This window comes from Equus caballus, chromosome 6 (genome assembly GCF_041296265.1).
Source record: "Equus caballus isolate H_3958 breed thoroughbred chromosome 6, TB-T2T, whole genome shotgun sequence".
Taxonomy (NCBI): Eukaryota; Metazoa; Chordata; class Mammalia; order Perissodactyla; family Equidae; genus Equus; species Equus caballus.
The window spans coordinates 79,545,376-79,617,464 of record NC_091689.1 but is presented as its reverse complement, the minus strand read 5'-3'; the positions used below and the strand labels follow the sequence as shown (position 1 = coordinate 79,617,464).

The following is a 72,089-nucleotide window of genomic DNA, read 5'->3' as shown; positions in this document are numbered from 1 at the left end:
TATCTGTGAACAGAGATAATTTTACTTCTTCCTTTCCAATCTGGATGCCTTTTATTTCTTTTTCTTTCCTAATTGCTCTGGTCAGGACTTCTAGACTATGTTGAAAAGAAGTGACAAAAGCAGGCGTCCTTGCCTTGTTCCTGATCTTAGAGGAAAAGCTTTCAGCCTTTCACCATTGAGTATGATGTTTGCTGTGGGTTTTTCCTATATGGCTATTATTACATTGAGGTAGTTTTCTTCTATTCCTAGTTGGTGAGTATTTTATCATGAAAGTGTGTTAAATTTCGTTGAAAACTTTTTTCTGCATCAATTGAGATAATTGTGTTTTTTGTCCATTTTGTTAATGTGGTATATTAATTGATTGATTTACATATGTCCAGCCATCCTTGCATTTCAGGAGTAAATCCACTTGGTCATGCTGTATAATCTTTTAACATGCTGCTGAATTTGGTCTGTTAGTATTTTATTGGGGATTTTTATACCAATGTTCATAAAGATATTGGTCTATGGTTTTCTTTCTTTCTTTCTTTTTATTGTCTCTGGCCTCATAGAATGAGTTAGGAAGTGTTCTTGGTAGGTTTTGTATTTCTGGAAATTTGTCCATTTCATCAAGCTTATCCAATTTGTTGGTGTACGGTTGTTTTCATCATACTCTCTTACAATCCGTTTTTATTTCTGTAGAATTGATAGCAACGTTCCCACTTTCATTTCTGATTTTAGTAATTTGAGTATTCTCTCTTTTTCTCAGTCCATATAGGTAAAGCTTTGTCAATTTTGTTGATCTTCTCAAGAACCAACTTTTGGTTTCATTGATTTTCTCTGTTGTTTTTGTATTCTCTATTTCTTTTATCTCTACTCTAATCTTTATTATTTTCTTCCTTCTGCTAGCTTTGAGTTTAGTTTGTTCTTCTTTTCTAGTTTTGAAGTTGTAAAGTTAGATTGTTGATTTGAGATCTTTCTTTTTTTTATGTGTTTATAGCTATAAATTTCCCCCTTTCACTGTGTCCCATGAGTTTTGGTATGTTGTGTTATTTTCATTTATCTTTAAGTATTTTTAAATTTGTCTTGTGATTTCTTCTTTAGAAGAAGCTACATAATTAGATAAAGAGCTGGGCTGCCCCACTCATCAAGTTCCCCTTTTAGAAACCCCTGGGTAACCTAGATAACTGACTACTTGGGTAACCTTGCTTTTACTCTCCCATGCTTTAATTCTCATTCTTACGTATTAAGTTCACTAATAAAGAATGAACCCTTGAAACCCTAGCCACCCCACCCTTGAGCCCACTAAAGACAGAAACCCAGGTTGATACTCTCTCTCTCTCCTTGTGATCTCACTGTGTGGCCCCAGGTGTTCTGGGTACCCTCCAGGATCTGTGAGTAATAAACCTTGTTTTTTCAAAGTTCCCTGATGGTTATTGTTGAGGTACATCTTGCAACAACAGGGGCTGGTCCAGCCACAACACTGGCTCTGATTGGAGAAATGTCTTTGGGGGCTCACCACAAGTAGTATGGTCCTAGGTGAGTGCCCCTGTGCATTTCTAGCCAACAGTATCACTATCAATAGACTGAGATGGACACAAAACACACATTTTTTGGTTTGCATGTATTGAACCATTCTTGCATGCCAGGCATAAATCCCAGTTGATCATGATATGATCTTTTTAAAGTGCTGTGGAATTCAATTTGTTACTATTTTGTTGAGAATTTTTGCATCTACATGCTTCAGGGATATTGGCCTGTAGTTTTCTCTTCTTGCAGTGTCCTTATCTGGCTTTGGTATCAGGATAATGCTGGCCTCATAAAACAAGTTTGGGAGTATTCTCTCCTCTTCAGTTTTTTGAAAGAGTTGAGAAAGATTGGTGTTAATGCTTTTTTAAATATTTGGTAGAACTCACTTGGGAAACTATCTGGTCCTGGGCTTTTTTTTTATTGGGAGATTTTTATTTACTGATTCAATCTCCTTACTTGTTATTGATCTGTTCACATTTTCTATTACATCATGATTCAGCCTTTGTAGGTTGTATGTTTCCAGGAACTTACTCATTTCTTCTAGATTGTCCAATTTATTGGCTTATAATTATTCATAGTAGTCTCTTATGATCATTAGTATTTCTGTGATATCAGTTGTAATGACTCTTTTATCACTTCTAATTTTATTTATTTGAATCTCCTCTCATTTTTCTCAGTTATTCTAAAGTTTTGTCAATTTTTATTATCTTTTAAAAAAAGCAGCTCTTCGTTTCATTGATCTTTTCTTTTGTTCGTCTGTTCTCAATTTCACTTATTTCTGCTCTGCTCTTTGTTATATTTTTCCTTATCCTGATTTTGGGCTTACTTTGTTTTTCTTTTTCTAGTTACTTGAGGTGTAAAGTTAAGTTTTTTATTTGAGATTTTTCTTTTTTCTTTTTTTTTAAAGATTGGCACCTGAGCTAACATCTGTTGCCAATACTTTTCTTTTCTTCTCCCTAAAGCACCCCCAGTACATAGTTGTGTATCCTAGTTGTGAGTGCCTCTGGTTGTGCTATGTGGGATGCTGCCTCAGCATGGCTTGACAAGCAGTGCCATGTCTGCGCCCAGGATCCAAACCGGTAAAACCCTGGGCCACCAAAGTGGAGCCTGCGAACTTAACTACTCAGCCATGGGGCCAGGCCCTCTTTTTTCTTAATGTAGGCTTTTATTGTTATAAACTTCCCTCTAAGCACCACTTTTTTTTGTATCCCCAAGGTTTTGGTATGTTGTGTTTACATTTTCACTTATTTCGAGACATTTTTTGTCTCCCTTTTGGTATCTTCTTTGAGCCACTTGTTGTTCAGGAATGTATTGTTTAATTTCCACATATTTGTGAATTTTCCAGGTTTTCACCTGTTATTGATTTCTAGTTTTATACTGTTGTGGTTGGAAAAGATACTTGGTATGATTTTAGTCTTCCTAAATTTACTAAGGCTCATTTTGAGACCTATCATATGATTTATTGTGGATTTATGTTCCATGTGTGCTTGAGAAGAATGTGTGTTCTGCTGTTGTTGGACGAAATGTTCTATATGTGTCTGTTAGGTTCATTTGGTCTAAAGTACAGTTCAAGTCCAATGTTTCCTTATTTCTTTTCTGTCTGAATGATCTATTCATTATTGAAAGTGGGATATTAAAGTCCCCTAGTATTATTGCATTGTTGTCTATTTCTTCCTTCATTTCTGTTAGTATTTGCTTTATATATTTAGGTGCTCTGACGTTGAGTGCATACATATTTACTAGTGGTATGTCTTCTTGACGAATTGACCCTTTTATCCTTATTAATGACTTTTTTTTTTTTGTTACAGTTTTGGCTTAAAGTCTATTCTGTATGATATAAGTATAACTATTTCTGCTCTCTTTTGGTTTCTACTTGTATGGAATATTGTTTTCCACTTCCCTTCCTTCACTTTGAGCCTATGTGTGTCCCTGAAGATGAAGTGAGATTCTTGTATGAAGCCTATAGACAAGTGTTGTTTTTTTTTTACTCATCGAGCCACTCTATGCCTTTTGATTAGAGAATTCAATCCATTTCCATTTAGAGTAATATTGATAGGTAAAGACATGCTAATGCCATCTTTTTAATTGTTTTCTAGTATTTTTGTAGTTTTCCTTTTCTCTTCTTCCTCTCTTGCTGTCTTCTCTGTGAATTCATGCTTTAATTCCATTCTCTTTATCTTTTGTGTATCTGCTGTAGGTTTTTGCTTTGTGGTTACCATGAGGCTTACTTAAAACATCTTATAACAGTCTATTTTACACTGATATAAACTTAACTTTGCATACAAAACTATCCTTTTATTCCCCATTTTGTATTTTTGATGTCACAATTTACCTCTTCTTATATTGTGTATGTAATTTATATTGTGTATAATGGAACAGATTATTGTAGCTCTAGTTATTTTTAATACTTTTGTCGTTAAATCTTTATACTATAGTTAAGTGGTTAACATAATCATATTACAGTATTAGAGTAATCTTACTTTGACCATATATTTACCTTTATCAGTGTGTTGTAAATTTTCATGTTACTAATTAGTTTTTTCATTTCAGCTTGAAGAACTCCTTTCAGAATTTCTTGCAAGAAAGAATTAATGGTGATAAACACCTTCAGCTTTTGTGTGTGTAGGAAAGTCTTTATCTCTCCTTCTTTTCTGAAGGATTAGTTTGCTGAATATAATATTCTTGCTTGGCCGTGTTTTTCTTTCAGCATTTTGAATATATCATCCCACTGTCTCCTGGCCTGTAGGTTTTCTGCTTAAAATCCACTGATAGCTTTATGAGTTTCCTTGTAAGTTACAATCTTCTTTTCTCTTGCTGCTCCTGAGATTCTCTTTATGGTTGATTTTTGACAGTTTTATCATAATGTGTTGGAGAGGATGTCTTTAAGTTGAGTTTGTTTGGTTACATATGAGCTTCATAAACTTGAATGTCCAAATCTCTCCCCAGATTGGGAAATTCTCAGCCATTATTTCTTTAAATAAGTTTCCTGTTCCCTACTGTCTTTTCTCCTTCTGGAATTCCAATAATTTGCACATTGATCCTTTCAATGGTATCCCATAGATCACATAGACTTTCTTCATTCTTTTTCTTTGTTCTGGACTATATCAAATTTCCTGTCTTCTAACTCACAGGTCCTTCTTCCTGCTTTATTCATTATGCTGATGATGCTCTGTGTTCCATTTTTCATTTCATTCATTGTATTCTTCAACTCTAGAATTTCTGTTTGGTTCTTTTGGTATGATTTATATATCTTTGTTAAACTTCCCCTTTTGTTTGTGTATTGTTTTCCTGATTTCATTGAATTATCTTTTGGCATTTTCATGTAGCTCATGTAGTTTCCTTAAAATAGTTATTTTGAATTCTTTATTGAGTGAATTGCAGATCTTCATGTGTTTTGGATTGGTTACTTGGATTCAGTAGACCCCCCTTATCTATGATTTTGCTCTCTGTATATTTAGTTGCCTGAAGCCAAAGATGGTCTGAAAATATTAAATGGAAAATTCCAGAAATAATTCCTAAGTTTTTAATTGTGTACCATTCTGAGTAGTGTGATGAAATCTCACACCATCCACTATCCTGTCCAGGATGTGAATCATCCCTTTGTCCAGTATATCCATGCTGTATGTCGTACCTGCCCATGAGTCACTTAGTAACTGTCTTGGTTGTCAGATTGACTGTTGCAATATTGCAGTGCTTGTGCTCAAGTAACCCTTATTTTACTTAATAATGGCCTCAAAGCACAAGAGTACTGAGGTTGGCAATTTGTATATGTCAAAGGGAAGCCGTACAGTGCTTACTTTAAGTGAAAAGGTGAAAGTTCTTGACTTAATAAGGAAAGAAAAAAAATTGTATGCTGAGGTTGCTAAGATCTATGGTAGGAACAAATCTTCTATCCATGAAATTGTGAAGAAGGAGAAAGAAATTTGTACTAGTTTTGCTGTCATACCTCAAGTATGCATGTATAGGAAAAAACAGTATATATAGGGCTTGGTACTATTTGTGGTTTCAGGCATCCACTGGGGGTCTTGGAACGTATCCTCTGTGGATAAGGAGGGACTACTGTATTATTGTGATCTTTTGGTGGTATCATATTTCTTTGATTTTTCATGTTACTTGAAGTTTTGTGTTGCTTTCTTCACACTTGAAGTAGAAGTCACTTCCTCCAGTCTTTAATAACTTCCTGAGGCAGAGAAATACCTTCCATCATCCCCGCTAGGGATTCCGAGTCTGTTTCAGACTTTCTACTGGTACACTTGTTTCATGCTTCTTGCTTCCTCTTGTGGCAGAATTCTTAACCTTGTATGCCTTTTCTTGATTCTGCAATGCACTAGGCTAAGTGCTGACAGTCTCCCTTTTGTTTTCCCAGTAGTGGCCTTAAAACTCAGGTTTGTGGTTCCTCCATGGCACACAGATTCTGGCTGGCTGGCTGTGTGTGTTCACTGGCTGCCTGCCAAAGCTTGCTCTTGTGGCCACCATTGGGAGTGCACACAGGGACACGGCCACAAGGGTGTGTGTGAGTGAGGCATGCAGAGTGCTTAGGGTGCCTATGGGCCAGTTGAGGGGATCCACAGGTGAAGTGTCCCCAGTGGGTGGGTTTCTTTCCTTTTTTTTTTTTATTGAGTTAATGATAGGTTACAATCTTGTGAAATTTCAGTTGTATATTAATGTTTGTCATTTGTGTTGTAGGTGCACCACTTCACCCTTTGTGCCCACCCCCCATCCCACCTTTTCCCTGGTATCCACTAAACTGTTCTCTTAGTCCACATTTTTAAATTCCTCATATGAGTGGAGTCATACACAGATTATCCTTCTCTAGCTGGCTTATTTCACTTAACATAATTCCCTCAAGGTCCATTCATGTTACTGTAAATGGAATGATTTTGTTCTGTTTTGCAGCTGAGTAGTATTCCATTGTATGTATGTACCACATCTTCTTTATCCATTCATCTGTTGATGGGCACTTAGGTTGCTTCCATGTCTTGGCCATTGTAAATAATGCCGCAATGAACCATGGGGTACATAGGACTTTTGGGATTGCTGACTTCAAGCTCTTTGGATAGATACCCAGTAGTGGGATGGCTGGATCGTATGGTAGTTCTATTTTTAATTTTTTGAGGAATCTCCATACTGTTTTCCATAGTGGCTGCCAGTGGGTGGGTTTCTTGATGGAGTTGGCAATGTAGTTTGTAGGATCTACATTCCTTTACTGCTCTCTAAGAGTCCTATCTGCCACGCCCCAAGTCTCCCCACCTTGAGTGTTAGAGCTCATGATTTAGTACTCTGGATATGGTGAGAGAGAAATGAGCCATTTTGGCAGCATTATGCGCAGCTGAGGAAGCTGGACACTTACTCACACACTCTCACTTCCCCCTGTAAGAGAAATTGGGGACAAGAAGATTTCTCTTGGACCTAAGTTGTGCCACCTTAGGGGAGGGGTAATTTGGGTAAAGTCAAACTGTTCCTCTTACACTTCTCAATGCATCAAAACTCGTATTTTTTTTTCTCCAGTGATGTGCTGGAACTTCTCTGATGGAAACCCGGGCTTCCCCAAAGGCTCTCTCACCTGTGGTTGATTGTCTAGGACAGTGTTTTCAGGGTCCCAGACTGTGGCTGAGAGGGGCTGGAGCTTGGTTCTCAGGCCACTGCATGGATCCAAAGTCAGAATTGAGGTTCGTAAGCCTATTGCCTGACATAGGGGTGGGTGAGACTTCTCTTGAGTCACTTCGTGTATGGTTCTGGGTCCTGTAGCTTTCACAAAAGCAATTCTGTCCATGGATGATGCCACATTGTTATTTTTGTTGGGGGGGACAGGAACGAAGGACATTGTATTCAGCCATGATGCTGACTTCATGTCATACATCATGTTCTTGAATTTTTGCAGACTTTCCATTAGTTCTTTGAGCATCTTTAAGACAATTGTTTTAAAATCTTTGTCTAGTCAATCTGCCAAAAGGTCTTTTACTAGGACAATTTCTGTTAATTTATGTTTTTCTTTGAATGAGCAGTGCTTTCCTGATTCTTTGTATGCCTTGTAATTTTTTGCTGTAAACTGGACATTTAAATCTTATAATACAGTAACTCTGGAAATCAAATTCTCCCCTGTTCTCCAGGTTTTGCAATTTTTTTTTTGCTTTGATGCCAGTGGCCAGCCTGAGGTGTTAACCTAAGGTCTTTTCTGAGCCTGAACCTTCCCCTGGGCATGCAGAGTAGCTTTCTAATTTCCTCCATATATACAGTTTCTTTTGAATGTCCTAGTAATTAATGTATGGCTCCCAAAGGCGGATCAAGAGAAAAGTGGGAGAGGGGAAGTTGCTGGCCCATTAAATCCCCTGGAGGGGGAGGGGCTTGCAACAATGGGGGAGGTACAACAACAATGGTTGCTGACCTCTTTGTCTTCACCTTTGTGGTCAGAAGCAACAATCAGTGACCAGAGCACAGATAACTGATATTTGGAGGACAGGATTGTTTTGCTCACACTGGGTCTCTTAAACTGAGCACAAGTTGCTGCTGGAACACTGCATGGCTGCCTGCCCTGGGGCTAGGGAGCAGGGGATAGGCAGCTGCTACAATGTTAAGTGCTGAAATGGACTGAAATTAACCACAGCTTACCATTCAACACTTCCTCTGGAAGTTACAAGCCTTCAATAGACTCTAGAATTCCCAAACAGTGACATCAGATTCTACCAGTGCAATTTTTGTCTAGGTGGGGAGACAAATTCTTGGTGTTTCCTACTTTGCCATCTTCCCAGAATCCTCTATTCTATTCTTGATAGGTATTTGGATAATTTCATTTTTGGCCATTATAGATAGTAGTGGTATGGGCATTCTAGTATGTGTCTTTTGGTGAACATATGTATACATATATGTTAGATATATACGTAGGAGAAGAATTTTGGATTAGAGATTGTTCAGCTTTAGTAGATAAGCTCCAAACAGTTTTCTAAAGTGATTATACCTACATACACTATCACTTGCAGTATATGAGAGCTCCAGTTTTTCCACATCCTCACCAATACTTTTGAGATGTAAAGTTAGATAGTTTATTTGAGATTTTTCCTCTTACTTAATGTAGTTTATCACTATAAACTTCCCTCTCAACGCTGCTTTTGCTGCATCCATTCCTTCCCCCCCCCCCCTTTTTTTTGCAGTAAGCTCTCTGGTTCTTTCCACCTTTCACCTGCCTGACCTGGGGAAAAAAAAAGAATCAGAGTGAGTCTTAGAGCTGCAAGTCTAGGTCTGAAGTCAGATTCTAGACCTCTAGGTGTGGAGTCCCAAAGTCTCAGAAAGGTATGGAGTCCTTACAACTGCAAGGAACATTGCAGAGGCGTTTTGTGGGCCTGTCTTATTTCTGCGCCACTTGCAACTGTTGATCTGGAAGATTGCATAATCAAAAAATTAATTGGTTTCGTCATCACTTGAATATTCTACCATGCAAATCCCTGGGGAGAGAGGCATAAGCATGCAGAATGGAAAGAGAGTCTTCAGCCAGTGAGTTGAGACAGGTAGAAAAACAGAAAAAAGGGAGGCAGTAGAAAAACTTATCAACTGAATGAGGAGAGGGAAGAGGAGAGAGTGGCTCAAGGGATCATACAGTTTTCCAGGGTCTCTTCTATCCTCTTGGCTTGTGCAAGTGACCTCACACTTCTGGCCATTAGGTCTCTGGTCAGGTCACATTTATTATAGATTTTGGCTTCATAGGCTGCAAGAAGGCAGCAAAGGAGGGAGACGATCAGAATATACTTCATCTTTGCATCAAGTAGTGTTAATAATGGCATTCCAGGGCCGGATTGCCTCATATCACAGAGCATGATAGTTTTGAGTCAGTAACCTTAGTGCAGACACCTGTGTGTCAGAGGGTGGGAGAGTTGCTCTGGTCTCATCCCCTGAACTGACCCAACCAATATGGACTTCATGGAGGGTGGGAGGACACATAGAACCTGAGGATAGAATGGAGATGCTCTATGCATGAATCCTTGGTTAGATGGGGCAGCATCAGAAAATGTCTAGGGAGAGACTAGGGAGGAAGGAGAAGTATCTGTGTTTCCCCAGAGCAAAACCAGAATCTATCTTAACTCATCATAATTAGAAGTTAATATTGGCATAATGATTTTCAGTTTACACATCCCATCACACTTTTGATTATTATGTGTCAAGCACTGTCCCAAGCACCAGAGATACAGCAGTGAATAAATCAGACAAAAATCCACACCCCTAGGATGCTTATATTCTTGTGAAGAGCTAGAGTCATACATAATAATATTAAGTGGTCAAAAAATTTGTCGAGTGGATAAATTATAAGATTTCGGTGGTTATGGTAAAGGGAATATCGGAGGGTTTTTGATATGTCGGGATCTCTCTATAAAATCTTTGGCAGAATATCCTTCTCTGAATCTAGCTTTTGGCTGTGTCCAGTCTGGTCCCATAGTTCCGGCAGGAATCATGTACCAGTAAAGTATTCCAAAATCTTGAGGGTCAACCTGTTCTCTGTCTTTACCTCAGATCCAAAGTAGTAATTGCAATGAATGGAAATGTCCTAGTAATGTTACTGAATTGGACTGAAGATGAAGAAATGAGAGTGGTTGTGGAAAGAAGAGCTTCCAGGACTACCACCAGCCCTGTTGTGTGTCAGATCAGGGGTCCTAAGAGCCAGCTGGTGTTTCTTCTAAAGTGTAAGTTGAAATTAAGCCCAACCTCTTAAAAAAAATGATCATGTGCACTTAGAGAGGACAGAGCCCTCATTGTCCCAAGTCTAGTGCCCTGGAGGTATAGAGACCACACTTTCTAAGTCCCAAACCAGAACTTATGGTCTGACAAAGTTTTATTTTCTTATTTGTATATTTATTTACATGTAAAGTGTTGTAAATTTTTAAAAATGAAATTATGTTTTGTTGCACATTTAACACATCCTCATTTTTGACAAGAACTAAACCATATAAAATTGAGACTGTCCCAGAATATCCAAAATATGTAAATCCATAGGCCCCAGCAGAGCACATTCCTTAAATTTGGACCATTCATTTGGAGAAACCCAGAAGGCTGGTTATAATCCAGTTATTTATTTCCTGTCTTCGGGTTCTTCTGGTGGACTACCAGGCAGGGGTGTGATTTGAGGTTTGTCTGTATGAAAATTTCCCAATACGGTTCTTTCTCCCCAGATTCAAGGCTGAGTTTCTTCCATAGAGTTCTCACCTACATGGATGGTGACCAACTAATTTTGAGTAGTAAATGTTGTTTGGGTCTTTCTTGTATGTGTCCAACGGCTCAAAGCATTAAATGTACCCTTCTGGCATCAGAAAGTTGTTCTCAATTCTGCCCTGCATCTTCTCTCTCTTTGTTTGCAGGCCACGTGTAGTTCTTTGACAGAAGGTGACCCTTGGTTAATTTCCTGAAGTTCACATATAGCCTCCCCCTGGGTGTCTCTCCTCTTTTAAGAAGACATTAGTTTCTCAGATCTAAGAATCCTTGGAAACTTTTCTTTTTGAAGTATAAGTGGAGACACATCTAAACTAGGTACTCTGGTTTCCCACCACAGCTTCTTCTCAGAAACTTTACCTGTCTTGATGGGTCAAGAGGTTTAAAGTTGCACCTGTCTCCAGGGGAGAACACCAGCCTCTCCCTGGAGGATTCAAGTCTGGCGTCACTGTTTGAGGTCTGGAAGTTACAGGCTTTAGGGCTGTGATTCACAAGGTGATGATACCACTCCCAGGAGGCAATTTTGGAATGTGTAGAGGCATTTTTGGTTGTCACAGTGATTAGAGGGAGCTACTAGTACTTGGGGAGTGGGGTCTATCTATCTTTCAATGTACAGAACAATACTATATTCTGAAGAAGTTTTCTGTGTCCTGCTTGGCTTTAAAAAAATGTCTTGGTGGACATTCATGTAGGTATAAAGCCTATTAAGAATTAATTAAGCCTAACACAAAGAATTTTTTTTCGTGGAATTAATATACACTGAATTTTCTAGGAATACAACTATCGTGTAAACCAAGAGGAAATTGTACTTTGTTTTGTTTGGAACTTTAACAAGGTTATTTATCATTTCAGGAAATCCTATCATCGTTGGCAATGTTGCTTATGATTCTTGAGTTGCCAATGTGACACATCTGTATTCATCTGTGTTTGCAGCTACTACGCTCACAATGGTTCTGTGTCTTGGAGTCTTACATCCAACTACTATATTATATTATGTCTTCTGGTGTGGTTGTATCCAAGCATTTCTATTAAAATACATATTATTTTATAATGAATTATTTCCATTTTATTTCTTTCTTATTTGGCATTTAGTGCATTATGTTAATTTTAATGAGATTATGTGTGATGCTAGGGTATATTACCTGTGAATTTAATTTCAGAGTAATAAAGAGGAAATTATGCAATTTTTGAATTTAAAATAGGGCCTTGGGTCTCATAGGGTGAGACTTACTACTCTGGGAATTACTCTGTTGGTTACAACCAGCTGGAGCGTAGTGGTGGAGAGCATAGACTCTGAAGTCAGCCTTCTGGGTCAAAATCTAAGCTCTGATACTTGTTGATGTGTGACCTTGAGGAGATCACTCTATCTCTTTATGCTTCACTTTTATTATTTGTAAAATGGAGATGATAATTGTACCTACTTTATCGGGTTATTGTGAAGATTAAATGAGTTAATACAAAGCACTGAGAACAGTGCCTGCACATAGTAAGCACGTAGAAAATATAGCTATTATTATTCCCTCTTCTGTACCTTCCCACCCTTGTTCCAGAGAGAAGTTTTGTAGTGGTCAGACCATCCTAGAAGATTATCTCATAGATTGTTTTAATATTCTCAGGAATACCTGAGGCCCATCACTCCTGTACACCAGCTGTCTTAGTTTGGGCTGCTATAATGAGATACTGTACACTGGGTGTCTTAAACAATAGAAATTTATTTCTCACAGTTCTAGAGATTGAGAAGTCCAAGATCAAGGTGCCAGGCAAATTGCTTCCTGGTGAGGGCTCTCTTCCTGGTTTTCAAATGGCCACCTTCTCTCTGGGTCACATGGTGGAGGGAGAGAGGAAGGGAGCGGGGAGGAAGAGAGAGAGAGACAGACAGACAGACAGAAACAGAGAGAAAGCTCTGGAGTGTCTCTTCTTATAAGGGCACTAATCCCATCATAAGAGCTCCACCCTTATGACCTAATTACTTCCCAAAGGCCCCATCTCCAAATACCATCACCTTGAGGATTAGACTTTCAGCATATGAATTTTGGGAAAACAAACATTCAGCCCAGAACACCAGCTAATTAACCTTCTAGAGATATGATGAGGTTATTCTCATATTTAAGAGGTGTGATCACAGTGTGAATTTCCATTCCATCTCAAAGCCTAGGGCTTTAAGTTAGGAGGCAGGACTAGAATAAAAACACTTTTGGGGGGATCTAGTGCCTATCCCCCAGAGAAGTTGGATAGTTATCTAGCTGGTACCTGTTTGAAGTGCCTCCTTCTTCATGGTAGAATTTTTGGCACTGAGCATAGCTTGAGGACTCTAACTTCTTACAATCTTTGTGTCTAGTTTCTATACCTTGCCCTGACTCTGATTCATAGCTCTTTCTTCTCTAAGTCCTCTTTGGACATATAACTAGGGTCACTAATTTTGTGATTTGTCTCATGTGCAGGCATTATGATTTGGAGCAAACTCCAGGTGTGTACCTTTTGGGGGTTAATGTATCAGTCAGGAACTCTACTTTCTGGAACAATGGTTATTCTGTCTTGTTAGGAAACTTGATGACTTTGTTGGAAATGCTGCTGGTGGGAGGATGGTGTGAGGAGTTTTACCAGGAGGTCCTAGAAGACCATGGAGTGCAGACATGGGCATATCCTGATCATAGGATGTTCTGTCTCTTGTTACTCATCCTTTTCAGCTCCTTTACTTCCTGGGGGAATGATTTGTTCTTGTTAATTATAGACATTCTGACCAGAGTGAGGTGATACCTCATTGCTTTGTTCTTGATAAAAACCTCAACGCTTATCCAAAACAAAGGCTCTCTGGGGTTAGGCCAAGAATAAAGGATTCACACAGAATCCCAAGAGATAGAGAGCAGGTGACACGGGGGAGAGAAAAAGGAAGTTAGATTGGGAAAGTTTGTTGGTGTTGTCCAAGGCCAGGTCAAAGATTTGCCTTTATATCCTCCTCTCTCAGGCACTGTCAAAATGCCAGGTCTCTTCCTCTTCCCTGTTGTCTACTTCCTTTCGGGGTTAAAGGAGATGTCTTCACCTCTTTTCACACTCTCCCAACGCAAACAGGGAAGATAAAGCTCTCTGCTCTAACCCCCAACAACCGTGGGATGTGTGCTGTCCTTGGTGCTGAAACCCACGGTGTGGCTTGCTGGGGATCCATTCCTTATCTCAAATTCGTCCTTGCTCAGTCATCTTTCTCTGGCTCTCTGTTCCCTCCCAACGTTCTCTGTTCCTTTGTTCTCTAAAAATTTGGTTTCTTCTACTTTCGTTATCCAAGCGTAAAAGTAATGCCTGTGTTCATGTGCTTTCCCTTTTCTTCTCTTCCTCTCTTTTGTTTTTGACCAAGAATGACAATGCTAATCATGAAAAGAACATGGACTTTGAGATAAAAAAGATCAGAGTTTTTGAGTCTTGGATTCACTCCTTATCATCTTAATGGCCTTAAATTTACCTTTCTGAGTCTAGTTTTCTTCAACTATAAGATGGTGTCAATAATGTCTCCCTCAGTTTGTTGTGAAGCACAAATGACATGATATATATATACTTAGAAAAAGTTGATTATTATTATTGGAGCATAAGGTCTTGGTTTCAGATAGATGGATGGACATTGTGAAAGAAGAATTATAACTAGATCAATACTTTCTAAGAAAGTGCACAAGAGTAATAGTGGCAGTGCTAAAAGGAAGCCTCTGTAGGTCTTCTTGAAATACTGGCAAGCCTGTACATGTTAAAGGGTATTAAATGATGTTGACTTGGAGATGTGATGGGATGAATAGTAGGCATAGCTTATTTATAATTGGTCCAGCTATCTATCTACTCGTGCTTTCATTGATTAAATTAACTCAACAAATCTTTGTTGCCCACTTTTTATGCAAGAGCTGGGCATAGTTGATGGGAAATTGTTACAGGTAGAGCAAAAAGCATATGAAAAGGCCTGAGAGTTTGGTGAATTCAAGGAAATGAAAGATAATCATTATGACTGAAGCATAGATATGAGACTGTGAGTGGTAAGAAATATGTCTGCATATATCTAGAGGCATACAGGGGCCAAGTCATATTAAGGAGGTTCATCTTTACTCTAAAGGCACCTATGAGACTATGCATTTGGGGTTAGATTTTTTCCAGGCAAGTGGACAGAAAGATAATGAGGCAAGGTAATGGAAGATGTTGGAAAAGTGGTTTATATTTTGGACTGTGGAATTTTATCTGGATAAGGAGAGAAGTGAAGACAGAAGGAAGCTAATACATAGAAATACAGTTGAAGTGACTATCAATGGACTGAATGTCTCAATGGAATTGAAACAGTAGTATTGGGAGCAATTGAGCAAATAAACTGAAAGAATAAGAGGTTGGTGAGAAAAGCAGATGTCTGAGGTTATAGTTTCAGAGGTGATGCACTTCTGGGTGATGGCAAGATACAGGATGGGGCCATGGGGATGAGTGACTGAAGCAGAGCAGAGGAGATGCTTATCGGGTTGCGGAGCCTAGGTTTTGGATAGGACGCTCATGGATGTTTGAATAACTCAGAATAGGAATAGATCTTTGGATGGAGAGAAATTCTACGACACAAGTGCCAGCATTCTCAAGGAAGGAGGGAGAGTAACTGAAGGGAGACATAGGCATGTGGCCAAAATATATAAACCTCAAAGGAATAGGAGACTTTAAAATAAAGTGGAGTTGGTGATGGTCTCAAAGTGCCAGGAGTGAGATTGGTTACTTCTAGACCCAGATATACCTGGGTTTGGGAGAATAATAGCCTCTACTTGAGGCTATTATTGTTGTTTCTTTTTAATGAAAAAGAGGCCCTGTTTCCAGTCCCTTATTTCTAAAGTGACTTTGGCTCTAGATGGAGCTTCTATCTCCTGCTGTAGATGGAGCACTTTTAGTCTCTGTTGACCTGGAGGAGCTGAACTCATAGCTGCCTGTAACTGCTTAAGCCCGGAATCCAGCAGGCCCTCAGCTTCAGTCCTACTCACAGCTTTTATTAACAATTTTCTTACATTTGTGGCTCGTGGAGATATTTGTCTTGCTTTTGAACCATTACATGCCTTTTAAATTTTCTCTTTTTGCATGTTTTCAATTACTGTTAAGTGCTTGCTGTAAATGGGGTATCACAAAGCATGGACTTACAAGGCAATATTGAGCAGAAGTCCTATTAATAACTTAAAAATTTTATACAATCCATTAAAAACACACCTGTTTCCTTTTCATTAGGAAAATAAATGTGTGGTCCAAGTGGAGGAATCTGGGAAAGGCTTCCCAAATTCTTCTCTTCTCCTTTTCTTCTACTACTTTTCTTTATCATCTTTCCCATTTGTTACTTTTTTCCCCTTTCCATTATCCTGCTGCTGCTTCTATTTCCATTTCCCTCTTCTCTCTTCCCCTTCCTCATCCTTCCCTTCCCATTCCTCCTTTTTACTTTCCTTCTCTGGCTCTTTCCTCCAGGGTTTCTCGTCAACTTAGGTCCAGTTTTCTTATGGTCTGTCATCCTCCCAATGTTGTCTCAGTCCTTTTATGCCAGGTAATAGGAAAGAGCAGCTGTGCCTCATGTTTATATGCAATCAGGGTTCCACTCAAGGAAAGGCTGGCCCTCAGTGGTGTTGTGACCAAAGGGCGAGGTTGTCTCTTGACTTTCCTTCAGGAGAGGTAGGGTGAGGGGAGAGCTAATGTTTATTAAAGTGTGTCATAGGCCAATAAAAGCACAGAGATAGAGGAATTTATTATATGTCTTTCATTTGATTTTCACAAAAATCCTGTAAAGTATGCATACAAATATGTATGGATGTATATATGTATGTATTATTATTATTGTTATTATTATTCCTGTCATATTACAGATGAGGAATTTGAGAGTCAAAGAGGTTAAGTAATTATCCTAAGCTAGCATGTGGCAGAACTGGGATCAAAACATAGATAGGTCTGCTTCTTTCCTCTATACCACAGTACTATGTACATTTGACCTATGATTGAAATGAAGACACTTTAAATTAGAATTTCTGGCTTTAGGAGTAGGCGGAGGACTGCTTATGGGGTTCAGGTGGTGAGGTAAGGGGAAAGTCTTGGAGCTTTCTCAAAACCCTTGAAATAATACCATAAAGGCAGCCACATGCTTTGTGCAGGTCTTGGGACCCACACCTCTAATGCCTCCTGGACATTCCCTACATATCCCTACCTGTTCTCAGTGCCCCTCATATAGAGAGTAAACAAACTCCTCTGGGCATGGTGAGAGTCCTGCATCCTGAGGAGCGCACTGGGCTCTTTGTTCAGGGAAACTGATGTGCTCCCTGTTCACTCTATCCTGGTCCTCTCGCCAGGACATTGTCACACACAACACAGGATTTCACTTTTGATTTTAATGCAAATAAAAAACATCACAGAGACATTTTTAAAACTCTGATACAGCCTAGATCTTCCCCATTTCCCCAGCAAAATTCCAGACAGGGAAATTTTATATTCTTTTTTTCTTGTTCTATATTCCAATTCCACCCAGATAGGGCAGTTGTTATTCCAGATTTTCTACTTTCTTCCAGATCCTCTCACTGACCCTTTTCATACAACTATCTTATTCTCACCACTCAGGGTTACATCTCTTTACATCCATGAGTAACTATATTTTCTTTTTTCTTGCTCTATTTTTCTACTATCATCCCTCTCATCCCTGGAAACCATGCCCTCTCCCTACACTGAGAATCAGTTGTGGTATTTGTTAAATGCTGATCCCTGGGCCCCATTTTTAGAGATTCTGATTTTTTAGGTCTGGTGAGGAGCCTAGAAATCTGCATTTGTAAACAACAACTCCAGATTATTCTGGTATAGATGGTTTACATATCACATGTTGAGAAACTTGTTGATATATTAAACAAAAAAATTAGAAATGTTTTTGTGTCATTTTAAAAAGACTTCGAAGATTCTTTGATAGAGGTAAAATTTCAGAATCCTCTCATTGGGTTCAATTTATTTTTTTCTTTCTTTATTTAATTGGCTCCTTCCTTTCCCCTACTACCTATTGGTCCAACATCAATGATAGGAGGACTAATGGGAAGACCCAGAGCAGTGGCCTAATTGGGCTCCTGGGCTACAGGCATGAGTGCATAGAGTTCTTTCCTCCCCTCTAACTGACCCTTCCTTTCCCTAGGAGGAGTGCTATCTATATGCAGTGAGAGTGGCTCATATCCCACCACTACCTACATCACTACTTTACAGACTTTAGGTTGTGGAGTTTTCTTTCTCTGTTTCTGAGATTTAATTTGAAGCATGCCATGAGATATTATCTTAATTCTTAATGGTTCTTATTACCATCTCCTTAACTCTCTTTCCCTATCTGTCAACCTCAGTCCTTGTCACCTTGGATTAATAATCTGCAAATGTTCCCCACTTGATGTTATGCTCTGTTCCCTCTCGCATTCTTTTCAGTATTGATTAATTCATTAATTTTTTTCAACTAATATTTATGGAGTGTCTATGGTATTTAGGCCCTGTATCAAGCATGTATTTTGATCCCTGCCCAATTCCAACTGGAAAAATGAAGTTACTTCATTCTGTGAGAGATAAAGTTTCAATCCCACAGACTCCATCTTTTCATCACAGTGCTCTCTGGTCCTTTAGACTTTGAGGAAGGGGCTAAGCTGGAATCCAGGAAGAAGTCAATAGCTGTCCCATTTCCCTCGGTGGGGTATGTCTTGGGATGAGCTTTCCCCAGAGCCTATGAAGGGCACCATTTACCTGTTGGTTCTTAAGGCTGTAGATGATGGGGTTGACCATAGGGGTGAACACAGTGTAGAAGACAGAGAAGGCCTTTCGGAGCAAGGGGGGCATGTGGTCTGTTGGGGCTACACAGACTACAATGAGGGTGCCATAAAACACCCCGACCACACTGAGGTGGGAGGAACAGGTAGAGAAGGCCTTCTCTCTACCATGGCCTGAGGGTATTTGTGGCACAGTCCTCAGGATGAAGGCATAGGATGCCACAATCAATAGGAAGGGGGCCACTGTCAGGAAGCCTGAGATGCTCACTCCAGCTCCCCACATGGCTGCCACATCCCCACAGAACAGCCCTGTAACTGGAGCAAAGTCACAAAAGTAGCGGTCAATCTCTCTGCTGCCAGGGCAAAGGGGCAGAGGGGCCGCCAGGGTCAGAGTGAAGGCGGAGAATGAGAAACCACTGAACCAGGCTCCAGCAGCCAGGCAGCCACACAAACAGGTGCTCATCAGGGCAGGGTAGTGAAGGGGGTGGCAGATGGCCAAGTAACGGTCGTAGGACATGGCGGAGAGCAGGAGGCACTCAGTTGCAGCCAGTGAGGCAAACATATAGAACTGGACCAGACAGCTGACCAGCGAGATGGCTTCCCTCCCTTCTAGGAAGCTCCACAACAGCTGAGGCACGATGTTGGAGGTATAGCCAATCTCCAGGAGGGAGAAGTGGCAGAGGAAGAAGTACATGGGTGTGTGGAGAGTCCGACTAGAGGCTACAGCCAGCGCAATGAGGACACTGCCCCCGACTGTTACCACATAGATGGCCAGAAAGAAGATGAAGGGGAGGAAGCCCAAGTGTTGCAGCTCCCGGAAGCCCACTAAGATCAGCCAGGTGGTCTGGTTTTCGCTGTCACCACTGGACTGCTTCCTCCTCTAGATCTGGGCCCAAGAGAAAAGAGGAAGGTAACTAGTATTAACCAAGATCCTGTTATGACCGCACATTATGCTCCGTTTATTCATTTATTCATCACAGCAAGCACTGGAGATAGGCCTTATCGTCTCCTGTTTATAGAAGAGAAACTAATACCCAGTGAGTTTGTCATTTATTCAAGGTCATTATGGTGGAGTCATGATTTGAACTCAGATTTGCTTGACTCCAAAGCTCCTGCATATAGTCTACTATCCTACAGGGCTTTTCCAAATTCTTTCCTAACAACAGAAATGTCAGAATCAGAGAGCAGCATAGAGCTCTTCCAATTAGCAGTGAGCTATTTACCTGACAATCCTGGCTGGGCATCAATAGGAGAACCATACCTGGTAAACTCTTCTGGAAGGTTGGGGGAGTGCCCATGACCTGGTCGGGGGTGGTCCTACTCTGAGGTCATGCATATCTCTCAGGCAGCTGCTCATCTCAGACTATTTTCCTTTTCCAAGAAAGTGAGACTTGGAAATGCAGATAAGCAATCCTATATCATTTACTCTATGAGAGATGCAATATAGAAAGATCTGAATTAACTCAGATCCCACTCCCCTGGGAAGCCACTCTTTCTCCTTGGACAAGCAGCTTGGTGACTGTTGGTAAAGCCATTTTCAAACTTTGCCCAGTCTCTAATCGTTTGTCAGAAGCTGGGGATACTTTCTTTTTCTTGTTTCTCCTGCCCTTATTCTCTGTACAAGTCAAATGCTCAACTTATCTCACCTAACTGTGGGTTCTTTAGAAAATTCTACATTGGTACAGGATTCCTTCTCTTAGTTCTTGCAGTGCTGCCCTGACAGCAAGCACACAGGAAGACGTTGATAAGTACTTTTGGAATGAATGAATAAATAAATAAGTGAATTAGTTACAATAATTTTCCAATAATAAGTTGCCATAGAAAAATTGCAACATCTGACAATTAATGGGCTAGGGTAAGAGGCATTTAAATGATCACTAAATAGAGAAGGAATCTCTGGGTCTTCCCATAACTGAGGTAATACTGGAATATCGTCACTCAGAGTTTGAGAAAGAACTATGATTAAGGTTGGAGATGGAAGTCAATGAGGGGTTTGTGTGCGTGTGTGTGTGTGTGTGTGTTTGTGTGTGTGTGTGTCTATGGTAGGAGGAAGAAACCAGAAAGCCCAACCTGAGATAGAGTTTTCTCATTTTTGGAGTTAAGAAAGGTGACATTTCACATTAGCAGATGGCAGCAAGAACACAGGGTTTTTGTGTTCCTTCCCTGGTCCTACTTTTCTCTCTGGTTTTGGGCTTACATCATGCAGACACACGTTTGGTCACATGTGGAGTATAGACATAGAGCAAATAGAATACTTTCATATATATTTGAACATATTTTGTCTTCTACACACTAGTGACTTCTTAAAGAGCCAGGGAGAAACTTGAATTGAGAGTAGCATAGGACCTGGTGTTAGCAGACAGATGGAGCAAAGGAAGAAACTTGTATACTAACCAAACCAACCAGCGAATCGATCCAAAACTTCTCAAGTCTGGACTCTGAGTAAATGCTTATGATAAAAAAGTTATGATTGCTCTTGCTAATCAGTGAACTTGACCTGGACTCTGGTAAAATTCTTAGATAGATGTTTTATAGAACGCTTGAAAGTCTCATAAAAAGACGTCATCAGGAGCTATATAATGCTGATGATAATGTGAAAACTTGCATAGTGTCCTATATTGGTAGTATTAATAATTTAGTAGATCAGGAGAAAGGAGTATAAAAAGGACATATTAATTTCAGTAAAGCTTCATAAAAAAGGTAATGACCGTGAACTTAAAGATAATACTCTTAGTTTGGCTACTATACACCAAAATTATTCATCAATGACTCTCTGAAAGTCTGGAGAAAGATGTCTAATGAAAAGGAGAAGGTTTTGTAGATCTTGTCTTCTTCACCTCTTTTAGCAGTGACTTCAGTAGACACAGCAAATATGCATGGCTCATCAAACTTCAGATGATATGAAACAAAGAGGGAAAACCAATATTATAGGTGACAGAATTATAATTCCAAATAACACTGTCTTTTGGAATGCTAGCCTAAGAACAAGATGAAATTTAACAGGGGGCACATATAAAATCTGCATGCAGGCTTTAACAATCAGTTGAAAAGAAGGGTAAGACCTGACTCAGTAGCCATTTGTGTGAAAATGATTTGAGATTTTTGTTGACTATCGTGAATTAGGACTTGGGAACTGTGAAGTATAAAGAACATATGAAGAATGTGGAAATGTTTAACATGTAAAAGACAAAACTAATGGAAGGATATGATGGCTGTTTTCAAATATTGGGCTTCTTATGAAGAAGAGGGATTATAGTTAGCCCACAGAAGCTCAGAGGGCAGAGCAATGACCAAGGGAGTGGTGGTGGTGGAAAACCCACACCCACCTATCTGTGCTGGTTTTATAGAGGTGATTCTTATAGGGCTAACTATTGTTATTTACAACATGATTTTTGGGTATTAAAATAAGGTGAGGCTCACTGAACAGGGTCAGAGGAGGGGAAATGAAGTTTCTTCCTAGAACCGCCAGAAGTTTGTTGGCAAATATGGGCCCCATTCATTGGAACCTCCTGGAACAAACACAAGACATTTAAAAAATATGGCAAGCTCTCTTCTGAACTTGTTTATGTTGGATAGGAGGGCGTCCTCTCTATAGGCAGAGAGTAGTATCAGCCCAGAAGAACTCTAGAAACTAAGATTCAGTGGAGAGGGGGCCTGACCTGCTTCGGGCTTGGAGTCAACTCCTCTCCTGGTTGTCTTACCCCTGGACTAAATTCTTCTGCCAGCTGACAGCTCTGTGGATTTTCTGCTTCTCTCCTGTGGAGGCTCCATGTTATTGGCTTCTCCCTACCCCAGGGTACCCACAGAAGACTGTTGTCCCTATTCTATATGTGCTGCTATGGACACTACTGCCTTTTCTAGAGCAGGACAGCCTCTTTCCCTTGTGGGTGTTGAAGAAGAACCTCCCTGGGGAGGAAATGTAGCTTGGAGCCAACTGGAGCAACTGTATCTATGTTTTCGTTCCAGGGAAATGTTCTGGTCCACCAGGGACCATATCCAAGTGTTTCACTCAAATCTAATGACCTCTTCCTTAAGAGATAGGGAAAGACTGGAAAGACATAAGAATAGCCACAATTAAAACCAACATTTATGTAATACTTTATGATTTATTAAGCAAATATTAATTTAGTTAATACATATCTGATGCTCAGAGAGAACCCCAAGATGAAATGTGAGTATGCCGTGATTTGTTCTTGCAGCGCTGGGATGGATTATTTAGAGTGTGACTTCTAAGGGCTAGATTAGCAGTTTCTACCCTGGCGTGGGTCAGGACTTGGGGTCCTGCTTTAATCTCTTAGCAGGGAGGAGGCAGGAGGAAACTGCCATATAATTCTGTAGATAATTTGTTCTGTTTAGTTTGATAGTTTAACACCACAGATTAACCTAAAACTAGGTCAGGTCCCTTCAAGAGATAATGGAGGCGGATAGTAAAATGCAGCTGAATGATAAATGTGAAGAAGGAACCCTGCTGCAGAAATGTAGCACTGAGTTCCTTCCACGTGAAAGCAGAGAGCAGATCGAGGTCAGGCGGAGGACAGCACAGGGTCATGGCAAGGGTTGGGTTTTCCTAGTAACAGACCAGGATGGTCCTTCCTGGAAGAAATTGGACAAGTGTCTTACCTTGACAGGTGGAAGGCAGAGTGGAAGACGTGTATGAGGAAAAGGTGACCTGCAAGGCAGTAATTAGCATACTTTCTTAGAGGGAGTAGCTGAGAATAAAATATGGCTGCCTAGGTCTTGGGTTGTGTAAAGAGCCTGACAGAGATGCCAGGTGAGAAAGAGAAGAAGAAGAGCATTTTCTAGGTAGAAGGGAAAGCCAGAGTTTATCGACTTGGAATTTATGATAGTAGTAATAAAAATATCCAGCTTGTGCTTAAAAGTTTGTGTTAATTTCAGCTCTTTTTCTGAGGTGTTATCTGTGAGTTTAAAGTGGAAATGAAGTATCTATAGGCTGTTTTCTAGGTATTACGTTATGCTTTTGTATAAAAATGTGTCATGACATTAATTAATTCAAGAAATATTTATTGAATATTTATGACCTGTCAGGCACTTTTCTAGACTCTAGGTATATAGCAATGAACAAAACAAAATTGAGTTAACAGAGTTATCTAGCTACTAATTTCAGTTACCCATGCCTTGATGATGGGTCTATAGTACCCTGATGAGACACCCCCTTCATCCAGAGCTGGCTTTCCTGAATGCAGAAATCCTGCCTGGGGAAAAATTCACCTTAATAGGACTGGCTTCTTATATCCCTCATCCCAACTCACTGATATAAGCATCAAGAATGAATGGAAAGGATATAAAGAGGAGGATGTGAAAACCAGAAAGGAAAATAACAAAACTAAAAAGACCATTTATCAAATAGTCCCTATGTGCTAGGCACTCTGATAAGAGTTTTACAAGATTATCTCATTGAAGCCTCACAAGAATCATAGGAGGTAGTTTTTATCATTATCTACAATTACGTATATCGGGCAACTATAGGACAGAGAGGTCAAATACATTGTCTAGGATCATACTGTTAGTGAACGGTGGAGCCAGAATTCAAATCTGACATTCCACAGTTTTGCCTTTGGATAATAGAGGAGAAGAGTAAATAGAGGATATTAAGAAAAAGAAGAAAACTGTGATGAGTTGGCCTGGAAATATGATTAAGTTGGTTCATAAAACTATCTTTAGATAGTTGCTACCTCCTCATATAAGTATTATGGAACAGATCCACAGATGTACACACCTACACAAGATGTACCCTAATTTGGCTCCTATTGATTGTCAAGATTTCATCCTGGAAAAAATATAAAATAGATGTTATCAAACAATGGCCTCAGTCATTAACAAACAAAGTCTCAGGAAAGCACTCTTACAATACTCACTAGGAGGAGTAAAACTTCCTGGTGAGCCCTGCAGGATAAACTTGTTGCAATATGTGCTTGCAGATAACTACATGAACTAATATTCTCAATACGGCTGTTAGTTTAATCCAGTAAAATGTTGGAGGATACTTAATAAAAACAAAGTTTGGCTTTTGGAATAACTGACCATCCATGCCATCCTTCATGAAAGTAATGTCATGCCAATTGTCTTTCAAGACTAATTTTGGATCATGGCAATAAAAACAGGTGAATAGCACATATGCATTAAAATAACTCTTATTTAGAAATATATTTCCTTCTAGTTTTTATATGCATTTTCTACATATAACTGAGTAGTATTCCATTGTATGTATATACCACATATTCTTTATCTATTCATCTGTTGATGAGTACTTGGGTTGCTTCCCTGTCTTGGCTATTGTGAATGATGCTGCAATGAACATAGAAGTGCATAAATTTCTTTGTATTGTTGATTTCATGTTCTTTGGCTAAATACCCAGTAGTGAGATAGCTGGATTATATGGTATTTCTATTTTTAATTTTTTGAGAAATTTCCATACTGTTTTCCATAGTGACAGAACCAGTTTGCATTCCCACCAGCAGTGTATGAGGGTTCCCTTTTATCCACATCCTCTCCAACATTTTTTATTTTTCTCTTGTTAATTATAGCCATTCTGACAGGTGTAGGGTGATATTTCATTGTAGTTTTGATTTGTATTTCCCTAATAATTAGTGATGTTGAACATGTTTTCATGTACCTGTTGGCCATCTGTATTTCTTCTTTGGAAAAATCTCTGTTCATATCCTCTGCCCATTTTTTGATCAGGTTATTTTTGTTGTTCTTGTTGAGTTGTATGATTTCTTTATATATTTTGGAAATTGACTTCTTGTTGGATACGTGATTTGCAAATATTTTCTCCCAGTTGGAGAGTTGTCTTTTCATTTTGGTCATAGTTTCCTTTGCTTTGCAGAACCTTTTTAGTCTGGTGTAGTCCCATTTGTTTATTTTTTCTTTTGTTTCCCTTGCCTGAGTAGACGTGGTAGTTGAAACGATGCTGCTAAGACAGATGTCAAAGAGTGTAATGCCAATATTTTCTTCTAGGAGTTTTATGGTTTCAGGTCTTACATTCAAGTCTTTAATCCATTTGAGTTAATTTTTGTGTATGGTGTAAGATAACTGTCTGCTTTCATTCTTTTGCACGTGGCTGTCCAGTTTTCCCAACACCGTTTGTTGAAGACTTTCTTTTCTCCATTGTGTGTTCTTGGGTCCTTTGTTGAAGATTAGCTGTCCATAGATGCGTGGTTTTATTTCTGGGATTTCAATTCTATCCCATTGATCTGTGTGTCTGTTTTTCTGCCAGTACAAGGCTGTTTTGATTACTATGGCTTTGCAGTATATTTTGAAGTTAGGAATTGTGATGCCTCCAGCTTTGTTCTTTTTTCTCAGGATTGCTATGGCTATTTGGGGTCTTTTGTTGTTCCATAAACATTTTAGGAGTTTTTGTTCTATTTCTGTGAAGAATGTCATTGGGATTCTGATAGGGATTGCATCAAATCTGTATATCGCTTTTGGTAATATGGACGTTTTAAGTATGTTTATTCTTCCAATCCATGAGCATGGACTCTCTTTCTGTTTCTTTATCTCTTTGATTTCTTTCAATGATGTTTTATAGTTTTCATTGTATAGGTCTTTCACCTCCTTGGGTAAATTTATTCCTAGATAGTTTATTCTTTTTGTTGTGATTGTAAATGGGTTTGTATTCTTGACTTCTCTTTCTGTGAGTTTGTTATTAGTGCATAGAAATGCAATTGATTTTTGTACTCTTGGTGGAATGTCCATTTTATCATTATATACTGCCCCTCTTTGTCTCTCGTTGCCTGTTTTATCTTGAAATCTGCTTCGTCTGATATAAATATGGCAACACCTGCTTTCTTTTGCTTGCCATTTACTTGGAGTATCATTTTCCAGCCCTTTACTCTGAGCCTGTGTTTGTTTTTAGAGATGTGTTTCCTGGAGGTAGCATATTGTTGGGTCTTGTTTTTTAATCCATCCAGCCACTCTGTGTCTTTTGGTTGGAGAACTTAATCCATTTACATCTAGAGTGATTATTGATATATGAGGGCTTAATACTGCCTTTTATCTCTTGCTTTCTGGTTGTTCTATATTTCCCTTGTTTCTCGTCCCTTGTTTTTCTGACTGGCATTTCAGTTTGCTGGTTTTCTCTTATGGGTTCCTCAATTTTCTCTGTATTTATCATTTGTGTCCCTGCTCTGATTTTTTTTAGTGGTTAGCGTGAAGTTTGTATAAAAGATCTCATAGATGAGATAGTCAATTTTCTGATAGCATTTTATTAGCCTAAGCAGGTTCCATCCCTTTCCTCTTCCCATTCTGAGTTATTGTTGTCACAAATTATTCTTTTTTGTGTTATGAGTTTGTGACTAAATTGAAGTGTTTATAGTTATTTTTGATGCTTTCTTTCATCTTTTATGTTATAATTAAGTGTTTGCTAACCTGTTCTGATAGACAGCTACAATTTTCTGATTTTGTCTGTCTATTTATCTCCTTGCTCAAACCTTGTAAACCTTTGTTTCAGGTAGGAGGTCTCCTTTCATCATTTCTTCTAAGGCAGGTCTAGTGATGATGAACTCCATCAGCTTTTGTTTATCTGGGAAAACTTTTATTTCTCTGTCATACCTGAAGGATAATTTCACTAGATAGAGTATTCTTGGCTGAAAGTTTTTGTCTTTCAGTATTTTGAATATATCATTCCATTCTCTCTTGGCCTGTAAGTTTTCTGCTGAGAAATCCACTGAAAGCCTGATAGGAGCTCCTTTGCAGGTTATTTTCTTCTGCCTTGCTGCCATTAATATTTTCTATTTGTCACTGGCTTTTGACAGTTTTACTGTTATATACCTGGGAGAAGATCTTTTTACACTGATGTAATTATGAGTCTATTGGCTTCCTGTATTTGTAAGTCCAGTTCTTTCCTCAGGTTTGGGAAGTTCTCAGCTCTTATTTCTTTAAACAAGTCCTCTGCTCCTTTCTCCCTCTCTTCTCCTTCTGGAATACCTATAATCCTTGTTACTTTTCCCAACTGAGTCAGATATTTCTTGAAGAATTTCTTCATTAAAAAAAATCTTAATTTTCTCTCCTCCTTCACTGCCACTCGGTGGGTCATGCTTGTGAGGTGGGCATTGTCCATTTCTTATCTCAGAGGAAGAATGGTGAATGTTTCTAGGAATAAGCCATTTGTGGTTTTGTGAAAGTGAGCACCTGAGATTTGAAAGCTTACATTGTTTAGATGTATTTTGGAAAGTGGGTACAAATTGCTATATCTAATCTTTTGAGGCCAGAAGACCCCAAACACAGGTAAACAGAAAACAAATGTTAATATTTTTGGCCTGAAGGTGGTGAAGGCTATTTTGTGTAAAAAAACATTATGACATAAGGTTGTTCAAGCCTGAGGCCAACCTCATTGAAATCTGGCAGGAAAATTCTTGACATTCACTCACCAGAGCCCTTCTCAGCATGGCATGGCATGGCATGATTGGGAGGAAATCTGTAACTCCTGGCTTCTTCCTTGGGAGGGAAAAGATCGGAAAGTATATCCAATGTTCTGACTTTTTGGGGTGTTACCAAAGGACTGTTTTCTGTCTTGCCTGAATCTAAGTAAGCACTGACAGGAATGGGATGTCAGGTTGGGGGCGATTGAGAACAAAGGCAGTCACTGTGGCTTGGCCCATGGCCAGAATTTGTAGTACAACAGACGGACACTAGGTGTAACTCTAGTACTGCAACTTTCTCTATGACCGGAGAGGCTGAAGAATTGCAGACAAACAGGAGATCTTGAGGAGAAACTGGCAAACTTCTTTAATTAGGAGATTACATGTGCAAATCCAGAGAGTGTGCATTCCCAGAAGAGGTTTGAGAGGTCTCCAGATTCTCTAGCTGGGATGATTGGAGAAAGTCCTCCTTGTATGAAACCAGACCACAAAGACTGGGAGAGAGAGCTAAATTTTCAAAGGCTGAAGTCCCAAAAGAAAATAATACAGCATGAAAAGAAACAGGAAAACACGGCCATTCAAAGAAACAAACAATCTCCAGAAGCCAACCCTAAAGAAATGGTGATATGTGAATTACTAGAGAAAGAATTCAAAATAACCATCATAAGGATGCTCAATGAATTAAAAGAGAAAACAGATGGACAACTAAATGAAATCAAGAAATCAACAAAATGAGAATATAAACAAAGAGAGAAATTATGAAGAAGAACCAAACAGAAATTCTGGAACTGAATAACACAATAACTGAATTGAAAAATATGCTAGAGGGACTCAACAGCAAACTTTACTGGGCAGAAGAAAGAATCAGTGAACTTAAAGGTAGAAATTTTGAAATTACTGAGGCAGAGGAGCCAAAAGAAAAAAAGAGTAAAAATGCCTAGGAGACATGGGACATCACCATGAGGAACAACATATACATTATGGGAGTCACAGAAGCAGGAGAAAGAGAGAAAGGGGCAGAGAGCTTATTTGAAGAAATAATGACTGAAAGCTTCCCAAATCTGAGGAGAGTAATGGACATAAAATTTCAAGAAGCTCAAAAAACTCTAATTAAGATCAACCTAAAGAGACCTACATTGAGACGCATCATAATCAAACTGTCGAAAGTCACAGACAAGAGAATCTTGAAATCAGCAAGAGAAAAGTGACTTGTCATGTGCAAGAGAGCTCCTACTAGGTGATCAGCCAATTTCTCAGCAGAAACGTTGCAGGATAGAGGGAGTGGGATGATATATTCAAAGTGTGAAAGAAAAAACCCTGCCAACCAAGAATACTATATTCAGCAAAACTGTCCTTCAAAAACGAAGGAGAAATTAAGACTTCCCCAGATAAACAAAAAGTGAAGGAGTTCATTGCCACCAGATCTGCCTTACAAGAGATAGTGAAGAGAGGGCTGGCCCTGTGGCCGAGTAGTTGGGTTTGTGTCCTCCATTTCGGTGGCCCAGGGTTTCGCTGATTCGGATCCTGGGCTCAGACGTGGCACCACTCATCAGGCCATGTTGGGGTGGCATCCCACAAGCCCCTGCTAGAAGGACCCACAGGTAGAGTGTACAGCTGTGTGCTGGGGGGGATTTGGGGAGAAAAGGCAAAAAAAAGAAAAGAGAGAAAAGGAAGATTGGCAACAGTTGTCAGCTCAGGTGCTAATCTTAAAAAAAAAAAAAGAAATACTGAAGAAAGTCCTCCAAGTTGAAGCAAAAGGATGATAAACAGATATACAAAGCCATATGAAAATATAAAACTCTCTGATAAAGGTAAATATATAGACAAATATAGAATTCTGTACTACTGTAATGTAGGTCCATAAATCACTTTTAAATTTGATATAGAACTTAAAACTCAAAAGCATAAAAAGTAATTATGAATCTATGTTGGTGGATATACAATATAAAAAGAGGTATTTTCTCTGACCACAAGTGGAGTAAATTAGACCAATAGCAATTAAATATCTAGAAAAACTCCAAATATTTGGAATTTAGGCAACATATATTTTTAATTGAGATATAATTGACATATAGCATTATATTAGTTTCGGGTATACAACACAATGATTCAGTATTTGTACATGTTTTAAAGTGCCACAACAATATGTCTAGTTAACATCCATTACCACACAAAGTTACAAAGTTTTTTCTTGTGATAAGAACTTTTATGATCTACTTTCTTATCAACTTTCAAATATGCAATACAGTATTTTTAACTATAGTCACTGGCCACATGCTGTTAAATAACCCAAGGGTAAAGGAAGAAATTACAGGGGAAATGAGAAAATATTTTGAGTTAAATGATATTAATAATATTAATATCAAAATTTGTGTGATGCAGCTAAATAAGTGCTTAGAAGGAGCTTTATATCTTTAAGTGCTTATATTGAAAGATAATCCAGATCTGATCCAGATAGTTTCACTGGTGAATTCTATAAAATTTTAAGTAAGAAATAATACAGAGCCTTCAGAAACTCTCTCAGAAACTAGAGGAGGAGGGAGCATTTCCTAATGTGTCTTGTGGGACCAGAATAATCCTAATATCAAAACCTAACAGAGACATTATAGAAACAGAAAGTCACAGGTCAGTATATGTCATGACCATAGACAAAAATCTTTAACAAAATTTTAGCAAATTAATTCCAGCAATATATTAATATGCTCATATATCATGACCAAGTGTAGTTTATTTCAGAAATGCAAGTTTAAAAATCAATCAACGTTATTTACCCCATTAAAAACAGAGGAGAAAAATTATAAGCGCAGAAAAAACATTTGAAAAATTTAACACTCAATCATAAGAAAAACTCTGAGTACACTACTATCTTTATTTGCAGATGACATGATCATGTATATAGAAAATACTAAGGAAACTACAAAGAAATACCAGAAATACTAATAAGTGAGTTTGACAACATAACAGAATGCAAAGTTAGCTTTTTGTCTATTAATTAGCAATAAGCAATTGGAAAATAAAATTAAGAATGCCATTTAAAATAGCATAAAAACATATGGATAAATATAACAAAATGTGGACAAGATTTATACACTGAAAGTGATAAAACATTGAAATTGAAGTACACCTAAATAAAGAGAGAAATATACCATGTTCATGGATTGGAGCATTCAATATTATTAATGTGTCAATTCTTCCCAAATTGATATACAGATTTAATGAAATCTCAAATAAAAAACTCCATTAATATTTTTTTGGGTAGAAATTAGAAGAGAATTATAAAATTTCCATGGGTTTCAAAGGATCTAGAATAGCTGGAAAAATTTTGAAAAAGGAAACAAAGTTAGAAAAACTACTGTACCTGGTCTCAAGGCTTATTATCAAGCTATTGTAAACAAAATAGTGTTAAAGTGGCATAGGGATATATTGTATATGGAGCAAGTAAGAGTGTAGAAATAGATGAATACATAAATTTTCAACTGATTTTTGACAAAGATGCCAAAGTAATTTAATGGGGGGAAGTGAGTTAGTCTTTTCAGCAGATGTCCTGGAACAACTGGATACATGTATAGAACTTATAGAAAAACTGTCCATATAGACATTTATAGAACGCATTATAGAAAAACTGTCCATATAGGAAAAAAAAGGAAACCAAATCAAACCCTGACCCCATCTCAAACCACACACAAAAATTAGCTCATAATGTATTATAGATTTAAATTAAAAGTAAAAAATGATAACATTTCTAGAGGAAAACAGAGGAGAAAAGTCTTGGTGACTTGGAGTATGCAGGCAAAGATTCCTTAGCTGGGACATAAAAGGCACTAAATATAAAAGAGAGAAATGATAAATTGGACCTTATCAAAATAATATCTTCTGCTCTTCAAGTCACGTTGGTAAGAAAATGAAAAGGCAAGCCGTAGATTCAGAGAAAATATTTACAATAAATATATCTGAAAAAGAACTTGATCTAGTATGCGCAAAGAACTCTTCCAACTTAATAATAAGAAGACAATGTAATAAAAAATGGACAAAAGATTTGAATAGGAACTTCACAAAAGAAGATTTAGAATTGGTCATTTGTTACATATAGAGATATTTATTAGCAAATATTAGTTAAAACTATGATGAGATATCACTATATACCCAGTAGTGTGGCTAAAATTAGAGACTGATAATACCAGGTGTTGGTGATCATGTGGAGCCATGGAAACTCTCATACATCATTGATGGGGATGCAAAAATAATTCAGCCTTTTTGGACAAAAGTTTGACTTAAAAAAAATAAGATTAATTGTACATTTTCCAAATGACACATCAATTCCATTCCTAGGTATTTATCCAAGAGAAATGAAAACATATATTCACAGTGAGACTTGCACTCAAATGTACAAAACAGCCTTGTTCATATAGACCCACAGTGGAAAAAACTCAACTCAAAGGTCCACCGGCAAGGGATAGATAAATGTATTGTGGTATATTCATGCAACCAAAAACTACTCAGTAATAAGAAGGAATGATCTGTGGTTACACATAGCATCATTGATGAATATAAAAAATATCCCACTGAGTAAAGGAAGCCAGGCATAAAACATAATATTGTATGATTCCTTTTATGCGAATTTCTAGAACATGCCAAGCTCATTAATTGTTATAGAAATAAGTTCAAAATCTACCTGATGTCAGGGAGGAGGCACTGACTGCCAAGGGAGATGACGGAACTTTTTGGAGTGATGGAAATGTCCTAAATCTTGATTGTGGTGTTACATGGGTGCATATATTTATCAAAACTTGTCAAACTGTATACTTAAAATAAGTGCATTTAATTGTATATAAATTTTCCTGCAACAAAAGTATTTAAAAATCTATGGTAAAGTCACCCTAAGTAGAAGAAAGGCTGAACTGTCAGAGCTCCCATTGTTGTCAACTCAGAAGTGGTAAGAGTTCCTTTAAGAATAGAAACTCATTGGGGCCGGTTCCGTGGCCAGTGGTTAAGTTTGTGCGCTCCGCTGCAGCGGCCCAGGGTTCAGATCCTGGGAGCGGACATGGCACTGCTCGTCAGGCCACGTTGAGGCGGCGTCCGACCTGCCACAACTAGAAAGACCTGCAACTAAGATATACAACTGTGTACGGCGTGGGAGGGGGGAGGAGTTTGGGGAGACAAAGCAGAAAAAAAAAAAAACAATAGAAATTCATGTTACTGCTTCCAAATGTGCCCTCTAATCCAGCCATGCTAAAGGGTAAATGCCACAGGGACTCCTGACCTTTGTATGTTCTGCCCTGTTTCCAACTGCCTGAATTATAACCTGCTATTTCTTGCCATTCATCCCTAACTCTCTTTTGGATTTTGATCTCTCCTTCTTACTTATTTGCTTCTCACCCAGTTTGTGAGTCCTGGTACTGATTTCCCAACGCTTGTCACATACCTTGGAGGTTGCTCTTGTTTTCAGACTAGCCTGATGTCTCTTCTGTCATTCTCTGATTCTGACATAGATTCACCACAGTTTGATTCTTTGTAATACAATGGTTCATCTGTATCCCTCTTCACCTTCAAGGGTTATTTTCTTCTTGGATAGAGTTGCAAAGTGGGAGTTTTATCTTACATTCCTCCATAGCTGTGTTTTTGGAAGTTATTCCTCAGTTCCAGGTGCTATTAGCCACTATTTCCATCCCCATAGGTCCTGATTTACTTCTCTGATGGCCCCAGTCTGGAATTTCCAGGCTGCTTCTCTTATTTGGACTCTGTCCCCTTTCCACAGGCACTGAGTAAAGATTGACACAGGTGAGGACATTACATATTAGCGCTTGTGTTTTTTTCTTCACAATACTGCCGTGTAAGTCTGGATGGGTATTTTGAATATTCTTTTTAAAGGGCTAGTTTAATTAAAGGAAAGGTAGAAACTTAGATTACTGATTTGATATTTTTATTCCTTCCTAGTACAAGCATTTACTGCTGTAAATTTCCTTCTAAGCACTGCTTTAGCTGCATTCCACACATTTTAATATTATATTTTTATTTTCAATCAGTTCAAAATATTTCTTAAATTCCCTTAAGTTTATCTCTTTGACAAGTTGGTTATTTAGAAGTGTGTTCTTTAATTTCAAAATATTTGGGGGATTTTCCACATATCTGTTATTATTTTTTAGTTTTATTCTTTTTTGATAATTCTATTTTTTGCTTGTATGTTATTTTCTTATTCTATTTTGTTCCTGTATGAGTTTGAAATTTATATATTATATTTCCATTCTTTTACTAGTTGATTTGAAAATTTTACTAATACACTCTTTTTTTTCCCTTTTTCTCCCCAAAGCCCCCCAGTACATAGTTGTATATTCTTTTGTTGTGAGTCCTTCTAGTTGTGGCATGTGGGATGCTGCCTCAGCATGGTTTGATGAGCAGTGCCATGTCCGCGCCCAGGACTGGAACCAACGAAACACTGGGCCGCCTGCAGCAGAGCGGGTGAACTTAACTACTCGGTCACGGGGCCAGCCCCATACTAATACATTCTTAATAAAGTTAGTTAATATCTTAACCATTCTTCTGTAGAATACAAGGCCTTAGGAAATACTCTAAATATTGCCTGACTTTCATGCTCCTGTTTTCAGTAGTTTTAGTTTTCATTATCTAACCGCACAAACTAGATGTTATTATTATCTTTTGTTACAGATCAAGTTGCCTAGGAAACAGATTCTGAGATGGAAATTCACATGCAAGAAGCTTATTGGAGAGTGCTTTTGGAATCAACACCTGTGTGTATGTGTGAGGAGATGGGTACCTGAAGGAAGTAGGATTGGTTAGAGGGACAAGTTGAACTATGGTGTAGTCAGAGCAAAGTGCTCAGCCAACCCTATAAGAAGTTGTGGAACTGAGATGGCCATGCAGAATTATCCCCTTCTGAGGCAAAAGGGCTCTCTTCCTCTGAGAGTGATTCTCAGAGAGGGATTCAGTTGAATGATGTCTGCAGATAACCCTCCTAGCAGCTGTGGGAATGAATGCTTTCATCTGTAAGGAGTGGAGAGAGTCTGATCTGTGCATCGTATCATCCACTATAATCTGTCCGTGACTGGATGTCGATATGTAAACATAAACTTCAGACCTGAGTGAGAACAGGCCAATGGTTTTATATTAGCATGAGAGAAGGTTACTATTATTGTTGCTGTTAATTATTTTATGCCCTCAGCCATGGCGGAGGCACATAACTTTCCTGAGACTTTCCCTTTGCTAGAAGCCAAAGAACTAAAAGAGACTTTCCCCATCACTTTGGAGATGATATGATTATATACTTAGAAACCCTAAAATATTAGTAAAAAGTATACTAGAATCTATAATATATTTTGTGAGGTGGGCATGTAGAAGATATATTTACAAAAAAGTACTTGTTCTCTGTACTACTTATAAACACCTAGAAATGGAAAGAAGAAAACATCTCATTCACGTTAACAGTAAAAAGTGTCATATACTTAGGAATAAATTTAATAAAAAAGGTTGAATCTGTATGAAGAACACTATAATATCTTGCTGAATTATGTAAAATAAGATCTGAAAAGAGAAAAATGGGTATATTCTGAGATTAAAGATTTAACATCATAAAAAGCTACTTCTCTAAAAATTACTGTGTATATTTTATGTTAATTCTAATTTGAATGATAGCAGGTTTTGGTGGAAATTAGATGAAATATATTAAAATTTGTATGAAAAAATAAATTGGAATGTCACCATATTTTGAAAAAGAAGAATATTAGAATATATAGAATATAGAAGGAACATTTCTCACATAATAAAGGCCATGCAAATCCACAGCTAGCATCGTGCTCAGTGGTGAAAGGTTGAAAGCTTTTCCTCTAAGATCAGGAACAAGACCGCTCTCTCCACTCCTATTCGACATAGTACTGGAAGTCCTAGCTAGAGCAATCAGGCAAGAAAAAGAAATAAAAGGAATTCCAAGCAGAAAGGAAGAAGTAAAATAGTCTGTTTGCAGATGATCTCATCTCATATATAGAAAGTCCTAAAGACTCTGCCAAGAGACCGCTAGAACCAGTAAACGAATTCAGTAAAGTTGCAGGACACAAACTCAACATACAAAAATCAGTTGCATTTCTATACACTAACAATGAATTATCTGAAAAGGAATAAAGAAAACAATCCCATTCACAATAGCATCAAAAATAATAAAATACGTAGAAATTAATTTAACCAAGGAGGTGAAAGAACTGTACACTGAAAACTATAAGACACTGATGAAAGAAATTGAAGACACAAATAAAAGGAAAGATACCCTATGTTAGTGAATTGAAAGAATTCATATTGTTAAAATATCCATACTACACAAAGTTATCTACAGATTCAATGTAATCTTTGTCAATATTTCAATGGCAGTTTTTGCAAAAATACAATAAATAATGCTAAAATTTGTATGGAACCACAAAAGACCCCAAATAGCCTAGGAAAATCTGAGAAAGAACGAAGCAAGAGGCATTGCACTTTCTTATTTCAAACTCTATTACAAAGCTATAGGAGTCAAAACAGTATGGTACAGGCATAAAACAGACACACAGACCAATGGAACAGAATACAGAACTCAGACATAAACCTATGCGTATTTGGTCAGTTAATCTTTGACAAGTAAGTTGGAATACTCAATGGGAAAAGGACAGTCTCTTCAATGAGTGGTAAGAGGAAAACTGGATATTCACCTGCAAAAGAATGTCAATTGGACTCCAATCTTATACCAGTCACAGATATTAACTTGAAATGGATTAAGGACATAAATGTAAGACCTGAAATGATAAAACTCCTAGTGGAAATGATAGGGAAAAAGCTTCTTGACATTGGTCTTGGCAATGATTTTTGGATATGACACCAAAAGCACAAGCAACAAAAGCAAAAATAAGCAAGTGGGTTCACATTAAACTAAAAAGCTTCTGCACAGCAGAGGAAGCAATCAACAAAATGAAAAGGCAACCTGCAGAATAGGAGGAAATATTGGCAAACCATACACTGATAAGGGGTTAGTATAAAAAATATAAAAAGGATTCATATAGGGGCCGGCCCGGTGGCGCAGCGGTTAAGTTTGCATGTTCTGCTTCTCTGCGGCCCAGGTTCGCTGGTTCGGATCCCGGGTGCAGACATGGCACCACGTGGCAAAAGCCATGCTGTGGTAGGCGTCCCACGTATAAAGTAGAGGAAGATGTGCATGAATGTTAGTTCAGGGCCAGTCTTCCTCAGCAAAAAGAGGAAGATTGGCAGTAGTTAGCCCTGGGCTAATCTTCCTCAAAAAAAAAAAAAAAAGAATAAAAATTAAAAAGGATTCATATAACCCAACAGTAAAAAATCAAAAAACAGCAAAAAACCCAACAAAATAATCTGATTAAAAAATGGGCAGAGGACATGAACAGACATTTTTCCAAAGAAGACATACAAATGGTACGTGAAAAGATGCTCAACATTACTAATCATCAAGGAAGTGCAAATTGAAACCACAATGAGATATCACCACACATCTCTTAGAATGACTATTATCAGCAAGACAAGAGATGTTGGTGAGAATGTGGAGAAAAGGGAACCCTTATGCACTGTTGGTAGGAAGTAAATTGGTACACCCAGTAGAGAAAAAAGTATGGAAGTTCCTCAAAAAAGTTAAGAATAGAACTATAATATGATCCAACAATCCCACTGCTGGGTATATATCCAAAGGAAATGAAATCACAATCTTGAAGAGATATTTAAATCTCTTTATTGCAGCATTATTCACAATTGCCAAGATATGGAAACAATCTAAGTGTCTATCAATGGATGAATGGATAAAGAAAATGTGGTAAATATACACACACACACACACACACACATACACACAATGGAATATTATTCAGCCTTGAAAAAGAAGGAAATCCCACCACTTGCAACAACATAGGTGGTCCTTAAGGGCATTATCCTAAGGGAAATGTCAGATAGGGAAAGACAATTACTATATGATCTCACTCATACGTGGAACTAAAAATACCGAACTCATAGAAACAGAGAATAGAGTGATGGTTTCCAGGGGTTGGGGGTAGGGAAATGTGGAGATGTTGGTCGAAGGGTAAGACCTTCAGTTACAAGATGAATATCTTCTGGAGAATTTAATGTACAGCATGGTGACTCTAACTAATAATACTATATTACATACTTGAGAGTTGCTATGACAGTAGATCTTAAATGTTCTCGTCACACATGCACCCACATGAATGATAGTTATGTAAGGGGATGGAGGTGTTAAGTAACCTTATTATGGTAATTATTTCATAATACATACATGTATCAAATCATCACATCGTACACCTTAAACTTACACAATGTTGTATGTCGGTTATATCGCAATAAAACTAGAAAAAAAGAATATGAGAGAGAATGCACAAATCTGGCAAAATGTTGACAGTGGGTGAATCTATGGGTATAAGGCATATGTGAGTTTATTATAATATTTGTATATGTGAGTTTATTATAATATTTTTACAACTTTTATGTAGGTTTAAATTATTTTTGAAAATTAGAAGTTCGATTAATTTTCTAAAAAAAAGAGAATAACAACGAAGACTTGTCATACCAGATATCAGAACATAGCAAATGTCCCATTGGTATCTTAGTACTACAATGTTAGTACTACACTACCACTAAATGAAATCAACAAGACATTTATGTTAGAATAGACAAATATGACCAGTTGAACAGAAGAGGAAATCAGATGGAATTTCAGGTGGATTAAATTTTTTTAAAATGAATAGCAAAACAATATGTGTGTATAAAAATACAACAATTGACAAAAATTTGGATGGATATATGGTAGACTGTTAATATGAGTTAATGGACAATGTGTGGAAGAGAAGAAATGAGAAGGGGAGAGGGAAGCCAATCAGAAAAGGAAAAAAAGTACCACATTAACAAAAAGCAGGATGTAGATTCTATCATAGGTATTGATGTATAATTATATAAATACATGTTTATTTAAAAATAGACATTTAATAAATTAAAAAAGCTATCTATTAAGTTTTGCATAGAAATTTCATAACATTCTTGGAAATTACATGCATATCAATTTGTTTTAGCTAATATTCAATTAAGAAGGCCAAGTTCATTTTAGTTAGCGTATTTTAAAATAATTTATGTGTTTTGGTTTACATTTGTATATTTGCATTTTTTGCTGATACTATTCTCAATTCACGAAAATAAAGCGATTCTTCATCTAAGCATAAAAGCATTTATAGACTAGACTTTTGGTGGTGAACACGATGTAGTCTGCACAGGAGTTGAAACATAATGATGTACATCTAAAATTTATATAATGTTATAAGCCCATGTTACTATCATAAAAAAGACTAAAAACTACCCCCAACCCCTCCAAACCCAAAACAACAACACAACAACAACAACAAAAGCAGTTATAGAAACAATTCAAAATACTCCCATGTAAATTGAGCGTAGGCCTTTGGTGTGGATGTAGAATGTGAACCCACAGTGCTAAGTAACTTTGCAAGGACTTTTGCACAAGCAACCAAAAAAGGAAAGCGCTGATAGAAAGCACCCCTTCTCCAAATCTTGTTTGCTTTAAATAACTTTCTAATTCAATGAGGAAATTTGTCTGAAATTTGGGTCTCAAGTCCAAGATCTAGCTTCATTGTCTGTTTAGTGATCATTTACCTGAATTATGGGAGGAAGCAGCACAAGGTGAGTATATTCACAGTAAGAAGTAATGATCAATATTATTGTGGCCCGTCCCAAGGGTCTTCCCTCCAAATGGTTGCCCTGGGCTTTCTCTATAAACTATGCTCACCTACGAACTACTAGTTTCGAATGTCTTCTGCTAAATGTGTTTTGAATCAGGTGCTTCTGATTCCATAATTTCTAGAATTTCTCCAAAAAGGACTGGTTTGAGAAACCCTGATTTTTACCACAGCATTTGAAAGAATGGACATAGCTTCCTAGCATATTTCTGAAAAATCCAGTATGTTGTAAATGCCTCTTCAGTGCCTGGATTCAGATCTCAGTCTACATGCAGAGCACCCTGACTAAAGCTCTCTGGCAAGGAAGATTTTGGCAGGAGGTTTCCTCCATTAGCTGTACTCGCGTCTTTCCATACAGCTCCTCTTTCAGTGCTGGGGTCCTTGTTTGTTGTCCTTCTTTGGTCTATCTCCAAGATTCTACATCTTGCTCTGAATGTTTGTAATGTTCCCATTAGAATCTTCTATCTTCTTTTCCAGATGACCCCCAGACATGCTATTTTACAAACATTTCTAGGAAAATAATGGTTCCTCTTGCCCGGGGCACGTTTATTTTCTTTTCTGCACTTAACTGTGGTTCCTGACCTGGATACTCCTTTTTATTGCTTACAGGGAAAGGCAGAGGTACAACCAAATTATAGGCAAGCAGGCTGCTGCCTTAAGTTTTGACTTGGCTGGAAATGTAGAAAGTCCCAGTGGTTCCTAATACCCTGGCCTGCTATTTTATTCTTTCACAGGTACTTAGCCCATAGCCCAGGGCAGAAGGTGTTTTACACTAGACTCCAATACTAGAAAGAGTAGTCCTCAGGACTAGCTTTTATTTTATTTTTTACCAGTATTGAAATCATAAAGGTTTATAACTTTGTATAATTTCGAGTGTACATTATTATTTATCAATTTCTGTATAAGCTGCATTGTGCTCACCACCAGTAGTCTACTTTTTATCTGTCACCATACATATGTGCCCCTCTACCCTTTTCTCCCACCCCTCAGCCCCTTCCCCTCTGCAAGCACTAATCTGTTCTCTTTATCCATGCGTTTGTTTATCTTTCACATAGGAGTGAAATCATGCAGTGTCTTTCTCTGTCTGGCTTATTTCGAGGACTGGTTTTTCTTATCTGTCCCTCTCCCACATGGTTCAAGGTCAATCTCTCACTCCCAGACATATTCTCAACCATACTTGCTTAGCTTAGTGTGATAGAATTCCTATTCCTGTCCTTCATGCACCCTTTCAATGCCTCTAGGTGAAATGGAGGAGAAACACAATGTAGCACTTTTGCTGTGTTTCTGATCATGTATCTCTTTGCTATCAGGACCTTCTGCTTATCTCTTTTGGCACACCAAGATCCTCCACACTCATTTCACTCATGCGACTTCATATACTGGTTATCCATGGTATAGAAAACAGGATAAAACTGAGAAGAGTTTGCCTTGATTCCGAAGAGTTGTAGGATATCAGTTTGCAATACCTTCAGTTTGGAGGTCTTAAATAGTTTGGTTGGAATGGATATTCCCTGAAATATAAGAAATCAGGTTTAGAGGTTGTGATAAAGAGGATATTGCAGTCTGACATGAAGGAGGCTAACAGCTATTGGCACCAATCTTTTAATCGACGTCAATATAGTATCTGATTATTTAGTGGTAGTGGTGGTTGGGGGTGGGGATCCTGACAATATCTCATAGGATAGCTAAATATTGTCATACACACTTTTCAAGTTCTCCATCTTCCTGAAATAGGAAGTCTCTGGATCCAAGTTATATCTGATTCTCATCGTCTATGTTGCCATATTCTATCCCTATTCCTGAGCCCTCAGCTGTGAACCACCATATCAAGGAACTCCTCCTGGGCTTTGTTCCATGCCTAGGTTGGCTGGACAAGTGCAAGCTCTGATCCTGGGGCCATGGCATGTGATGACATACACTCCTTTTCCATATTCTGTATGTCTCTAGGGGGATGAGGAACTTGGCCATGGAACCTTATTATATGTTCTGATTGCCTCGTTCATGTTACCCGTGAGGCTTCCTTTGTTCCTGAAGTAGGCTACTTCCTGCTTCCTAGAACCAACCTTACAAGAAACAAAGATATAAACAATGCCAAATGGGAAACTGGATCATGCTTGGAACTCTCTCTGGACAAAGAACAGTACCTGGTACAGACTAAAGATTGGAGGAGGGAAAGGAAAAGTGGGGTGAAATTATGGAAGGAAGCTGGCAGGCTCACAGTTTCTGTGCTGGCACAATCAGCCTTTCTTCATCCTCTTCCTGGATGTAGGACTTGGTGCCAGAACCCTTGAGGCTTTCTCCAAGAATAAAAGCAGGTGAAGCTGAGTGGTGCCCCCATTTCAGGTTCTTGGGGACAGCCAAAATGATGTCCTTCGCCTCACTGCTCCTGGTGGGCATCCTGTTCTCTGCCACCCAGGCCAAGCAATTTACAAAATGTGAGCTGTCCCAGGTGCTGAAATCCATGGATGGCTATAAAGGCGTCACTTTGCCTGAATGTGAGTTTCCTGCTGCCTCGCTTTCTTCAACTGCTTCTCTCCCCTATCCTCCTTTTCCTTCTCTTTTCTTCACTTTCATTGAATTGTCTAATAATCCTCTTATCTTGTCTGCTTATCTGTTTACTCTTTTATTACATTTATTCTCCTGTTTTTCCTTTCTGCCATTATTTGACCCTTTTTAGAACTCTTCTTTTCATCTCATCAAGATGCTTTGTGCTTTATCACATTTGGAGATTGGCCGAACAGTCTTTTTCTGTCTAGGAATACAAGTTCTCATTTGTGCTGTGCCTGGACATCTCTGTGATAACTCTTTCTCATCTTTCCTTCAGGGATCTGTACCATATTTCATAGCAGTGGTTATGACACACAAACCATAGTTAAAAATAACGGCAAAACAGAATATGGACTCTTCCAGATCAATAATAAAATGTGGTGCAGGGACAACCAGATCCTCCCATCAAGGAACATCTGTGGCATCTCCTGTAACAGTGAGTAGCTTCTTTTACTCTGTTCCTCTGTTTTTCTGTTGCCTACCCCTGGGATTATCTCCTTTTTGGTGTCAAGCACATCTCAGGCTTCACTGCCTTGGACTCCACATCAACTGTGGGACTTGAATTGTCAGTACTGAGTAAGAGGTTTTTAGAATTTTTCATGATCAACAAATCCGCAGAGAGTCCCCTGAAGTTCACTAGTAGATGATCTGAGTTGTCTGAGAATCTTGAAGTCTGATACCCTGCATTTTCAGAGTAAGTCATCTGATGAAGTTGATAATTCCTCTGGAGAAGCCCCAGAGAGGTGAAGGGAGTCCCTACCTAGGGAGAGGTGTTACTGTACTGGCTTTCACAGATAGAAAGGCAACAGGCACAAACCTCCAGTTCAGAGAAGTACCAGACCTACTAGATCCGGGGAAGAGGGAAACCAATTACCTTTCTGGGTAATACTTAGCTCTTTCATTCCTTTCTTTGTGACTTCCGCCAGAGTTCCTGGATGATGACCTTACTGATGACGTGATGTGTGCCAAGAAGATCCTGGATAGTGAAGGAATTGACTACTGGTGAATCTCCATTCTATTTTCTACTTTCTCCTTCCCCTCCTTCTTCTCACCCCTTTAGTCCCAGCTCCACTCCCCCCTCTATCTATATCCTGGTCATTTAATATAGAATGTAGTCTCCAAAACAAAACTCATCAATTAGACTCAGGTTTCCAATTTTAAAGCCTTCCTCATTACATTCCTATTTAGCAATTTTCCTATAAGGGTTCCCTAATAGAAGGCTGAGCTCCAGACCTCCCTTCACTTGGACTTGAACATCTAATATTAGTTCTTTAGTCCTAGACCCCAAAGCAAGCCCTTGGTACCATTGCACATCTTTTCTAGCCTTACAATTTTCTTCGTTTTTAAAGAATGGACCCTATGGCCCATTTATCCATTAAATCCATTAAAAAATGGATTTAAAAAAATATACCTTGCCACCTGGCTAGGAAAGTCTTTCTGTAATTTTCATCCATACTCTTCCACCTCAGCCCACCTGGGGATAAAGCTAGATGGGGGTTTGAGATAAGATCCTGTTAACCAACTTACCCTGTCTCCTTTTTCCATTATCAGGTTGGCTCATAAGCCCCTCTGCTCTGAGAAGCTGGAACAGTGGCTCTGCGAGGAGTTGTGAACGCCCCCTGTCTTTGCTGCTTCTGCCTTCTTTATGTTCCTGCAATTCCTCTTCCCTAAGGCTACCTCAGTTTGCTGCTTTCTACCTGCTTGAAGCTAATTTGCCTCTAAGCCCTGGGCCCTATAATGACACCACTGGACACTTGAGGACTATTCTTCAGGGATGCATGACTGGTGCACTGGAATTTTGACCCTTGCTCAGTGCCCCCAATGGCATTTTCACTACAACAATGGATTCCACTTCTGTCCTGAATAAAGGGCCTGATTATGAGTGGCTGGCTGTATTTTCTTCCTGGAGGGAGAGGGAGGAAGTAGGGTGAGTAAGTGGACACTGACGCCATAGGTTATAGCCACCTTTCATCTCTACTGAAGAGGAAATAGGCTGAACTTATAACAAAGATGGAGGTTACTTTCTGTACCATTTCAATTCAACAAACTTTTATTGACCACCTGGCATATTCAAGGAACTATAGTGGGGATCCAAAGTTGGCTAAAAGGGTCTCTTCCCTCAAAGACTAGGAGGACAGACAAGATAAACAATAATAAATATAATACAGGGAGCAATGTCATAAGCATCATGAGAGAGGTTAGTAATGTGCCCTGAGCATTCATAAGAGGAAAAATAGTTTATATTTGGGGAGGGAGGGCTGTGGGAAAAGGGATCAAGGAAGGATTCATGAAAGGAGTGATATTTAAGCTGGTTTTGTAATGTGGGTGGGATTTTGACAGGTGGAGATGTGGAGTGGGCAAAGGACACAAAGCGGCTCCAAGAATCTGAAATGGGTGACTTGAGGGGGTTCAGGGTAAAGGAATACCCTTCATAAAGAGCTGTGAGAAGAACTCTCTCTGGAAGCCAGAGACAAGAACAGAGGACCCTTACAGTTAGCTCAGCAACTGAAGACTCTGGACACCTGCACCCTGCACCCTTTACCCTGGATCATGCTTCACTTGTTTTTAAGGAGGATGTTTCCAGAACCTTACTTATTCTAATGATTAAGAGAAATGTGAAAAAAGGAGACTCAGGAAATTTAAGTACTAAAGTCTTTTTCTGCTGCTCAGTGATGGTCTGAACCTGGGCAAGTCATCTTCATCCTCTGTGCCTCAGTTTCCCAATCTTAAAATGAGGGTTTTGGTCTAGGTGGTTTTTATGAAATCTCTTCTTGCTTTGACAATCCAGCATTCCAAAACTCCAATTTAAATTGCTCTATTTCTGAATTAGCTGATTTATCTTCTAATTCCTGTATTCTTCTTCTTCCTGCCTTCCTAAGATGTCTAGTAAGGCTGATTACACTCCTTCCACTCCCTATACCTGCTGGGGCTTTAGGCAGTCAGACAATGCTTCTCTTGTTTCAGCACCCAATGAAGAGACCAGCTCCCAAATGAAGGCTCTATGGTCTATTTAGGGACCTATAGGGCCAGGCAAGGGGTGGAGAGGTCACTTCTCCCCTACCCTTAACGAAAACAAACTCTTTCTCAGAAGTCTTTTCCCCAATTCTACAGGGTTTTAGGAGTAACTCCTGTGTATGGGGGTGTGTGTGGCAGGGCACGGTTGGATGGCCATTCCTCCCGCTGATCTCACACATCTACTTCTTACTTATTACCCTGCCTCAGTTACACCCTCAGGAAGGCACATGCTCTGGAAAATATAAGGGACCAGCTCCACCAAGTGGCCAGAGCAGAAATGCAACTAAAGCTGGGACTGTTTTTCTCAACCCCATAACCCTGGCCTTCACGTTACAGAGAAGATCAGGAAATTTCACCTGTGTGTGTACAATATATGAGGCCATAATCTTCAGAGGACTTTGTTGAAGGAAACTGACAATAAATTTGTTTTCAGAGAGGATCTTAGCCTGAAGGTCAGAAGACAAGAACAGAGAGAAGCCAGGAAGCTGGCATAGAATTCATCTTGACTGATCAGCCCTCTTGGTCTTTGGATAAAAACAAGACAGGCAATTGCTTCTGTTCTTTTCCTGAGAGCTTTCTTGAGAGCTGAATGGGAGATAAGATGGCAGCTGAGCCTTTGTTCTACTCTCTCCAACTTCTTCTCCCCCTCTAGACCTGGAGCAAGTCTTGAACCAGGCAGGGTTCTGAAGTGGTCCAGGCTAAGGTGGGTGGTGGGGAGGCAGGGGAGTCAGAGTGCACACATTCATGGAGTTCTGTGTGAGGAGCACTCAGCACGGAGCCCAACAATATGGACTCTCTTTCTCTCTTTCTGTCCTGATTTCTCCTCCATGCTACTTTCCTCTGACATCTGCGTTGTTATGAAGGCAGGAATTTTAACGCATAAAATTAAATGTTCCTTTTCATATGTTTCTTCTTTCACTGTCCCTTCTCTCTCATTCACTCATTTTTTTTCACAGTAATTGAGAGCCTATCAGGTGACTGGACTATACTAGGCACTGGGGATACAGAAGATATTTGACAGGGATTTTACTCTCAAGACTTATATTTCAGAGGAGCACAGCCACCTCCTCCCATTTCCTAGAATCAAGTAAGAGAAAGAACTCTTCAGATAGATCCATCATTTGTTTCTTCATTCATTCCTTAATCTGTCAACAAATAGTTACTGAGGATTTACTATTTGCTATGCTCTACTTTAGGTGTTGCTTGATATGAACAAAGACAAGGGAGATACATTTATTTCAGTTCATTTCTTTCTAAATTATGAAGCTGCATATCTTGCCAGGGATTTTTTTGGGATGGGAGCAAAGGAGGAGCTGGGTCTCACAGTACCATCACGGGGTTCTCCCAGAATGCAGTGGGATATTTGATAGTGGTTGAATAGCTTGATTTACACTTTGTGCACAGACAGAAGTGAAAGAGAGGGAGAGGCAGAAAAGGTAGGGGAAGAAAGGACCAGAAGTGAGAGGAAAGAGCAATAGCAGTAGAAATGGCCAGTGAAGCCATGGGGATTTTCTGTTCTTTTTTCCCCCCAGTTTTATTGAGAAACAATTGACATACATTGCTGTATAAGTTTAAGGTATACAGCAATACGGTTTGATTTACATATGTTATGAAATGATTATCACAATAGTTTCAGCCAACATCCATCATCCATATAGATACAGTATTAAAAAAACAAAGAAGAGGGGGCCGGTCCTGTGGCTGAGTGGTTAAGTTTGCGCGCTCTGCTTCGGCTGCCCAGGTTTTCACCAGTTTGGATCCTGGGCATGGACATGGCACCACTCATCAGGCCATGCTGAGGTGGTGTCCTATATGGCACAACCAGAAGGACCTACAACCAGAATATACAACTATGTACTGGGGGGCTTTGGGGAGAAGAAGAAGGAAAAAAACAGATTGGCAACAGATGTTAGCTCAGGTGCCAATCTTTAAAAGAAAAGGAAAAAAAGAAATGGGAAAAAAACAAAGAAGAAAAAAAAAATGTCACCTTGTGATGAGAGCTCAGGATTTACTCTCTTGACAACTTTCCTATATATCATACAGCAGTGTTAACTATAGCCATCACGTTGTACATTACATCCCTAGTATTTATTTACCTTATAACTGGAATTTTGTACATTTTGACCACCTTCCTCCAATTCTCCCTTCCACCACCCTCTCCTCTAGTGACAACAAGTCTGATCTCTTTTTCTATGAGTGTATTTTTAAAAAATTTTAATTTTTTTTTAGATTCCACATGTAAGTGAGATTATACAGTATTTGTCTTCCTCTGTCTGACTTACTTCACTCAGCATTCTTCCACACTTCACTTCAAGATTCATCCATGTTGTTGCAAATGGTAGGATTTCCTCATGTTTATGGATGAATGATATTCCATTTTTTTTTTTTTTTGAGGAAGATTAGCCCTGAGCTAACTACTGCCAGTCCTCCTCTTTTTGCTGAGGAAGCCTGGCCCTGAGCTAACATCCGTGCCCATCTTCCTCTGCTTTATACGTGGGACGCCTACCACAGCATGGCGTGCCAAGCGGTGCCATGTCCGCACCTGGGGTCCGAACCGGCGAACCTCAGACCCCTGAGAAGTGGAATGTGAGAACTTAACCGCTAGGCCACCGGGCCAGCCCCTGATATTCCATTTTATATTTGTGCTGCAACTTCTTTATCTATTCATCCATCGATGGACACTTAGGTTGTGTCCATGTCTCGGCTACTGTAAATAATGCTGCTATGAACATGGGGGTGCAGATACTTTTTGAGTTATTGTTTCATTTCCTTTGGATATATTCCCAGAAGTGGGATTGCTGGATCATATGATAGTTCCAGTTTTTAATTTTTTGAGGATCTTTCATACTGTTTTTGTGAAGATTTTCTTGTGTGGTGACTGGACCCCCTGTGGATGGGTGTCAGCTCCCCTGTGGAGGTTTTCCCATCTTGCTTGACAAGGGGAGGACACTGGAGTCAGGGGAGCTAGGGCTTCTGTTTTGGAAAAGAATGAATGCTGAGACAGCTGAGTGATGATAGCGCTTCTCGCCTCCTCTTCCTTCCCACAGCTTTTCCTCCTGTTATGCGGAAACAATGGAGCCTGGGTTAGAAGGTAAGCCTGGGCTTCCTGGCCAGCATCCTCCTCAGAGCTGCCTTCACCTCCTGGTTCTTCAGACTGTAGATGAGGGGGTTTAGCAATGGGGTCACCACACTGTACTGCACGGAGAGCACTTGCTCCAGGGCTGAGCCGGATGCTGGAGTCATGTACCTTGAAGGGAATGGCACAAAGGAGTAAACTGAGCTCAGGATAATGGTCACAATGCTGTTGACAGCCACGGTCCATCCCATCCCAGAGACTCTGCAAAGAGGGTCCTCAGAGCTGAGTTGACTATCACTGGTAGCAGCATCTAGAAATGACTGTTTGATTGGCGAGAAGCCAGTTGTTTCCGCCTTCAAACGCCTTCAAACATGAGTGATCTTATGCAGAACGTGATAGGAGCTGCCCTGAGGAAAAAGGGGATTCGGCAGCATATGAGCTGCTGCAGGTTAGAATAGAACTAATAATAGCTTCATGCATTTCTGTAGCAATTCATACTCTTGAAAGCCTCTTTCCTTAATAGCTATGACAATAATGTGAGGATTTTTTCTCTTCTTTTCCTTATATATACAAATATATGTTTTCATCTTGTGATGATTATTCCTTGCAAAGCTGTATGCTTAGTCCAAGAATGTCATTGTTCCCAAAATTTATGGCTCTGGAATTACCCTCAGAATCACAACACATTATTTTTATAAGGCTTAGTGGAACAAACATTAGTCCTTTTAGGTGCAGTTTCTTTGATCAGAAAAGAAGCCAAGCTTGGTAAATGAAGAGAGAGATAAAAATGTGTTAATTGGAAGATAAAAATGTGTTAAGCACAGGATGTGAATCCAAAATAATAAGATTAAGTTTTTGGATGCATCTTCTTAAGTGTCACTAGGAGTATTTCCCAAAGACACATTACTATTTCTTTTGTGCAATGGTGTCATCATCATTGGAATGTTGTTTGTGGGTTCTGGTGTGCTTGATTAAACAAGATATTTATTTTACTGTCATTCTTCATCACCTAATTTACCCTCCTAAGATTTCTGTGAAGTAGGTAAGAGAAATCTTATTGTTCCCTATGGCGTATGTGGAAACTAAGACAGAGAGAGATGAAGAGATTTGTTCACATGCTCAGGTGAGCTCTCCTGGACCATTCCTTATCATTCTTTCCCACCCCAACTTCTCTCTATGTAACAAGCATGTGAGAAAACTATGGGGCAATTTGTGCAACTCCATCTCCACCTCACCAGTAGAGAGCCCAGCCCATCAGTTATTCTGTGTCCTAGGCTGTGAGGAGGCATCAGCTAGAGCTGCTTATGAATGAGAGAAGCATGGTAGGAAAGAGCATAAGGTTTGAAGTCAGTGAGACTTCGTTTATATTATGGCTCCACTACTAGCTTGTTCTGGGACCTTTGAGAAAATACCTGGTTACTCCTGTAACTCAGGTTTCTTACCTGAAAATGGAGTTAGCAAGTTTCTCTTGTGGTGTGATACATTCAACTGAGCTTGACCATGTAAAGCAGCTGCTGTATAGTAGCTGTCTAATAAATAGTCATAACACAAATAAACTTTGGATACATCCTCTTCCAGTAGGAAGGAAAGATGGCATCTATTTTAAGGATGATATGTTTTATTTTTTTGTCTAGCACTGAATAAAAATCTACTGAAACTCTCTGATATCCTTTCAAGGACTCCCAAATCACAGATTAATGAAAGTGGGAAAATCATTAGTCCTTGTATAGGTCGTTATTCAGAGTTAAATACTGACACCTCAGAAAGAAAATGGATTTCTTATAATTCACAAGATAGTCCACACCAGAGCCAGAACTAGAACCCAGGCCTTCTGAATTCAGTACAATTATTTTCCTGGGATTTGCAATGCCTTGTTCTATAGACCAAGGCCACTTTAGGGCAAGGAAGATACTAAATTTACATTCAGGAGGTGTAGTGTGACATACCTGAAAACGCCTGAACCATAAAAGATGGTGACAACAAGAAAATGAGAAGAGCAGGTGGAGAAGATCTTGCTTCGACCCGTGGCAGAGTTGATCCTCAGGGCTGTTGTGATGATACGGGTATAGGAACCCAGCGATAGGACAAAGGTGCCAAGGCCCAGAACCACCATGGTGGTCAGGATGGTGGCGATACTAATGTGGGGGTCAGAACAGGCCAACGGGAGCACTGGGGGGAGCTCACAGGCAAAACTGTGGACAAGGTTGGGGCCACAGAAATGCTGCTGAGCCAGAAGGATGGTGTTAACCAGGCCAGTCCCCATTCCTATGGCCCAGGAGGCTCCCACCAGGCCAGTACATACCTTTCTGTTCATAGCCACTATGTACAGCAGTGGGTGGCACACAGCCTGGAACCGGTCATAGGCCATGACTGCAAGGAGGCAAGCTTCAGCAGCCCCAGAAAGTATGACCAAGGAAATCTGAGTGAAACACTCAAGGAGAGATATTGTCTTCTTTTTGGAAAGAAGGTTCTCTAGCAGTTTAGGCACGATGATCGAGGAATAGAAAGCATCCAGGAAGGAGAGGTGACGCAGGAAGAAGCACATGGGAGAGTGGAGATGGGAATCAGTACTGATCACCAGTAGCACCAGCAGGTTCCCCGTGAGGGTCAGGAGGTAGATCACCAGGAACAGTACGAAGAGTACTCCCTGGATCAGAGGGTTGTTGGATAGTCCTAGGAGAACAAACGCAGTGACTGTGGTTCTGTTGCCAGCTTCCATGGAGCATTCAAGTTTCCCCTCAGGGGGACAAGGACTGACAAGAATGCTCAAATGTGTTATGAGTCTCAGAGCACACCTTGGGGTGAGGCATTAGGAGCAAAGCTTCTGGGCTGACCCAGGACAGATTATGTAGCAGAGGCGACCCTGCCGTATCAGACCTGTTCAGCTCTTCAAGCTCGGGCAGTAACTTATTTGCCAAGCTGGATAAGGTGAGAAGGAAGAGTGTAGAGCATCAGCCCTAGAAAAGAAAGAGAAGAGAACATAGATTCAGACTGGAGAAGGAAAGGAAAGAAGTTTGGTACACACTCCAAAGCACTGAGAAGTGCCGTTGTCCAGTTCCAAAAGGAACTGAGCTCAAATCGCAGGAGGGCTGACTGGTATAGTGAATTAGCAATAGACATTCTAGCTGACCATCTGGCTTACAGACATCATGAATATTTGAGTGATTGATAGAGGTATTGTGACCCCTGCTGATGTTGCAAGACCTTTCTCTGCCACTGTAAGTGCGTGAGGAAGTCACTTGAGTTTCTCATTTAAAATCACCCAAAACCAATCAGGGAAAACTAGATGGTTTCCTCAATCGGTTCCAGCTCAGACATTCTAAAGATTGGGGGCGAGTTTTCCTCGGGTAGCTCTGGTAGTACATAGAAGCCCCCTTTCCCCTTCTGTGTTATCTCAAGCCGAAGTGGCATGCAATCAGTGTGCTGATTTCATGGAAGGCGGGTTTTTTTCATGGAGGAAGCCTTCACAAAGGAGGTGAGTGCTGTGCACTTCAGTTACTCCAAGGCCTTTCCATCCCACGGTTTCCGTGAATCTGTAACATCTACTGTTGGCACTGTAATCTCAGTAACACGAGAGTCCATGAAGACTGTGCTATTCTCTGAGTTGGTAACGGTATATTTGGATAAAGCCAATTTTAACCTGCACTATCATCTGTTTATCACAAGGATGACAACTGTCAAAATAAAAAAAAAGAGGAGAGATAAAAACACACCTAGGACACATGTTAAAATGGGCAGTTATAGGTCTATTCTAGTCTAGTCTAGACCTCTACTCTAGGCTTCCTCTAGTCTAGACCAGAGGAAGGTAAAGTGGTCACCCCTCCCTCTTCCTTGATGGGCAACTCAGGAAGATGATAAATGAGGACCTGATCTCTGTTCATGGCTTGTATACTTGCGGGTTTCCAGGGTGGATAGTTAGGAGATGATGGACTTGAATAAGAAGGAAATTGTCTTTACGTGGTCTCCCTAGGCCAACAAGAGATGCTCTCGCTGGAGGATATCTGAATGGCATCCTTTCCAACACTGGGGCAAAAGCCACAATTATATCTAGGGCTCTGTGGGCTTTCTTCAACTTTGTCCTTCCTTTAGAAGATGTAGGGGTGGAACTTCTGGGCAAGGAAATATCCCTATAGTGTTTCTGTCCAAGGAGAAGTCTTCTTGGCTCTGCCTTCCACGTAACGATGGGCAGAGGGACTTGATCTCAGGTGTAGACCTTGGAGAGTGAGACATGTCCCTGGAGGTCCCTTAAGCAGGAGGCCTGCTCTGAGTCTGAATGAGTTCTCCAGGGCTAAGTATTCTTCCCCTGTGTCACTCTTGTTTCAGTGGGTTGCATCATACAAGAAAGGTCCTAAGGTGGCCAATAATTTCTAAAGATAAAAATATAGAGTTCTAAGATTTCCTAGTTCTAAGGCTTGGAATTTCCTCTTTTCCTTCCTTCTTTCTATCCTGCCTCCCTCCCTCCTTCCCTCTCTCCCTCTGTCTGTTCTTCCCTTCCTTCCCATTTTCTTATGTTTTAAGTAATATTTATGATTATGAAAATAAGATAATGATAAAATATAAAAATGGAAAATGATATTGAAGATATTTTGAAAGAAATTAAAGATTTTAAAAAATAATATTTGATGACAACTGGACTTTCTTGTTTTTTTTTTTTTTAATGTTTTTTGGTAAGGAAGATTGGCTCTGAACTAACATCTGTTGCCAATCTTCCTCTTTTTTTTTTTGTCTTCTCCAAAGCCCCAGTTTATAGTTGTACATCCTAGTCGTAAGTCATTCCAGTTCTTCTATGTGGGATGTGGCCACAGCGTGGCTTGATGAGCAGTGTGTATGTCCGTGTGCAGGATCCAAATAGGCAAACCCCATTCCTCCAAAGCAGACTGAGGGAACTTAACCACTTGGCCACAGGGCTGGCCCCTAAAGATATTTTAAAGATAATAAAAGAGAACAAAATTTTATCATGTTATCTAAAATGAATTCTTGTATTTGTTGCAATTTAAATAAAGTCCAAGTAGATTAAAAACTTAAAAAAAAGATTGTAAGGGCCAGCCTGGTGGTGAAGCAGTTAAGTGCACGTGTTCCACTTTGGTGGCTCGGGGTTCACCAGGTCAGATCCCGGGTGCGGACATGGCACTGCTTGGCAAGCCATGCTGTGGTAGGCGTCCCATGTATGAAGGAGAGGAGGACAGGCATGGATGTTAGCTCAGGGCCAGTCTTCCTCAGCAAAAAGAGGAGGACTGGCAGCAGATGTTAGCTCAGGGCTAATCTTCCACAAAAAAAAAAAAAAAAAAAAAAGATTTTAATTGTGGTAAAAACTCTTTATTGTGGGCAAATTTAAACACATACAGAAGCAGAAAGAATAGTGCAATAATCCCTCTGTATCTGTCACCCAGCTTCCAACAATTACCAGCTCCTTGACTGTTGCCCAGCTTTGACCACTTCGGGATGAAAAACGTGGTCTCTACATTATATGGAGAGTCATGTCTCTAAAACGTGGGAAAGCTCTATTACTGCAAGGTAGACGGGAAGGGCAGGTACTGGAGGGCGATTATCAGTCTTTGCCGTGGGCGAGGGTGGAAGGGTTGTTGATTGAGTAAGTCTCTAGGAAATCACTAAGCAGCTGAATAGCAGGAACTCGGGCCTTTCACTCTGGGCCATCCAGACATCTCTGGCCCTGAGAGACAAATGATCTTTTATTTTGTTTGATTCCTTGTATTTTGGGAGCTCTTCTGCACCAGCTTAGCTTTTATCATCCTAAAATAAATTTTCTAACTAACCCAAATTGCTTCCAACTTCCCACCACCAAAAAGAAACTTGCAATAGACTTTTTCTTTTGCCTTCAGGAGCATGTTTATTGTGTTAGAGATGATACGTCAGGGCTCTCTGAGCTACGGAGGGTAAAAGGAAATCCTCTCAGTACAAACTGAGAAAGGTAACAGGGAAAACATTTTCACAGCAGCATGAACCACAAACTCAGAAGTAGATCTGGATTTAATACAAATGACACAATTCCTAGTCAATTTGGCTACTTTTATAACTTAATTCAGACAGTGAGTTACGCTGAAATGCACTGTGACATTTGGTGGGCTTCAGGACCTTCAGTACATCACAAAATATATTTTGGTATGCCAAAGAAGCAAGACTTTCAAGCAGGCATTTTAAACATAACTAATCTACAGCTACAAGCTTCTACTCTTTTCCTTTATTTTCTTATTTTTTCTGTGATTAACATATATCCATTGTATACTAATTTTGAAGGAAGGTAATTGAAATGTCAGCCTATTGATGAACAATATACAGTGTACAGGGGGTGAAGGTTTGCGGCAAAGTAAAAGTTGTTCATTGGATTTAGCAATCAACGGGTTCATCGGTGCATCTATAAGAGTGGTTTTAAAAGAGTAGTGGGGACAGGAGCCCCACTGCATTTGAATAAGAATTAAAGGACATTTATGTGTCAATTAAACACCAATAAAGCTAAATTAAAAAAAAACAATTGAAAGGCAAAGAAAACCTGGAGAAATAAATAAGGATCATTCTTTCAAAATGTGTGACAGTGAATCTGGTGCCTGGGATCCAGGCAGGGCGCACAGTGGCTGCTGCTGTTTTTCCAGATGGGAAAGATTGGATGTAGCACACTTATGCTGAGTTGAGAGAGTCGTTGAAGATATTAGATGAGAGAGGACACACATGATAAAATAAGATTTCTGAGGAAAAAAGTGGATGGAATTCAGCTCCTGACTGGAGAGATAGGTCTTTGAAAGGAAGGAGAATACTATTTTCCAGTTAGCAAGAAGTAAGAAAACTGGTACTTTTGTTGCAGAAATGAAGACAGAGGTATGGATTTGATCTGTGAAAGAGATATAGAAGTGATATGCTATTGTGAAATGTTTACAGAATCAAATACATTTTTCCTTTTGTTCTATAACTTATATATAAGTAGTAGTAGCATGTTTTTGCAGATATCACAATTAGTGACCCACAGGCCAATCTTTGCTCACAGAAATGTTTTGTTTATTCCTCGGAGAAAGTAGAGGACTCCAAATAAATTCGAGACTTCTGTCTTGTTTTGAAAAATTGAAAGTATTCTTTTTTCTCCCAGTTTTTTTGAGAAATAATTGACATACATCACTGTATAAGTTTAAGGAGTACAGCATGATGGTTTGATTTACATACATTGTGAAATAATTGCTACAGTAGGTTTGCTAACATCCATCATCTCATATAGATATAATGAAAAGAAGAGAAGTAAGAAAAGAAAAAGGAAAAAAATTCTCTTGTGATGGGAACTCTAAGGATTTACTCTTTTAACAACTTTCCTACATATTGTACAGCAGTACGAAGCATAGTCGTTATGTTGCCCATTACATCCATAGCACTTATTTATCTTATAACTGGAAATTTGTACCTTTTGACTACCTTCCTCCAATTTTCCCTCTCCTCACCCTCCGCTTCTGGTACCCACAAGTCTGATCTCTTTTTCTATGAGTTTATTTTTTAAAAATTAAGTTTTTAGATTCCACATGTAAGTGAGATCATACAATATTTGTCTTTCTCTGTCTGACTTATTTCACTTGGCATAATGCCTTCAGGGTCCATCTACGTTGTTGCAAATGGTAGGATTTCCTCATTTTGTAATGAGCGAATCACACTCCATTGTGTATATCACAACTTCTTTATCTTTTCAATCATCAATGAATACTTAAATTGTTTCCATGTCTTAGCTACTGTAAATAATGCTGCTATGAACATGGGGGGTGCAGATAGCTTTTTGAGTTAGTGTTGTCGTTTCCTTTGGATATATTCCCAGAAGTGGAATTGCCAGATCATATGATAGTTCTATTTTTTAATTTTTGAGATGCTTCATACTATTTTTGTGAAGATTTTCTTGTGTGGTGACTGGACCCCCTGTGGATGGGTGTCATCCCCTCTGTGGAGGTTTTCCCATCTCATTTGACTTGGGAAGGACTTTGGGGTCAGAGGAACTAACCCTTCTGTTTTGGAATGAAAGAATGCTGAGACAGCTGAGTGATGATAGTGCTTCTCGCCTCCTCTTCCTTCCCACAACTTTTCCTCTAGTTGTGTGGAGGCAGTAGAGCCTGGGTTAGAAGGTAAGCCTGGGTTTCCTGGCCAGCATCCTCCTCAGAGCTGCCTTCACCTCCTGGTTCTTCAGACTGTAGATGAGGGGGTTTAGCAATGGGGTCACCACACTGTACTGCACGGAGAGCACGTGTTCCAAGGCTGAGCCGGATGCTGGAGTCATGTACCTTGAAGGGAATGGCACAAAGGAGTAAACTGAGCTCAAGACAATGGCCACAATAGTGCTGGCAGCCACGGTCGGTCCCATCCCAGAAACTCTGCAAAGAGGGTTCTTAGAGCTGAGTCATCTATCACTGGTAACAGCATCTAGAAATGACAGTATGATCAGTGAGAAGTCAATCACTTCTGCCTTGAAACACCTCCAAATATGAGTGATCTTATGCAGAAAATGATGGGAAAGAGAAAGTCCTTCCGCACATCAAGTGCTACAGGTTAGAATAGAGCTAATAATAGCATCTTTCCTTGTAGGCTAAGATGATAATATGAGGGTTTTCTCTCTTCTTTTCCCTATATATACAACTATTTGTTCTCATCTTGTGATGATTATTCCTTGCAAAATTGTATGCTTAGTCCAATAAAGTCATTGTTCCCAACATTTATGACTGGAATTACTCTCAGAATCACAGCACCTTATTATTATAATGCTTAGTGGAACAAACATTCGTCATTTCAGGTGCATTTTCTTTGGTCTTTAAAAGAAGTCAAGCTTGGTAAATAAAGTGGAAATGAAAGTGTATGGAACACATGAAACGAATCTAAAATAATAAGAATAAGTTTTGGATGCATGTTGTTAAGTGTCACTGGGAGTACTTCACAAAGAAGCATTACTTTTACTTTGTATTTGCTTTTTGTTTGTTGGTGCCGTCACCATTGGAATGTTCTGTGTGGGTTCTGGTGTGCTTGCTTAAAAAAGATATTTATTTTACTGTCATTCTTCATCATCTAATTTATCCCTCCTGACATTTCTGTGAAGTAGGTAGGAGAAATTTTATTGTCTCCTTATTATATATGAGGAAACTCAGACAAAGGGTGACGAAAAGATTTGTTTAAAGTCTTAGGTGAGCTCTCCTGGACCATTCCTTATCAGTCTTTCCCACCCCAACTTCTCTCCAAGTAACAAGCATGTGAGAAAACTATGGAGCAATTTGTGCAACTCCATCTTCACCTCACCAGTAGAGAGCCCAGCCCATCAGTTGTTCTGTGTCCTAGGCTGTGAGGAGGCATCAGCTAGAGCTGCTTATGTTTGAGAGAAGCGTGGTAGGAAAGAGTGTAAGGTTTGAAGTCAGTGAGACTTGGTTTATACTATGTCTCCATTACTAGCTTGTTCTGGGACCTTTGAGAAAATACCTGGTTATTCCTATAAGTCAGAGATCTTACCTGAAAAAGGGGTTAGCAAGTTTCTCTTGCAGTGCGATACACACTAAAATTAAGCTTGACCATGTAAAGCAGCCGCTGTATAGTATGTGTCTAATAAATAGTTATGACACAAATATGCTTTGGATACATCCTCTTCCAACAGGAAAGAAATATGGCATCTGTTTTAAGGATGACATTTTATATTTTTTTGTCTAGCATTGAATAAAAATCTTCTGAAAGCTCTCTGATTGCCTTTTGAGAACTCCCAAATCATAGGTGAATGAAAATAGGAAATACTTCATTTATGCTCATTTATGCTTCATTTATGCTTATTTATGCTCATTTTTCAGAGTTAGATATTGAAGGCGCATAAAGAAAATAGATTTTTTAATAATTCACAAAGCTAGTGCACAGCAGAGTCAGAACTAGAACGCAGGCCCTCTGAATTCCAGTACGATTATTTTCCTGGGACTTTGCAATGCTCTGTTCTATAGACTAACGCCACTAGGGTGAGGAATATCCTACATTTATAATAGGGGAGTGTAGTATGACATACCTGAAAATTCCAGAACCATAAAAGATGGTGACCACAAGAATATGAGAAGAGCAGTTTGAGAAGATCTTGTTCCGACCCGTAGCAGAGTTGATCCCCAGGGCTGTCGTGATGATACGGGTGTAGGAACCCAGCAGCAGGACAAAATTTCCAAGGCCTAGGACCACCATGGTGGTAAAGATGGAGGCGATGCTAATGTAGGGGTCAGAACAGGCCAACAGGCGCACTGGGGGAGCTTCGCAGGCAAAACTGTGGACAAGGTTGGGGCCACAGAAATGCTGCTGAGCCAGAAAGATAGTGTCAACTAAGCCAGTCCCAATTCCTATGGCCCAGGAGGCTCCCAGCAGGCCAGTACATACCTTCCTGTTCATAGCCACCATGTACAACAGTGGGTGGCACACAGCCTGGAACCGGTCATAGGCCATGACTGCAAGGAGGCAAGCCTCAGTGGCCCCAGAAATTATGACCAAGGAAATCTGAGTGAAACACTCAAAGAGAGATATTGTCTTCTTTTTGGAAAGAAGGTTCTCTAGCAGTTTAGGCACGATGATCGAGGAATAGAAAACATCCAGGAAGGAGAGGTGACGCAGGAAGAAGTACATGGGAGAGTGGAGATGGGAATCAGTACTGATCACCAGCAGCACCAGCAGGTTCCCCGTGAGGGTCAGGAGGTAGATCACCAGGAACAGTACGAAGAGTACTCCCTGGATCAGAGGGTTGTTGGATAGTCCTAGGAGAACAAACGCAGTGACTGTGGTTCTGTTGCCAGCTTCCATGGAGCATTCAAGTTTCCCCTCAGGGGGACAAGGACTGACAAGAATGCTCAAATGTGTTATGAGTCTCAGAGCACACCTTGGGGTGAGGCATTAGGAGCAAAGCTTCTGGGCTGACCCAGGACAGATTATGTAGCAGAGGCAACCCTGCCATATCAGACCTGTTCAGCCCTTCCAGTCTCAGGGCAGAAACCTATTTGCCAAGCTGTAGAAGGTGAGAAGGAAGAGTGTAGAGCATCAGCCCTAGAAAGGAAAGAAAAGAGAACAGAGATTATTCAGACTGGAGAAGGAAGAGAAGGAAGTTGGGAACAGACTCTAGAGCACTGAGAAGTGCTGTTCTCCACTTCCAAAAGGAACTGAGCTCAAACCACAGAAGGGCTGATTGGTCTAGTGAATTAGCAATAGTCATTCTAGCTGGCCATCTGGCTTACGGACATCATGAATGTTTGAGTGATTGATAGAGGTATTGTGACCCCTGCTGATGTTGCAAGATCTTTCTCTGCCACTGTAAGTTTGTGAGGAAGTGACTTGAGTTTCTCATTTAGAAAAACCCAAAACCAATCAGGGAAAACTAGATGATTTCTCCAATCCCTTCCAGCTTAGACATTCTAAAGATTGGAGGCCAGCTTTCCTTGGGTAGCTCTGGTAGTAAACAGAAGCCCACTTTCTTCTTCTGTGTTACCTCAAGCAGAAGCGGCACGCAATGTGCTGGTTTCATGGAATGCGGATGGGAGGAAGACTTCACAAAGGAGGTGAGTGCTGTGCACTTCAGTTACTCCAAGGCCTTTCCCTTCCATGGTTTCTGAGAATCTATAACATCTACTGTTGGCTCTGTAATCTCAGTAACATGAGAGTCAATGAAGACTGTGCTGTTCTCTGAGTTGGTATCAGTGTATTTGGATAAAGCCAATTTGAACCTGGACTATCATCTGTGTATCAAAAGGATGGAAATAGCCAAACTAAAAATTAAATTGGAGCGATCAAAAAACACCTAGGCCACCTGGTAAAATGGACAGTTATAGGGTTTAGCCTAGACCAGAGGAAGGTAAAGTGGTCACCCTCACTTCTCCTTGATGGGTAACTCAGGAAGATGATATAAGAGAACCTGATCTCTATTCATGGCTTGTGCACTCACAAGTTCCAAGAGTGGGTAGTTCAGGGGAAGACGGGTTTAAATGAGAAGGAGATTTGTCTTTACTTGGACTCCCTAGGCCAACAAGAGATGCTCTCAGTGGAGGATATCTGAATGGCATCCTTTCCAACTCTGGGGCAAAAGCCACAGATATGGTTAGGGCTCTGTGGGCTTTCCTCAACTTTGTCCTTCCTTTAGAAGATGCGGGGGTGGAACTTCTGGGCAAGGAAATATCTCTATAGTGTTCCTGTCCAAGGGGAAGTCTTCTTGACTCTGCCTTCCAAATAACGATGGGCAGAGGGACTTGATCTCAGGTGTAGACCTTGGAGAGTGAGAGAGGTCCCTGGAGAGCCCTTAAGCAGGAGGCCTGCTCTGAGTCTGAATGAGTTCTCCAGGGCTAAGTATTCCTCCCCTGTATGACTCTTGTTGCAGTGGGTTGCATCATACAAGAGGAGCCCCAGTGTGGCCAATAATTTCTAAAGATAAAAATACAGAGTTCTAAAGTTTCCTACTTCTGAAGCTTGGAATGTTCCCTTTTTCTTCCTCCTTCCCACCCTGTCTCCTTCCCTCTCCCCCACTGTCTCTCCTTCCCTTCCATCACATTTTCTTATGTTTTAAATCATATTCTTGATTATAAAAATAAGATAATGATAAAGATAAAAAATGAAAAAGATGTTGAAGATATTTTCAAAAGATATTAAATACATTTTAATGATAAAGGAAGAAAATAAAAATTTATCATCATCCAGAATGAATTCTTTATGTATTGCCATTTAAATAAAATCCAAATAGATTAAAAACTTTAAATCAAATTTTTTTTTTTTGGAGGAAGACTAGCCCTGGGCTAACATCTGCTGCAAATACTCTCCTTTTTGCTTGAAGAAACTGGCCCTGAGGTAACATCTGTGCCAATCCTCCTGTACTTTGTATGGGATGCCTCCACAGCATGGCTCAATGAGTGATGTGTAGGTCTACCACCAGGCTCTGAAGCCGTGATGTTGGGGCGCCGAAGCAGAGTGCTTGAGCTTAACCACCACACTACTGGACCAGCCCTAAAACAAAATTTTAGTTGTGGTAAAAATTTTTTATTGTGGGTAATTTAAGCATAGACAGAAGTTGAAAGAATAGTGTAATAACCCCTCTGTATCCGTCACCCAGCTTCAACAATTATCAGCTCCTTGACTGTTGCCTAACTTTGACCACTTGGGGATGAAAAATATGGTTTCTACATTACATGAAGAGTCATGTGTCTAAAATATGGGAAAGCTCTATTACTGCAAGGTAGACGGGAAGGGCAGGTACTGGAGGGCGATTATCAGTCTTTGCTGTGGGTGAGGGTGGAAGGGTTGTTGATTGAGTAAGTCCCTAGGAAATCACTAAACAGCTGAATAGCAGGAACTCGGGCCTTTCACTCTGGGCCATCCAGACATCTCTGGCCCTGAGAGACAAATGATCTTTTATTTTGTTTGATTCCTTGTATTTTGGGACCTCTTCTGTACCAGCTTAGCCTTTGTCTTCCTAAAATAGATTTTCTAACTAACCCAAAGTGCCTCCAACTTCCCAGCATCAAAAAGAAGCTTGCAGTAGACTTTTTCTTTTGCCTTCAGGAGCATGTTTATTGTGTTTGAGAAGATACATCAGGGCTCTCTGAGCTACGAAGGGTAAAAGGAAATCCTCTCAGTACAAACTGAGAAAGGTAACAGGGAAAACATTTTTCACAGCAGCTTGAACCACAAAGTCAGAAGTAGATCTGGATTTAATACAAATGATGTAATTCCTAGTCATCTTTGGCTACTTTTATAACTTAGTTCAGACAATGAATTAGGCTGAAATGCACTGTGACATTTGGTGGACTTCAGGACCTTTAGTATATCGCAAAATATATTTTGATACACAAAAGAAGCAAGAATTGTAAGTAGGTGTTTTAAACAACACTAATCTATAGCTATAAACTTCTACTCTTTTTTTTCTGTTTTTTTACTTTTCTGTGATTAACATATATCCATTGTGTACTAATTTTGAAGGAAAGTAATTGAAATGTCAGCCTACTGATGAACAATATACAGTGTACAGGGGGTGAAGGTTTGCAGCAAAAGAAAAGTTGTTTATTGGATTTAGAAATCAATGGATTTATTGGTGCATCTATAAGAGTGGTTTTAAAAGAGTAGTGGGGACAGGAGCCCCACTGCATTTGAATAAGAATTAAAGGACATTTATATGTCAATTAAACACCAATAAAGCTAAATTAAAAAAAAACAATTGAAAGGCAAAGAAAACCTGGAGCAATAAATAAAGATCATTCTTTCAAAAAGTGTGACAGTGAATCCGGTGCCTGGGATCCAGGCAGGGCGCACAGTGGCTGCTGCTGTTTTTCCAGATGGGAGAGATTGGATGTAGCACACTTATGCTGAGTTGAGAGAGTCGTTGAAGATATAGGTGAGAGAGGATGCACTCGCTAAAATAAGATTTCTGTGGAAAAAAGTGGATGGAATCCAGCTCCTGGTTGGAGAGAGAGGTTTTTGAAAGCAGGAAGAATACTTCTTTCCAATTAACAAGAATGAAGAAAACTGGTACTTTTGTTGTAGAAATGAAAGTGGGGCATAGCTTTTGATCTGTGAAAGAGATATAGAAGTGATATGCTATTGTGAAATGTTTACAGAATCAAATACATTTTTCCTTTTGTTCTGTAATTTATGTATAAGTAGTAGCCTGTTTTTGAAGATATTACAATTAATGGCCTACAGGCTAATCTTGGCTCACAGAAATGTTTTGTTTATTCCTCAGAGAAAGCAGAGGATTCCAAATAAATTCGAGACTTCTTTCTTGTTTTGAAAAATTGAAAGTATTCTTTTTCCTCCAGTTTTATTGAGAAATAATTGACATACATCACTGTATAAGTTTAGGGTGTACAGCATGATGGTTTGATTTACATACATTGTGAAATAATTGCCACAGTAGGTTTGCTAACATCCATCATCTCATATGGGTGCGATGAAGAGAAGAGAAATAAGAAAAGAAAAAAGAAAAAAAATTCTCTTGTGATGGGAACTCTAAGGATTTACTCTTTTAACAACTTTCCTATATATCGTACAGCAGTACAAAGCATAGTCGTTATGTTGCCCATTACATCCATAGCACTTATTTATCTTATAACTGGAAATTTGTACCTTTTGACTACCTTCCTCCAATTCTCCCTCTCCTCACCCTCTGCCTCTGGTACCCACAAGTCTGATGTCTTTATCTATGAGTTCAGTTTTTAAAAATTTAAAAAATTTTGTAGTTTTTAGATTCCACATGTAAGTGAGATCATACGGTATTTGTCTTTCTCTGTCTGACTTATTTCACTTAGCATGATGCCTTCAGGGTCCATCTATGTTATTGCAAATGGTGGGACTTCCTTATCTTTTATGAATGAATCACACTCCATTGTGTATATCACAACTTCTTTATCTGTTCAAGTATCAATGAACACTTAAGTTGTGTCCATGTCTTGGCTACTGTAAATAATGCTGCTATGAACATGGGGGTGCAGATAGCTTTCTGAGTTAGTGTTTTGTTTCCTTTGGATGTATTTCCAGAAGAGGAATTGCTAGATCATATGATAGTTCTATTTTTTAAATATTTTGAGCATCCTTCATACTATTTTTGTGAAGATTTTCTTGTGTGGTGACTGAACCCCCTGTGGATGGGTGTCAGCTCCCCTGTGGAGGTTTTCCCATCTTGCTTGACAAGGGGAGGACACTGGAGTGAGGGGAGCTAGGGCTTCTGTTTTGGAAAAGAATGAATGCTGAGACAGCTGAGTGATAGTAGCTCTTCTTGACTCTTCAACCTTCCCACAACTTTTCCTCTAGTTGTGTGGAGGCAGTAGAGCCTGGGTTAGAAGGTAAGCCTGGGCTTCCTGGCCAGCATCCTCCTCAGAGCTGCCTTCACCTCCTGGTTCTTCAGACTGTAGATGAGGGGGTTTAGCAATGGGGTCACCACACTGTACTGCACGGAGAGCACTTGCTCCAGGGCTGAGCCGGATGCTGGAGTCATGTACCTTGAAGGGAATGGCACAAAGGAGTAAACTGAGCTCAAGACAATGGCCACAATAGTGCTGGCAGCCACAGTCGGTCCCATCCCAGAAACTCTGCAAAGAGGGTCCTTAGAGCTGAGTCATCTATCATTGGTGACAGCATCTAGAAATGGCAGTATGATCAGTGAGAAGTCAGTCATTTCTGGCTTGAAACACCTCCAAACAAAAGGGATCTTATGCAGAAAATGATGGGAAAAAGAAAGTCCTTCCGCACATCAAGTGCTGGGGCTTAGAATAGAACTTATAGTAGTTTCATGCATTTCTGTACCATTTCATAGTCTTCAAAGCATCTTTCCTTAATAGTTAAGACGATAATATCAGGATTTTTTCTCTCTCCTTTTCCCTATATATACAACAATATGTTCTCATCTTGTGATGATTATTCCCTTGCAAAACTGTATGCTTGGTCCAATAAAGTCATTGTTCCCAACATTTATGGCTCTGGAATTACTCTCAGAATCACAGTACATTATTTATATAATGCTTAGTGGAACAAACATCAGTCCTTTCAGGTACATTTTCTGTGGCTTAATGAAGAAGCTAAGCTTGGTGAATAAAGTGGAAGACAAAAATGTGTTGAGCACAGGATAGGAATCCAAAATAGTAAGATTACATTTTTGGATGCATCGTTTAAGTGTCACTGGGAGTACTTCACAAAGAAGCATTACTTTTATGTTTTTTGTTTTTTGTTTTTGCAGTGGTGCCGTCACCATTGGAATGTTCTGTGTGGGTTCTGGTGTGCTTGCTTAAAAAAGATATTTATTTTACTGTCATTCTTCATCATCTAATTTATCCCTCCTGACATTTCTGTGAAGTAGGTAGGAGAAATTTTATTGTCTCCTTATTATATATGAGGAAACTTAGACAAAGGGTGACGAAAAGATTTGTTTAAAGTCTTAGGTGAGCTCTCCTGGACCATTCCTTATCAGTCTTTCCCACCCCAACTTCTCTCCACGTAGCAAGCATGTGAGAAAACTATGGAGCAATTTGTGCAACTCCATCTTCACCTCACCAGTAGAGAGCCCAGCCCATCAGTTGTTCTGTGTCCTAGGCTGTGAGGAGGCATCAGCTAGAGCTGCTTATGTTTGAGAGAAGCGTGGTAGGAAAGAGTGTAAGGTTTGAAGTCAGTGAGACTTGGTTTATACTATGTCTCCATTACTAGCTTGTTCTGAGACCTTTGAGAAAATATCTGGTTATTCCTATAAGTCAGAGATCTTACCTGAAAAAGGGGTTAGCGAGTTTCTCTTGTAGTGCGATACACACTAAAATTAAGCTTGACCATGTAAAGCAGCCGCTGTATAGTATGTGTCTAATAAATAGTTATGACACAAATACACTTTAGATACATCCTCTTCCTGTAGGAGAGAAATATGGCATCTATTTTAAGGATGACGTTATACTTTTTTGTCTAGCATTGAATAAAAATCTTCTGAAAGCTCTCTGATTGCCTTTTGAGAACTCCCAAATCATAGGTTAATGAAAATAGGAAATACTTCATTTATGCTCATTTATGCTTCATTTATGCTTATTTATGCTCATTTTTCAGAGTTAGATATTGAAGGCTCATAAAGAAAATAAATTTTTTAATAATTCACACAGCTAGCTAGGGCACAGCAGAGCCAGAACTAGAAACCAGGCCCTTTGAATTCAGTACAATTATTTTCCTGGGACGTTGCAATGCTCTGTTCTATAGACCACCGCCACTAGGGTGAGGAATATCCTGCGTTTATATTAGGGAAGTAAATTATGACATACCTGAAAACTCCAGAACCATAAAAGATGGTGACCACAAGAATATGAGAAGAGCAGGTGGAGAAGATCTTGTTCCGACCCGTAGCAGAGTTGATCCCCAGGGCTGTCGTGATGATAAGAGTGTAGGAACCCAGCAGTAGGACCAAGTTGCCAAGGCCTAGGACCATCATGCTAGTAAAGATGGAGGCGATGCTAATGTAGGGGTCAGAACAGGCCAACAGGAGCACTGGGGGGAGCTCGCAGGCGAAACTGTGGACAAGGTTGGGGCCACAGAAGTGGTGCTGAGCCAGAAGGATGGTGTTAACCAGGCCAGTCCCCATTCCTATGGCCCAGGAGGCTCCCACCAGGCCAGTACATACCTTCCTGTTCATAGCCGCCGTGTACAACAGTGGGTGGCACACAGCCTGGAACCGGTCATAGGCCATGACTGCAAGGAGGCAAGCCTCAGTGGCCCCAGAAATTATGACCAAGGAGATCTGGGCGAAACACTCAAGGAGAGATATAGGCTTCTTCTTGGAAAGAAGATTCTCTAGCAGTTTAGGCACGATGATCGAGGAATAGAAAGCATCCAGGAAGGAGAGGTGACGCAGGAAGAAGTACATGGGAGAGTGGAGATGGGAATCAGTACTGATCACCAGCAGCACCAGCAGGTTCCCCGTGAGGGTCAGGAGGTAGATCACCAGGAACAGTACGAAGAGTACTCCCTGGATCAGAGGGTTGTTGGATAGTCCTAGGAGAACAAACGCAGTGACTGTGGTTCTGTTGCCAGCTTCCACGGAGCATTCAAGTTTCCCCTCAGGGGGACAAGGACTGACAAGAATGCTCAAACGAGTTATCAGTCTCAAAGCATGTGTGGGGATGGGGAATTAGGAGCAAAGCTTCTGGGCTGATCCAGGAGAGATTATGTAGCAGAGGCAACCCTGCTGTATCAGACCTGTTCAGCCCTTCCCAGCTCAGGCGGTAACCTAATGGCTAAGGTGGAGAAGGTGAGAAGGAAGAGTGTAGAGCATCAGCCCTAGAAAGGAAAGAAAAGAGAACAGAGATTATTCAGACTGGAGAAGGAAGAGAAGGAAGTGGGGAACAGACTCCAGAGCACTGAGAAGTGCTGTTCTCCAGTTCCAAAAGGAACTGAGCTCAAACCGCAGGAGGGCTGACTGGTATAGTAAATAAGCAATAGACATTCTGGCTGGCCATCTGGCTTACAGACATGATGAATGGTTGAATGATTGATAGGGGTATTGTGACCCCTGCTGATGTTGCAAGACCTTTCTCTGCCACTGTAAGTTTGTGAGGAAGTGACTTGAGTTTCTCATTTAGAAAAACCCAAACCAATCAGGGAAAATTAGATGGTTTCTCCAATCCCTTCCAGCTTAGACGTTCTAAAGATTGGGAGCAAGTTTTCCTCGGGTAGCTCTGGTAGTACATAGAAACCCCCTTTCCCCTTCTGTGTTATCTCAAGCAGAAGCGGCATGCAAGTGTGCTGGTTTCATGGAAGGTGGATGGGAGGAAGACTTCACAAAGGAGGTGAGTGCTGTGCACTTCAGTTACTCCAAAGCCTTTCCCTTCCATGGTTTCTGAGAATCTATAACGTGTACTGTTGGCACTGTAATCCTAGTAACAGGAGATTCCATGAAGATTGCTGTTCTCTGAGTTGGTACCAGTGTATTTGGATAAAGCCAATTTGAACCTGGACTATCATTTGTGTATCACAAGGATGGCAACAGCCAAAATAAAAAAAAAGGGGAGAGATAAAAATAACCACCTAGGCCTCCTGGCAAAATGGACAGTTACAGGGTTTAGCCTAGACCAGAGGAAGGTAAATTGGTCACCCCTTCCTCCTCCATGATGAGTAACTCAGGAAGATGATAAATGAAGATCTGATCTCTGTTCATGGCTTGTACACTCATGGGTTCCTTGAGTGGATAGTTTTAAGAGTTTATGGATTTCAGTGAAAAGGAAATTGTCTTTACGTGGACTCTCTAGGCCAACAAGAGATGCTCTCACTGGAGGATATCTGAATGGCATCCTTTCCAACACTGGAGCAAAAGCCACAGATGTGTCTAGGGCTCTGTGGGCTTTCTTCAACTTTGTCCTTCCTTCAGAAGATGCAGGGGTGGAACTTCTGAGCAAGGAAATATCCCTATAGTGTTTCTGTCAAAGGGGACGTCTTCTTGACTCTGCCTTCCAAATAACGATGGGCAGAGGGACTTGATCTCAGGTGTAGACCCTGGAGAGTGAGATGTCCCTGGAGGTCCCTTAAGCAGGAGGCCTGCTCTGAGTCTGAATGAGTTCTCCAGGGCTAAGTATTCCTCTCCTGAATCACTCTTGTTTCAGTGGGTTGCATCATGTAAGAGGGGTCCTAGGGTAGCTGATAACGTCTAATGATTAAAATATAGAGTTGTAAGGCTTGAAATTTCCTCCTTTCCTTCCTTCCTCCCATCCTGTCTCCCTTCATCCTTCTCTCTGTCCGTCCTTCTCATCCCCATTTTCTTATGTTTTAAATCATATTTATGATTATACAAATAAGATAATGATAAAAGGTAAAAAATGAAAAAGATGTTGAAGATATTTTCAAAAGATATTAAATGTATTTTAATGATAAAGGAAGAAAATAAAAATTTATCATCATCCAGAGTTAATTCTTTCATGCATTGCAATTTAAATAAAATCCAAAAATATGAAAAACTTGAAAACAATTTTTTTAATGCTTTTGGTGAGGAAGATTGACCCTGAGCAATATCTGCAACCAATCCTCCCCTTTTTGCTTAAGGAAGACTGGCCCTAACATCTTTGCCATTCTTCCTGTACTTTGAATATGGGTTGCCTCCACAGCATGGCTTGATGAGCGATGTGTCGCTGTGCACCCAGGCTCTGAACCTGCAACCCTGCGGCACCAAAGCGGAGCACATGAACTTAACCACTATGTCACTGGGCCGGCCATAAAACAAAATTTTAATTGTGGTATAAACTTTTTATTATGGACAAATTTAAGCATATACAGAAGTAGAAAGAATAGTGTAATAACCCCTCTGTATCCATCACCCAGCTTCAACAATTATCAGCTCCTTGATTGTTGCCCAATTTTGACCACTTGTGGCTGAAAAACGTGGTCTCTACGTTACGTGAAGAGTCATGTCTCTAAAACGTGGGAAAGCTCTATTACTGCAAGGTAGAAGGGAAGGGCAGGTACTGGAGGGCGATTATCAGTCTTTGCTGTGGGTGAGGGTGGAAGGGTTGTTGATTGAGTAAGTCCCTAGGAAATCACTAAGCAGCTGAATAGCAGGAACTCGGGCCTTTCACTCTGGGCCATCCAGACATCTCTGGCCCTGAGAGACAAATGATCTTTTATTTTGTTTGATTCCTTGTATTTTGGGACCTCTTCTGTACCAGCTTAGCCTTTGTCTTCCTAAAATAGATTTTCTAACTAACCCAAAGTGCCTCCAACTTCCCAGCATCAAAAAGAAGCTTGCAGTAGACTTTTTCTTTTGCCTTCAGGAGCATGTTTATTGTGTTTGAGAAGATACATCAGGGCTCTCTGAGCTACGAAGGGTAAAAGGAAATCCTCTCAGTACAAACTGAGAAAGGTAACAGGGAAAACATTTTTCACAGCAGCTTGAACCACAAAGTCAGAAGTAGATCTGGTTTTAATCAAATGACATAATTCCTAGTCATCTTTGGCTACTTTTATAACTTAATTCAGACAATGAATTAGGCTGAAATGCACTGTGACATTTGGTGGGCTTCAGGACCTTCAGTACATCACAAAATACATTTTGATATACTTTGGTACATAAAGCAAGTAGGCGTTTTAAACATAACTAATCTACAACTACAAACTTGTACTCTTTTTTTTTCTATTTTCTTATTCTTCTGTGATTAACATATATCTATTGTACATCAATTTTGAAGGAAAATGGTTGTAATGTTAACCTGCTGATCAATAATATACAGTGTGCAGGAAATGAAGGTTTGGAACAAAATGAAAGTTCTTGGATTTAGCAATAAATGAATTCATTGGTGCATCTATAAGAGTGGTTTCAAAAGAGTAGTGGGGACAGGAGCCCCACTGCATTTGAATAAGTATTAAAGGACATTTATATGTAAATTATTCTCCAATAGATCTGAAATTAAGAATAAGAATGAAAGAGCAAAGAAAAACTTGGAGAAATAAGTAAAGATCATTCTTTCAAAAAGTTTGACAATGAATCTAGTGCCCGGAACCCAGGGAGTGCACACGGTGCCTACCGCTGTCCTTCCAGATGGGAGAGATCTCATGTAGTATACTTATGCTGAGTTGAGAGAGTGGTTGAAGGTATAGATCAGAGAGGATATACTTTCATAAAATAAGACATCTGAGGAAAAAAGTGGATGGAATTCAGCTCCTGGGGGAGAGAGAGAGATCTTTGAAAGGAGGAAGATTACATCTTTCCAATTAGCAGGAATAAGGAAAACTGATACTTTTGTTATAGAAATGAAGCGTAGGGTATGAATTTTGGTCTATGAAAAAAATAGAGAAGTTATAAGCTATTTTGAAATGTTTGCGGAATCAAATACATTTTTCCTTTTGTTCTATAATTTATGTATAAGTAGTAGCATGTTCTTGCAGATATCACAATTAATGGCCTACAGGCTAATCTTGGCTCACAGAAATGTTTTCTTTATTCCTCAGAGAAAGTAAAGCATTCCAAATGAAATCTAGACTTCTGTTTTGTTTTGAAAAACTGAAAGTATTATTTTCTCCTCCAGTTTTATGAGAAATAATTGGCATACAGCACTATATAAGTTTAAGGTGTACAGCATGATGGTTTAATTTACATATATTATGAAATAATTACCACAATAGGTTTGCTAACATCCATCATCTCATATAGGTACTATAAAATGAAAGAAGAAAAGAAAAAAGAAAAAAATTTTCTCCTTGTCATAAGAACTCTTAGGATTTACTCCTTTAAAAACAACTTTCCAGTACTACATACAGCAGTATTAACTGTCGTCATCATATTGTACATTATATTCCCAGCACCTGTTTATCTTATAACTGGAACTTTGTACCTTTGACAACCTTCCTCCAATTCCTCTTCCCCCCACACTCTGCCTCTGGTAACCACAAGTCTGATCTCTTTTTCTATGAGTTTATTTTTTAAAAATTTAAAGAAATGTTTACGTTTTAGATTTCATGTATAAGTGAGATCATACAATATTTGTCTTTCTCTGCCTGGCTTATTTTATTTAGCATAATGCTTTCAAAGGGTCCATCCATGGTATTGCAAATGGTAAGATTTCCTCTTTTTTTTTTTTTTAGGACGATTAGCCCTGAGCTATCTACTGCCAATCCTCCTCTTTTTGCTGAGGAAGACTGGCCCTGAGCTAACATCTATGCCCATCTTCCTCTACTTTATATATGGGATGCCTACCACAGCATGTCAAACGGCTTTTGTCAAACGGTGCCACGTCAGCACCCGGGATCTGAACTGGCAAATCCCAGGCTTCCGAGAAGTGGAACATGCAAACTTAACTGCTGTGCCACTTAGCCAGCCCCGATTTCCTTATTTTTTTAATGGCTGAATAATCTTCGACTTGAATATTATAGTATATGGTGCATATTCATTATAATATATAATAAATATTCCTGTATGATAATATTCTATTTATCACAACTTCTTTATCCATTCATCCATTGATGAACACTCAAGTTATTTCCATGTCTTGGCTATTGTAAATAATACTGCTATGAACATGGCAGAGCAGATATCTCTTTGACTTAGTGTTTTTGTTTTCTTTGGATACATTCCCAGAAGTGGAACTGCTGGATTATATGGTAGTTCTATTTTTAATGTTTTGAGGAACCTTCATACTGTTTTCTACAGGGGCTGTACCAGTTTACAATCCCACTAACAGTACACAAGGGTTTCGTTTTTTTCCACATCCGTTTATTATCTCTCGTCTTTTTGGTGGCGGCCATTCTAATGGGAGTGAGGAGATATCTCATTGTGGTTTAATTTGCGTTTCCCTAATGACTAGTGATGTTGAGCATCTTCTCATGTATCTTTTTGCCTTTCATATACCTTTTTTGGAAAAGCATATATTCAGGTCCTCTGCCTGTTTTTTAATTGAATTATTTGTTTTTTTCTATT

General features: G+C 39.6%; 1 protein-coding gene and 4 pseudogenes across 2 annotated transcripts; 1 reads left to right on the top strand and 4 right to left on the bottom strand.

The window, feature by feature from the left end:
- Window positions 18,328–19,314, bottom strand: OR11M4P (olfactory receptor family 11 subfamily M member 4, pseudogene; annotated as a pseudogene).
- On the top strand, window positions 26,799–44,011 carry LALBA (lactalbumin alpha). 2 transcript variants are annotated; one of them, XM_001915789.5, is made up of 4 exons: window positions 26,799–42,077; window positions 42,407–42,565; window positions 43,056–43,131; window positions 43,681–44,011. In XM_001915789.5, the coding sequence occupies exons 1-4, from the start codon at window positions 41,945–41,947 to the stop codon at window positions 43,739–43,741; spliced, it is 429 nt and encodes a 142-aa protein (XP_001915824.1). In that variant the 5' UTR covers window positions 26,799–41,944; the 3' UTR covers window positions 43,742–44,011. The 2 variants fall into 2 exon arrangements, with proteins under 2 accessions (XP_001915824.1, XP_070127411.1); XM_070271310.1 differs by having other exon boundaries at window positions 33,958–34,579.
- Window positions 50,115–50,939, bottom strand: OR5BS1P (olfactory receptor family 5 subfamily BS member 1, pseudogene; annotated as a pseudogene).
- On the bottom strand, window positions 58,199–58,999 carry OR5BS1CP (olfactory receptor family 5 subfamily BS member 1C, pseudogene; annotated as a pseudogene).
- Window positions 65,835–66,731, bottom strand: OR5BS6P (olfactory receptor family 5 subfamily BS member 6, pseudogene; annotated as a pseudogene).

Excerpts from the sequence above, each read along its gene's own strand:
- LALBA (XM_001915789.5), top strand. The coding sequence starts at position 41,945 with ATGATGTCCTTCGCCTCACTGCTCCTGGTGGGCATCCTGTTCTCTGCC. Across the intron at positions 42,566-43,055 it reads CTGTGGCATCTCCTGTAACA|AGTTCCTGGATGATGACCTT; the intron begins GTGAGTAGCTTC and ends GACTTCCGCCAG. Across the intron at positions 43,132-43,680 it reads AGTGAAGGAATTGACTACTG|GTTGGCTCATAAGCCCCTCT; the intron begins GTGAATCTCCAT and ends TTCCATTATCAG.